Below are 71,510 nucleotides of genomic sequence, written 5' to 3' on the forward strand. Positions count from 1 at the left end.
GCAAAAGCAATTCTGCAGTCTTTGAGAATGTATACACAGGCTTACAAGCTGCTCCTATCATGTTAAAAAGAGAAAGAACAAAGAAAGAAAGAATGGTGATCAATTATTCAATCAGTTCTGGTTAACAAATGTTGGCGCTACAGTATTTTCCGTGAATTTCTCAGCCCTACGAAGCATACACTTAGCATGGGAATGAAAGAGGGCCATTTGCTAGCCAGTGCTCTGTGTCACCCCAGCCCACCCCTCTTGCACACATGCAGAGAGCCAATGAATTACCCATGCTGTTTACTAGATGTCACATGAATTGCCAATCAAACATCTGTGAAGCACAATATCTGCTAAATGTTAGTCAAGGATCATTTACCTTCAAAGGAATTGTTGATCCACCATCGAAGCAGCTTATAAAATTAACTTCTTCTTGGGGGAAAGAACGCTACACAGTTCTCTTGTATTATCACTCACAGCATCTTGTTTAATAGATACAAAAAAAGGGAAAGCAGAAAAGAAGGAGGGAAAGGGGAAAGTGATCTCCAAACCAGAATCATCTCTTATTTTCTTTTTTAAGCATAAAATATTATTGGTACCAGTTGTGATTCTGAAATCAAGGATGATAATGTCCAGGACTGGCTTTTAAAACTGTTAATGAGCACTGGCAATGTGAAAAAAGATGGATTAGGTAGATGTAATGAGATATGATTAAAGGGTGTAAGCACTGAAGGGTGTTGGAGAATTCTTTTCAGAAAGAATATAATTAGTGTCTTGTAAAAGTACTTAGTAGATAAGATTTTTTTAAAAGAAAGGTTAAAATAAACACATACTATATGACAAACCTGCTTAATTATTTCTCCCCTCTGGTGCTTTTATGTACTTAATAATCTGGAGAATTTTTCGAGATAAATAATGTTTGTTGAATATTTGTTGAAACTTCAACATGCAATTCAAGTGATTTTAATTGCATAATGCAAAAAGGCCAAGGGTAGGAATGTCCTCTTCCCTTGCCAATATAGATTCCTTTGTTGATTTATGTAATGCAGCTAATAATATGCAACATAATCAGGATTTAAACAAACAAGTGAGCTTCTTGAAAGCAAACGTCCTTTTAAGTTGCTTAGCAACTTTTAACACAATTCTTTATTAGGCTGAGGGGCCCTGCTTTTTGGAGGTAATGATTTCAAAATACAAATTAGCCAACCAACATTTGGGAGCGAAGCAATGTTAGTTTCAAACTACACAGCTCAGAAAAGCTCAATACAGAGTTTCCAAGAATTAGACTTGACACAAATCTTTTACAATATATTTGAAATTCAAATCACTGCTGCGCAAAACTCCACAAAACAATGGAGGTGTGTGTGTGTGTTACGGTATTTTGAGGCTTCAAGTTTTCAGAGTTAGAATTCTGAGTTTCAGCATAAATTTTAACTTCCTGGTATTGAAATTCATTTAAGGTAGTTACAATAGCAAGCTTTCCCTTCCCCTCACATCCCAGAAAAATCTGGATTTCATTTGACATAACTGACACCTATGCTTCCTTTCATGGAAGAGAAGGCCTTCAATGGCTATTGGCCGTGATGGCTCTGCTTTACCTATACAATCAGAAGCAGCAATGCTTCTTAGGTATCAGTTGCTGGAGACCACTGGGGCCAGGAAAGAGTTCTCTTGTGCTCAGACCATGCCTTTTGGTTTCCTACCAGGATCTGGTTGGCCACTGTGATAACAGGATGCTGAACTAGATGGGCCATTGGCCTGATCAAATAGGCACTTCCTATGTTCTTATATTTCTTCTGTTCTTATGCTTCACATCTGCCTGTATCAAGATTTTAGCATTTAAAAATCCACACCTGTTTGAATAATCACAAGTACATGAACTTGAACAAACTGGGCAAAGATTAAATTGGTAATGTGCCTAAGAAATGGCTCTACCATAGCTCTCCTTTAGCTTATTCATTTAAAATATTCCTGCCTGCATTTCCAAGGAAGGTATTTTCATTAATAAGAACCATTAACTCCATGAACGTATGTCCAGTCTCCTGGGAATAAGCCCCAGGAAACTAAAGGAGCTTTTCTTCTGAGTAAATATACACAGGGTTATGCTTTAAAAAGCTGAATAAGATGGGCTGGCTCCAGACTAACAGTTGAAGCCTATGCATGTGTCCTAAGAAGTAAGTCCCATTGATTTCAGTATGATGTGCAGTCATGTATTCTGAATCCAACCCAGAACAATTAAAATCCAGCAAACAACAAATGTAAACAACCAGCAGTAAAGTGAAGGATTCAGCAGCATTCCTAGAAAGGCCAGGAAGAATAAAAAGTAGTGATGCCAATTGGACCTCTCTGGGAAAGGCAGTCATCTATAATCTTAAGGGTGGGGATAGCTGGAGCAGACACTGAGAATGGGCAGATTTATATGGAAAAGACAGCCTATCAAGTCCTACCATTTGAGACAAAGCTGATTTATTTTTTACTTTTATGTATCACCTTGCACACAGACCAATTCCTAGTTTAAAATCATTGCTTATAATATAAAAAGCAGTGAGATGTATTGAAAGGAGAAAGAAGGGGCAGAGGGAAAGACAACCATGCAGGAGTTCTGGGAGAAGAAGAGACAAATGTCAGAAGAGACAAAGATAAGAACTTGAGTCAGGTCTTTGGTATGCTTAACTCAGTATTATCTCCAATGTAGACTCTACAGTGTCTGGCAATGGCTCTGCAGGGTTTGGGGCAGGTGTCTTGTACCGCCAGGAACTAAGCCTAGGACCATGAGAGAAACTATCACAGTCTCACCTCTCCTTCTGAAAACAGCCACCTAGAACAGCTGAGGATGGAGACTATTCTGGAAGCAAGGGAACCAAGCTCTTCTTGGGAAAGAAGAGAAAGAATATATCTTTCTTTCTTTCCAACCTTATCTCAGAAAAGGCATCTCTATTGAGGCTTGGATAATGTGCCCAAATTGATTAAATAGCAGATGATTAATCAATTATACTCTGTTTCTGGTCTGGGGAAATCTATTGACAGGTCAAGTGAGGAAGGACAAGCGTTTGGTTGATGTTGCTTTTCTTTTTTTTCTTTTTTTAGAACAACACAGCTGAACTGAAAGCAGGGGCGTCAGTTGAGCTCTTTCCCAGCAATGACCCGCTGGATAAATTTTGCAGTTCCACGCAGAGGCCCTCGTGGTTTCTGGTGCCCAGGCTACAAATGCGCCGTTCCGCGGCCCCTTTCTCTCCAGCGCTTCGCTTAAGAAACCTTCTCCTCTCAGGACAAATGGAAATGGCGTGGGAGAATCAAAGTTCTGGCTCGGAATACATAGCGAATAAATCTTCACTGCCTGTTTTTAAGGGCAGCTTCACCACCACCCCTCAAAAATAAAAATAATACACTGTTCTGAAATATTTGGGAAAGTGTCAGCAACTTCGCACCTCATTCTTCTTTCAGAAAACCAACTTTTAATCAAAGCAACCCCCTTTCCCGATTTATTTTTTATTTCTTTGGCGTGGCCTTCCCTGTTCTTTCGGTTGGCAGTGACGGGGTGGGTAGATAAATGGAAGGTGAGGCGGTGGGAAAAGCTGTGGAAAAACAGAGCCCTGGTCGGAATGAAGCGACCAGTCCGGGTGACTTTGGCAGCTGTGACCTTCAAGCCAGTCAAGATGAAGCATGACTTGCTGCTGGAGTGAGGAGAGAGTTGGGGGTAACAGGCCCCTCTGAGAGCCTTTTTAGAGAGGACAACTACTAAACTAAGCAAGCTAGCAAGCGCGCTGGTCTAAACTAAATCGAATCAGCCCTGCGCTTCTACACTCGCAGTTGAAGGAAGTTAGGAAGGTTCAGGAAACAGTCTGGCGCCCCATCGGTTTAAATCAGAGCTCCTGCACTTAAACCTCGCTGGTAGTAAGCCCCATTAATTTCAGGGGATCATCCCTGTCAAGTCACAGGTCGATCCTCCTTAAAGTTAGGCGGTCCGGCCCTAAACCAATTGCTTTCTATTGGCTTCGTAGGATAGGACTGTAAGTATTGTTAGGGCTCCTGCAGGCGGAATTAATTCTACTGATTCTAAAGGAACATACTGTGTTCCGCTGAAATTGCTGGTGTCACTCTGTTCAAAGAAATCTTGGTTGGTGATTGCGTTTATCTGCATATGACACGTTCCTCAAGAAAACTAGACAGTTCTAGGCTTATTGGTTTGTGGTTTATGTTCCTTTCCCATTGTTCTTCAGGGCTTTGAAATCAGCTCAAAGCCTTATAGTACCTTTCAAAAGGTTTTAGAGCGAATTGCTCCTTTGGCCAAAGTGACTGTGGGCAGTACCTGGAAATACCGGGGCCCTGATGAACTCCCGTGGGGGACTTGATCAAAACAATATTGAATCAACCCTTCTTGTTTTCCTTTGTTTTGTTTTTGATCTGCTATCCCTCCTTTCTAGGACGAATCAAATTGGACACACAGATCCAGTCCTCTTATTGCAAGCATTTTCTTTCTGAAGATATATTTCTTAACTCAACATGCTTCCGAGTAAACACTTGTTCTTATTCTTATTATCCCGCCTTTCACCCGAAGGTCCCAGGGCGGGTTACAACAATTAAAACACAGCGTAGATAGGATCAGGATGGTGTATCTAGCCCTCGCTTTCCAGGGCAATAGCTCAGATTGTTTCGTCTCCGATCCTGAACAAACTTACTAGAGAAAGACAGTACAGTGGTACCTCGGGTTAAGAACTTAAGTCGTTCTGGAGGTCCATTCTTAACCTGAGGTACCACTTTAGCTAATGGGGCCTCCCGCTGCCTCCGCGCTGCCACTGCGTGATTTCTGTTCTCATCCTGAAGCAAAGTTCTTAACCTGAGGTACTATTTCTGGGTTAGCGGAGTCTATAACCTGAAGCGTATGTAACCTGGAGCGTCTGTAACCCGAGATACCACTGTACCATGCTCCCGTTCGTTTTAAGCGATCGTGAACACCACTATTTGGCAAGAAATCCCATCGAAATCCACACTCTTCTCCTAATAGCTGAGGGCAAGTCAAGGAGGTCCAGCCACGCCATTCCGACACATCTACCCAGACATTGGCTGAAAAAAACACTCAGAGCCAGTATGGTGTAATGTAGTGGTTAGAGTGACGGAATAGGACCAGGAAGTCAAATCCCCACTGGGCCATGAACCTCACTGGGTGACCTTGAGCCAATCACTGCCTTTCAGCCTAGCCTACCTCACATGGTTGTTGTGGGGATTAAATGAGGAGGGGCGAACCAAGTACACTACCTTGAGCTCCTTGGAGAAAAAGATGAGATATAGATGCAATAAATACATGCATGCATGCATGCACACATACTGTTATTGGCAACCTCGAGATCACTGGGTGGAAGGATGTTTTTCATTGCAATTGCTGTTAGAACGCTTTTAACTGTAACTGCTTTTGGATGTTTCGAATCGTAATTGTTTCTGGAACGCTTTAATCCGTTTTAGAATGTTTTGTTTTGTTTTCATTTTTATTTTTTTTTACATTGGCCGCCCTGGACTTTCTTGTGGAGGAAGGGCGAGGTATAAATCCAATAGACAGATAAATAAATAACTGCGGCTCGTGTAAACGACCTTTCATTTCATTTTGCCCCCAGAATGAAACCCTCGATACTGCTAGAGGAGCCGCCGGAGTCGTGCAAAGGAAGGTGACCGGGACCCCAGCGCGGATGAAATCAACAAAGCACAGCGGAGAACCAAAAAGAGCCGGCTGACCCTTCTCCGCACGCAACCCCGCTGCGCCGCCACCACCCTCAAACTAGGAAATCGATTTCATGTTGCTGTTTGCAGCCCGTATCTGTTTGTGAAGCCGGCCTCTCTATTGATGGCCAACGGGAAGGTGTGCGCCTCTTCTGTTGAGGTTCATTTATCTTTTCGTTTACACCGGCTGCTTCCACTAATTCCGGATTGCCGGGCAAACAGAGTAGCCTCTTCTGGCCTCACATCTCGACTCTCGGTCCTATTAGCAGGTTGATCCTTGTTTGTTTAGACGTCAGCCTGCAAAATGTGCGAACCGCGGGCAAAATAGTTCGGCGCGGTCAGTTTGCACCCACTGCCAGCAGGGAAGAAAAGGCCGAGGGAAAGATTTTCCTTTCCATGCCAAAACGAGGGCCCCGAAGTCCTTTCCTTTCTCGTCGCTTCCCCTTTGTTGCCAGGGACCGGAATAAATGACCAATTATAGCTCATTAATCGGATTTATTTATTTTTTAATCTCGGTTTGGAACAGAATTCTTTGCCGAGAGTTCTCCTACTTAGCACCTGGTGCTTTAATAGTATATACATGGATGCAGAGGCGGCACCCTCAAAAATGAATCCTTTTGAAATCCAGGAGGGAGCTACTCCCATTCAGGTCTACTGAGGGTGGAGGTGCAAGTGTTCACTGGTCCCATATCATAGGATGAAAGGGTTTTAGCATTAGAGTGGGGCTCAACCGCCCTGCTCTGTGCAGGACATTCAGAGCTACAATATCCACAAACAGTCCAACTTCTGCTTTGAAGCCTTCCAGCAATGGAGAGGTTCCCTCGATCCACTGGGGTTACAGGAAGAAATGCCCATTTTTACTGAGAAGGAAGTTCCGCTGCTACCTGCATAGACTTCAAGCCGCAGCGCCTGAGGATGTAAGTGTTCAGGTTTCCTTTGCATGCGCTGCGAGCTGCAAGCACTGTAAAGCTGCAATCCTGCGCGCGCACTTGTCTGAGAGGAAGCCCCAACCACCATGGGACTTACTTCTTAGTTTACTCAGAAGTAACATGCACAAGGGGCTGCCATGCTGGTGCCAGAATCTCTGTCTCAGTCAGCACCTCACCTGCAATCCTGATGTGCTTGGCAGGTTGCTGTGGAGAAGGAATGAGATCGCGTCGGTGAATTCTTTTAGACGCTTTAAATAAACCTATTTATTTTGCCAGCTATGACAAGTATTATTCTACTTTTGTGCTTTCAGGATTACATAATGTGGGCAGAAATCTGCTACTCTCATGAAAGAACACCTATATGTACAGAACCGTCAGAGAAGATGCCTCCAGTCCTCGCGTTGTCTGATCTGCTCCCCTTTCCTTGTGTTTACAACGCGGGATTTTTTGACGCTTCTTTATTTCCTTGGCTCCTTTGGCTTTTGGAGCCCAGTAGATAAATACCTTAAATTGAAATAGCCCCATCAATGAAAAAATAGTCAACAAAACATACAATGTAAGGGAAGTGAGCAGAGCAACTCTACCTACTAATTCTCCAACTAGAAACTGTAATGGCCACCATCCAGTGCATCGTTCATGTTCCATATAGCACAAGCCTATTCGTGTCTACTGAGAAGTAAATCCCGTTGAGTTCAATAGGACTTGGTACCAAGTAAGTGTGGGAATGCTGTGTTTACATCCCACAGTAAGTGTGTATCAAATTTCCAAATTCTTTGTTCGACTTTGGCCATTCCATTGAAATCATGCCACACTAAGAATAACTCAGAAGCGCTTCCCCCGACTTGAACGGGATTTGTTCTATTGGCTCTATTGGGGAGCTGCATTCTCATATCCGTTGAAAATATGCTCAGATTACTTCAGAAGTGTAAGGAGGATACATTCGGGGGATCTTCAACACCAGGGCTGGGGGGGGGGACTTTTTCAGCCCCAAGGGCAGCGTTTCCTCATGAGCAAACTGTCCCGGGGCAACGTGGCCCTTGTGGGCATTGTCAGAAGTACAGAGGAGCCACAGGTGTGACTCTCACCTTTGTTTTCCACATACAGATACACATATCTCATCCAGGCAAGCAGCTTGGCCTCATCACACCTCAGGGTCACATTCCAGTCAGGCAAACGCACCAGAAGGGATTGTGGATCGGGAAGAGGTGTGGCCTAGGAAAACTGGAAGGCCAAATAGGGAAGCCGGGAGGGCTCCATTTGGCTCTGACCCTGAGGTTCCCCCACCACTGGTCCTCATACTCTCCCAGTTGGGTGTTAGGATGTAACTCAGGTTTCACTGTAGGCTGACCTGGCTGCATGCGAAGGATAGGTAGAGAGGAACCTCCAATCCTCATTGTGACGACCTATTGATCTTCCTCCCCATACTCTTGTGGTTGCTGGCCTCATGTCCTACTTTGTCTTCTTCTCTTCATCTCCACCTTGGGAGAGGAGACAGCTTTGTGTATGTCTCCTGCTGAGAACAAAGGGCAAGCATGGCTCTTTGTCTCTCCACCTCAGTTAGATAAAACATAGCACCTTTCCTATAAAGCATGTGTTCCATTCAAACATTGGTGGTGGTGTGTTTTTTAACATGCTTGAGATACCATACAAAAACAACCATCCTCGGCTACCAGTACTCCCAGTGCCATATCGAGAACTTGTTAATCTAGAGTTCTTTCGATGTGAGCAAAAATTACACTTCATCTCGCAGTCTAATCTCTGGGTCTAGCTTTGGAACGATCTGCTTAGGAAATTGGGTTTCCTTTTTTTGGTATCCATCTGTCTGCGGAAACAATGGAAGAGTGCGCCTTTTGGGGTGAAGTCAAACTGTTGGAAGATTGCAGCACCTGCTGTGGCTGTAGAGTCTGATAAGGGAGAGACATGTCTTGTTGTAGCTGGGGCAGATGAAGGCGTCCAGTTGTGCTGCTGCAGATGCAACATGGCTTTACTTATCTCTGCGCTTCTCCCAGCAGACATTTATCCTCTGGTCATTGCTATGGATACGCGACCTGTCTGTTTCCTTGCCTTTAACTAATTAGGTGGTGTGCCCTGCGCAAAATGTAAATAGTCCCTAGCCAAACGCTTAGCAAGTTTGGCTAAAAAGAAGTCCCCCTTGATTCAGTGGGGCCTACCCCCAGGACAGCGTGCACAGGATTGCAACCTCACAATATAATCCTAGACATGTTAGAGTCCACGTAAGTCTTAGGAGTCGGTCCCATTCCCCCCCCCCAAGGGTAAAGCATGTATGCTGTATTGCAGCCTTAGAATTTGAAACGGACACGCGTTGCCTAAATGAGACCCTCACTTGGCATTAAGATGCCAGAGAAAGGGGGGAGGGAATTGCGGGAGTACAGTTTCACTTTAACATCACACACCTAGCGGGAGGTAAAGGAATTTTTAAAAGTAAGGTCAACAGAGAAAACAGAAGAGGACAAAACAGCTGCCTGCGAAGATCTGCAGGAGCTGGCGGATTTGCTTTCCTCATCTCGTGTGTCCAGTTCCGAGAATCCACCACTAGGTTCCCAAATCATTAATCGCATTGAAAGGGGAATCATGAAATCATAGAATTGTAGAGTTGGAAGGGAATCCGAGGGTCATCTAGTCCAACTCCCTGCAATACAGGAATCTCAACTAAATCATGCATGGCAGATGGCCGTACAACCTCTCCCTAAACCACTCCTCTCTAACCTAAGAGTTCCGATGCCATTGCAGTCTAGAGCACATTTCACTAGTGGGTAAAGGATGACAGAGAGTTTTCTAAATGGGAGATCTGCTGAAGTTGAAAATGCAGTTTTAAAGACTTCTTTTTATACTATTTATCAACTTATAAATGGCCAGACATTTTTGGGGTGCTCCGAATACTCCTGAAACGTGCGGAGATGATGGCCGCATCTCTTAATAGCATCCTTGAGAAGCAAATGCAAAACCCACACCTCTCTTTTTCTGGCTGTCAATAGCTCGTAGCCACAGGGGCTATCTTTTACTTCTGCTGTCAGAGACCGTATGCCTCTGGATGTAGTTGCTGGGATTCACAAGTGGCCAGAGGGCTGCTGCGCTCAGGTCGGCTAGCTGGTTTACCATAGGCACCAGGCTGGCAACTGTGAGAACGGGATGCTGGACAAAGTGGGCCATTGGCCTGATGCAACAGGGCTTTGATTCTGTTCTCTCTCGTTATCTGACACTGAAAGTTAATAGCAGGCGTCCTTACTCTTTCTATGGGGGAAGCATTGGTCGTGGTCAATCCTACCCAGTTCTGGAGATAAGGAAAGAGGCTGCTGGGGGCTCGGTTGACTTGAGATTTCCCCCGCGGCAGAATGAAGGGGTAAAGTCTCGAGGTGTCTGAGAGATGTGTAGGTCACTTAAGGGGATGGACAATGCCCCCCCCCATATATATATATATATATATATATATATATATATATATATATATGCGAGCGAGTATCCAAACCTTACTTACACAGGGTGGAGAAAGGTTTTACCCATCCTTATTCTCAACATTCACTTGCAGGGAGAGTATCACGTGGGAAAGCACTAACACTTGGTATCCCACCTACAACCTGAAGTTAGAGGCCCTTCTCTCTACTATCTCAGGAAGGCTCCACCTCCGACTTCCCCACCGCGTCCTCCTGCATTTATAAGACCAGTATGGAGAGTCCCGAGGAAACACCACTCACATCGCCCTTTGAGAGCCTCCCCGTCAGAGCTGAGCCCCCCTAAAGTAGCTTCCTGAAGCAAGTCCGAACTGATGGCGGAGGGGCAAGGGGATCTGGAGCGTGAGTGCAGCACTCAGCCACTGGGTCTGAAATCAATGAGACCTACGGTCTCTCCGGGAGCGTGTGTCTACCTAGTGTGGCCTGATCGTCGGCCCCTGATCGGTATGGACAGCCAGACCTTGCGGGAGAAGACCAGGTTTCAAATTCCTGGAGGGACTCGTGCACCAGGCACGATCTGTGGTGCCCTCCGGACAGGGCTTTGGGGGCAGATGTCCAGGGCCTCGCTTCTCAGAAAGGGTGAATACAGCCTACTTCGAAGTAATACACCTTAACCATCTCAAGTGGGGGCCTCCCCAAGTACGGAGTCTAAAAGCCACTTAATTGCATCCCTCGTTGTCTAACCTTACAAAGCGGTTCCGAGATTAAAACGGGAGAGGTGGGGAGACCTTGCATGCTGGTCCTGGGCTGAAAGACAAACGCAGGTCAGGATAAAATAATAGGCCTGCCTCTGGGTCCTTCGCTTTGTTTTATGACTTTAGCTCGCTTTCCATCCGTCCTTTTTTGCCTTTTACTCATTTGGCAATGGTGGGAGAGGACAAAGAGTCAGTGTACTGTGGTAGTTGCAGTGTTTCCCAAACTTGGGTCTCCAGCTGTTTTTGAACTACAACTCCCATCATTCCTAGTTAGCAAGACCAGTGTCAGGGATGGTGGAAATTGTAGTCCAAGAACCCAAGTTTGGGAAATACTGGAGAGTACTGTGTTGGGTTAGGACCTGGGAGACCAGGGTTCCAATCCCTCACTTAGCCATAAAGTTCACTGGGAGACCTTGGGCATAGCCAGGATTTATGGGGGAGCAGGCTTTATGTTATGGGGAGCAGAACCGAGTTATCTGCGACACAATTGTGCAGTTGGTTAAGTATTTTTATTTATTTACTTGGTTTAGTGGGGCAGCTGCCTACGCACTTCCCTGGCTAGGCCCATGCCTTGGGCCAGTCACGTGCTCTCAGCCCGCCCTACACCACAGGGTAGGATTAAATGAAGAGGTGGAGAACCGCGCAGGCCACTTTGAGCTCCCGGGAGAAAAGGTGGGATAGAAATACAATAGACAAACAAACTAGGAATCAGTCCCCGTTAAGACTTTCATCTGAACACTTGACGAAGCTAAGAGAGAGAGAAACAAAAACTCCGCCCGAAAGAAGAGGGAAAACACTTGTCAGTTTGTTTGTTTTCTTTTATATTCGCTCTCAAGATTCTTCCACGCTACTCCTAACAGGAGAAATCTGTGTCCGTTGTGTTTGTTGCTTTTTGTCGTGGGGTGCCTTTCCCGCTCTTCGGAATAAATTTTTTTCCTGCCTTCTCCTGCTAAAGACATTTCTCTCGTTCCGTTTTTCCTGACGTCCCTCCGCTTTGGGCGTCATCATCAGTCTTTCTGCTCATCAGCATCGTCGCTCCTTCCTCCGCGTTACCTGAAAAGAGGAGAGAGGACATATCCCAGTAACAGGCACCTCGCAATATTCCCTAGAGCAGGCGGGTGGAACTTTTGGTCTGCCAGATGTTACTGAACTACAGCTTCCATCAGCCCCTGCAATACTGGCTAATGCCTATGGATGATGGGAGTTGTAGTTCCACAACTCCTGGAGGGGCCGAAAGTGCCGCGCGCGCCTACTCTAGTCTACTGAGCGCGCTGTTTCCTCTAAAGAAATGTGGATGCAGATCGTGGAATGAACCACAAAGGAAAGGTACGAGCCGCTTCCCGGAAATCAGTCAATAAATTTCCAAGTAGAGACCGCGAAACAGAATATGTGGAGATCCAAAGGGAAGGCGGCAGAAATGCACCCAATACTTTGGGGGTGGGCACACCTAACAAGTCAACTGGTGTTTAATAAGCGGCGCTCAGAGCAGATTTTAATCGCTCGCGGATGTTTAAGCACTCACAGCGAAAAGAGAGCTCTAAGTTAAATCGCCATCCTAAAGTGTGGGGGGGCGGGATGCAAACTCCTGGAAGAGCGCTTCCACGTGACCCTGCAAGCACCTTTCCAGGCGCATGTGCGAACGTCCTCGCTAGGTTTTAGAAAGCCCCGGGCTTTTTAAAGGAGCTTTCACACCTGACACAAAAGTGCATTTGGTTGTTCTTCCACTCAAATCTATTTTTGCCTCACTAGTGTGAATTGTGTTAACGTAGGCTAAGGAAGCATAGAGCCGTTTTAAAAACCGCTCTGAGTGGCTACGGTGGGGGCTCACGTTTGGTTTACAGACCAATTTAAGGTAAAACGGATTTAAGACTCAGACATGGACGTGTCCCTTGTGTCACAGGTGCGACTGATAAAGTCGGAAGCAGATATTTGTCACCAGGTACACGAGAGGTGGGGAAACACTGGCCAATCCTGGCAGGCTCCCCTGGAATTGACATGCACATTGGCCAATGATGTAACTGGTGTGATTATTCATTACAAATACCTCAAAGCGGCTTACAAAAGATTCTCGAACTAAAACATCACATTCAAGTCTAGTATCGGGAACAAAAATAAACACGTTGTGAGGACACTTTACAAAAACAACAACTTCTGTACATACAATGCACTGAGTGTACCGGTAAACTACAATCCGAGATAATGTTCCGAATGTTTTAATGAGAAATAAAGTTGTAAAAAAACAAAAAGCACAGGTTTTTTTAGAATAGAAAATATATGCTGGCCATTTCAGAGTTTATACTGCAAACTGGGATTGGTGAATATTTTTATGATTATTTAAAATATTTTCAGAAGGCTCAGCCATGATTCTTGCTACCTCCTCCGCTCATGAAAACAGTATAAAATTTCACCAAGTTCATTGAGATGGGCCCACCTTTACCTGGCAGCCCTGACCAACGAATACTAGTACAAATATGTCTCTCAAGGTTCCCCAAAGATGCTCAGGTTAGGACTTTGGCGAGCCTCCGAGTGGAAGTTTATAAGATGATGCGGCAGCCCTGAACACATTTACCTGTGGAATTCAGGCCTCCCCGTTGAATTACGCAGAATTTACGGTATTTCTGAGAGGACATACATAGGATTGTTCCTCAAGCAGCACTTTTCGGAAACAGAATCAGACTAGCAAACGTTGGCTGATACCGGAACTTATTTTCCAAATGGTCCTCCTATTCTTTTCCAGTCCTACTTGAGGAATATTTCCCAGTGCGTATTAAAAGCTTTCTAAAGCATCCCTTCTAAAAGCGCCCTCACCTAACCCATTGGACGCTTTTCATCCCATACAAAGCAAAGGCGAAAGAAGGAAAGAAAGAAAGAAAGAAAGAAAGAAAGAAAGAAAGAAAGAAAGAAAGAAAGAAAGAAAGAAAAGTCCCACCAGAGTTCAATGGGGCTTGTTCCCAGGTAAATTCGAGGATGGCAACCTTAAGCATTATTTCGGAAAATGGGAATGACGCTTTCGAAAGAGGCGCTCTTATTCTCACGTGTTGAACGACACACTCTCTCTCTCACTCTCTCGCTCACACACACACACACACACACGGAGAGAGAGCCAGTCAGATCGGCCGTCCCGTGCCGTGGAACATTTTAAGCTAATGATTATGTGAATCTATTACCCATCAACCACTTTAGACCGAATGAACTGATTTCAAGCCCGGCGAAGGCGCAGTTGACTTCAGTGCAACTCGAATCGCTCTAAAGGTCTCCTTCAGCCAAGTTTTGAATCCTGCTGTCCGTCCCACTTACGTCAAGAGGCTAAATACCGAAGAGCTAAGAAGGACCCGAGCCACTGGGGTCTTTTTCGGTGTTTGCAGGAAAGAGGGGAGGGAGGGAGTGGGGTGAGGGAGACGTTGATGCTTTTGTTGTCAAGGGGCAAAGAGCTTATGTTCTTAACCTCTGAGGTTTTACACTCTTCTGCCGATTTGGACATTCCTTTAAGCACCGCCGTGCCTCAGATGTGTCTCAAAGGCCCCACGGGCTAATCTCCCACCTCCAACGCAGCTCCGTTTCCCGGCGTTTTCAGCGGACCACGTCGAAGTTACACCTACAATTTTCCACCCTCTTCGCTTTTTGCTTTTTTTTAGACAGGGGTTTCGCGGGGGACTATCCATTGAAGACCCAAAAATAGCGGGGACACAACTTCTGCTCTTTTTTCTTTAAAACAAAAACCTTTGCGGGAAGAGGAGGCTGTATCCAGTATCCTTGCCGAGACACGGGTCCAAGAGACCCTCACCCTCACAACCTCTTGCCTCAGAAGAAAGCACCGAGCCGGTACATCCGGCGATGTTGCGGACTGAGATGCGGTTTGCTGGCCCGTTACAGAACACGCATTTAGACTAGCTGAACTTAGACGGTTGTGATAACGGGATACAGGGGTGCCAACCTGAATAAAATATTTGGGGGGGGCAAGTAAGCCCCACCACGCATAATCGGTCACAAGACACGGCGCAAGCACACCATTTGAATGGCATTGAGCATAAACTTTGGGGGGGCCGTAGGCCCCTCAAACATTTTATTGGGGGAAGGGCGAAGGGACCTCGGCCTCTAGGAGTTGGCTCCTATGCTGGGATTTCAACTCTCACGTGCGAATCAGAGGACCGTCGAGTTCAGCCCAGGCGTACTTTCGTTTAAAGATGTGAAGCATTGACTTCTGGGGCAATTCTTGGAGGAACTCCTCGGGGCGTGAGAGGTGTTCGGGTTTTAAACATTTTTTAACATGGACTTAAGCTGGGACAAGATCCCAGCTTCCTGAAACATTTTTTTAAAAAAGCGGATCGCAGACCTCATCCTTTGTGATGAGGTAGAGTCATAATCGCGTATGGAAACAGGGAAGATGGTTACCCGCGTTGCCTTCCTCTTCTTAAATGGAAACAGGGAAGAGAGGGAGGGGAGGGGGATCCAGATGCAATCTTGGAGTATTTACACTGTTCTATTAGGAAGCCGGGGCCCAGCCAGCACCCCTGTGGGGGGAAGTTCTCTTGAAATCCATAGGAGCTCAGTGGAAAGGCGCGCTATTGTTGCGAGAGGGAGGAAGGCAAAACAAAACAGAAACCTCGAGGGGGCTGTTGTTTGTTTGTTTAGGCGTTTCATGAGAGCAGCAGACAGGAATCAACTTTGGTTTTCCGGCGCACCAAACGACCTGCTTTCCCAATCGTAGACCCTAAGGCAAAATGCTGGCAGTGGAATAAAATTAATGCCCCTTTGAGAATTACGAACCTGAGGTTGAAATCCTATACCCTGTTACTTGGAAGTAAGCCCCATTGAAACATCATCATTATCATTATCCAGGGAGAGACTCGGATCCAAGGACTGCTCATCCTAGTGTGGATTTAGGGATCTATGCTGAATCCAGCAGTGGCTTGGCCCTCCGTGCATACCTTTCAGCTTTACAGAGCAATCCCATGCACGTTTATTTAGAAGTAAGTCCCATTGAGGTCAATGGGGCTTATTCACAGGGAAGTGGACAGCTGCTTGCGACTTAGGCGGCTACCTAAGAAACTGTCGCTCTTTGAGCGTTGCTTCTTTCCTTCCATGATAATCTCCTTAGGCTGACACTTGGGAGTTCTGGAAGTTCTTGGTGGCGTGAAAATTGGAGGCATCCAGTTGTGCAGGATTCGTTCCCTCCTGCACCGTTCCGTAAGCAGCTCACGTATTGCCCACCCAGGTCTAAGTATATGGGCCCCGTTCCAGATAGTCTTGCGCGTCAGATTCAAATCTGAAACTCACGAGACTTCTGAAATTAGTCCCATTGGTGCATCCATCCCGCCACCCCCTCCACGCATGGGTCTTTAAAATTATTTTCTCTATAGCCAGTAAACAGCCCCTCTGTCCCGCCAAAATAAAAACATCCACTTCAGACGGATTTATCTATGTTTTGTAATTTTCACTCGCTCTTTTCAAGGAAACTCGGGGGAAGCGTGCATAGTCTTCCCCATTTTGTTCCCGTTTAGGCCGAAAGATGGCAATTGGTCTTAGATCGTGGAAAGATTCAGGGCTTAGGTCCAATTCCAACTCATGTCTGCCTGGTCTAGCAACCATAGCAGCCAACCCCTAGGGGCCGTGGGGGCTTCCGCTCTGCGATAAAATATTTGAGGGGGCTGGGCCCCCGCAAAGTTGAGGAGTATTGCCATGGGGCAGCTGCCCCCCATCAAGTAAAACGATAGAAATATTTAACTAACTGACCAATCTGCCCCCCCCCAACAAAAACCTATGGGCATTGCCATTCAAATGGTGTGTGTGCACCATGTCATGTGATCGATTATGCTGGGCGGGGCTTACCTGCTCTCCCCCCCCCCCAATATTTCATTCAAGTTGGCACCCCTGACAACACTCTAGAAACTACCACGCTGGAATCATGCCCCAATTTGTTTCTATGAGACTCCAGTGCGCGCTCCTGAGCCGGATTCTTAACCTTATTGTGGATGCGGCTGCTGCCGATTTCATTGGTATCTTGGCGTTTTGCAGAAGGCTTGGTGCGGAGGTGGGCTCACTACTTCGCCTCGCACACCCCCTACACGGAAGAAATAGAACAACGGCAACTTTGGAATCAGAGGCCGTTTCTTTCCCACCCTGAATTGACCTTAGGTTGTATTCTTGGAAGTAAGTGCCATTGAAATCAATGGTACTTACTTCTGAGAAGACCTGCTTGGAACTGCATGCTAGGAAAGCATTGTTACTCCCCTCCCCCATCGTGTTTCAGCCCATTTCTAGACTTGCATCCGGCTGTTTTGATACGTGGCGGGGAGGGGGAGGGCCTCCATCTATTTTCTTTACCTACTACAAAGCCTCACGTGATGCATTACAGGCCTCTTCCCAGCGAGTAAGAAGTGTCGCATCCGTCAGATGCTCGACGCCAACAGGAAATAGCTCTGGAATCAGAAGAAATCGAAGGACAACGCCTGATTCCCAAGCCATCTCCTTAAACCCCTCTCAAGTTCTATTTTCTTTCAGTTATGTTGTGGGCACACATTTTATTCGTTGGGAAGAAAATGGTCTTTCTGACTGGCGCCTTCCAGGCGCAGCGCACGAGAAATGGGACTCGATGCAACTTTGGATCGGGACGAAAACGAAGCACGCAGGCGCTACAGAGATCCATAGGAACTCGAGCTTTAAGATGTCCCTCATTAACATTGAAAAAAAAAAGATGGGAGGCGGATTACGCCATACTGTTTTGTGTGAAAATACAGACAACTATTTCCAAAATGACTTTACTTACACAGGGCAACACCATTCCTATATATTCAAAAGGGAGTCCCCCTGTTCAGCTACAGTTCATTCCTATGTAAAGAAGCAGCCTGACAGAGGAATACTGGAAGTGTCTACTCAGAAGTAAGTCCCGTTGAGTCCAATGGGCCTTACTCCCAGGAAAGTGGCTAACGGATTGCAAACAAGCGCTTTGGGGAACACTGAGTCTGTGCTTTAGAATATAGCATGAACGTATTAAAAAAACAAGTCAAGATATTTACGCATCCTAGCTCTAATTATTTCAGTTAAACTTTCAATGATGTTTGTATTCCACGTAAATCTGTTTAAGATAAGGCTTTGGGTATTTAAAAAAAACCCTTCCACCTCGATTTCAAACACATTTACATTTGGTGGGGAGTTAGTGTCCATAAAATTAATAGCACTTTCTTCCAACAAAATGTGTTCAGGGTCCACACCCTAAGAGGAGGAAACCCATTAAAAAATACTTAAGATACCTGTTTGGCTTGCAGCTGATGCTTTTTTTGGTCTTCAGTAACGTTCAAGAAGATCACACTTACGCTCGGAAAATATTGTTATTTTTCTTTAATGGGGAAAATTTGGACTCCCGCGAGTTAGATCTGTGGTTTTTAGGGCTAGGATGAAAATTGGACTGACACCACTTTGCACTTTAACAATCGGATTTCGTCAGGGTACAAGTTGTTTGTTTAACCCGACAGCTCCGTGCACCCCGTCGCACGCTTTACACACTCATTAAAACGATTATTCACGACCTGTCGAGTGTTTTCTAGTTCATTCACAGGAAAGACTTAGCGCCATAGGATCCAAGCATAGACCGTCCTCAAATCTGCGTCTGGTGCGCTGGTATCTAGCTTCTACAACTTGTAAAAGAACGGATGTTCTAATAACAACAATAACTATAATAATATTTCTGACACCTCAGTCCTAAACGCAGTTTATCTGGAATAAGATCCACAGGTTCCTTCCAAGAAACTGAAGTGCAGAGTGCACAGGCTTAACGTGAGACCAGGGGAAAATGATCCTTAACTCATTAGACTCTCAAAGTTGCATTCAGAAACAAGGGAATAACTTCCCAGGTAAATGTTTTAGGATCGGGTGTCTAGCTCTCTGATGCCAAATAAATCCGCAGGCCAATGCTGACGCGGTTTACTCGGAAGTAAGGCACATGGATGTCAGTAGGGTTTAACCTCAAGATGCCGTTGTTTGGGATTTCTTGGAAATCTGCCCCAGTGGCTCCAACAGAACTGACCTAGGGACAAACAGTACCTTTTAAAGATAGCTTTTGACAGCTCGGCAGGATCATAAACAAACGGCCCGGAATGACTCTATTTTCCAACAGTTGGGTTGGAGAGGTTGAAGTAGAAAAATGAGGAGGGGATTCCTTGGGTAAATAAATAAATGCACCAGTCAACCGGCATTTCTATTCTACAGGAATTTTATCAGAAGCGGGGGCTAGACTCCGCTTCCCCCCCCCCAAAAAAAATGGACGAATGAGAATTTATGAAGAAAGCAATATTGATTTTAGAAGGTGAGAATTTCCCCTCAATTGTGGCACATGGACAGAAAACTCAACAACCAGAAAAGTTGCCCCACTAATCAGTTGCAGCCAAAACTGCAAAGAATCTTGACGGCAGCCTTCAAAACTTCACCAATTTATTGTGGCATAATAAATTTTAAGGTGCCTGCAAAACTCATCACACTTCTAGATCGATGAGAGTAGGATTGGGATGCCCGGCCTTGCTAATGAAAAGTTCGGGGGTTTTAACGGACGAACTTCATACAAAAGCGCTTCCAACGATTCTCAAAAGCCCGGAGGAGTTTATAATTCTGGCCAAATGTGTCCTTTCACCTTCGTGGTTTAACAGGAACAGGTCACATATCGCCCGTCACAGTGAGATAGAATATTGTGGTTTCAATTAAGAAAGGCAGATCGCCGTAAGGCCGCTATCCTGACGCCCATTTACTCAAACCAGCGGAAATGAAACGAATCCGCGGTGCGGTGCTAGTATAGAGAATCATGCATTTCCGAAAGGTTCTTGCTGGCCAAAGCTTTTGGAAACCTTCGGGAGGGAGCGCTGAGAGGGATTTTATAAGGAACAAACGCGCAGTCAGATTCCGAGCCCAGTTAAAATTCGGGTTGCAGGACGGAAATTTGAGCCACTGCTGTTCAGGAAGCGCTGGGCTCAAATCCCTTCCAACCAACCTCTGATATTATGTGTGTTTACTAAGGGTACTACTCGATTCTCCTATGTAATATCTCCCGCTCTCACTCTTTCTCTCGTGTGTGTGTGTGTGTGTGTGTGTGAGAGAGAGAGAGAGAGAGAGAGATAAAATGTGTATATATTATATTTATATATATATATATATATATGCATTATTTCTCAAAGTTTTCAAACTTTTCGCAACATAAAGTATATTATTATAATATAAAGAAAACGGAGAGCAAAAACGCGAAATCTAAACGATTTCTTAATTTATTGCAACGTGAAGAGAGCATGTATGAGTTGATTGCTAGATATATAATAATCCACAATCAGGTGCTCTGTTAAGAAGGACTCTTCCTAGCCTGCATCCCTTCCGCCTTTTGCTCAGCACCAAGCCGCTAAGATAAGATCAAGGCAAAAGAAAAAAGAAAAGAAGACCGAAAATCTGTACATAAATACTTAAAAACCGGGCGCAAATAAACACACCAATCGATAGCAAAGTAGCCAGCGCTTGTTCTATTGATGGGGACACAATCGATCCCACCCCCCTCTTCCTGCCAACCAAGACTCCGAACTACTCTGTAGGTAATTATTAGGATTTGAAAGCCACGGATTTTAATCAGCAAAAAATAAAATAATTTAAATGCTTCCCTTTTAACCTGGATGGAATTTTCTTCTATTAGAAGAGGGAAAACGCCCGCCGTGGGAGTGTGGGTTTAGTTTTATTGCCACCACCCACCACTCCCAATTGCAAAACTTTTACAGTAGTAAAACAAATGGGGAGTAATTTTTTTCCCCCAAACACGACGGCGAACAAAATGCATCTTGGAAGAAACATCAGCCTTAATAACACGGTTTCTTCCTTTCTGTCTGTCACTCTCTCTCTCTCTCTTTAAAATGTAAACATTGGAATCGGGTGATAGCTTCTTGAAATGGACACCAACCTTGCAGTAAACTCGCTTCCTTATAATTCTCATATAAATCCTCGCTGCCCCCACGTTTTTAGATATATTGAGCCTAAGGATGCCAAAAAGAGAAGAAATTCTCTTCTAGTATATATATACATTTTATCTCTTTCCCAAAAGAACATTTATCGTCGTTCCCAACCTCACCCACTTTCAACAAGATTATCGCAGCCTCTTGTGGAATGCAAAACTCTTTCATTATATAGAGCTGCGATTTTTCAAAAGAAGCAACACCCATATAAATAAGTACATTCCCCCCTCGTTGTTTCTTATACTGCCTGTCTGAAAACCTTAGTGATTTCTGAAGGGTTCTCTCGGACTGTGACCCTCCTCCTCTCCCCTAGCCCTGCACGCCACTCTCCCATCCCATATGATCAATCCAACAATCTGAAATTATTTCTGCTCGATCAACCCTGAGAAGGGAAAGTGACTCCTCAAAGAAAGTCAGAAGTATAACCCTCCTTTCCCTCTGCCTACCTCTTGAGATTATAAGGGAAGCTCGAGAACCTGGAAAGTATCTGAACTAATCTATTTTAAAAACAACAACAACACTGAAATCCTAATTCGCAAAAAACTGAGAGAGATCGAGATTTCTACCAAGAACAGATGCGAAACATTCAAGCTGTTCCCACGAGGTTGGGAGAAGACGGGCCCTTCTCCCACACGTGTGCACGCCCCACAGGCCCGCCTGCTTCCTTCTTCGCGCCGACCAAAATCCCCCTTGGGTTCAAGGAGTCAGCTTAGGTTGGCTAGAATCATATGGTTCAACCTGAGATGGTTCTCAGATCTGGCATAATAGAATAATATAGAAAATGCTTTTTGGCGTTTAACTCGTGGCTTTCTGTAGCCTACATAATATATATGAAGATAAAGCAAAGAGCATAAAACTTTTAAATCCTCACATACCGCCATCTTTAAACGTCTGAATGGAAGCCAACTAAGGTCAGTTTGACTCATGCCCAAGTCATCGGAAGGATCCGCAGAAAGTTAAGCAAGTTAAGGAAGCGATCCCAACTCCCTCTGAAATAAAGTGGACTTTTTTAAAAAAAGTTAACTTTGCCCTGGTGGTGCCCATGGCTTGCAACTGAAAGAAACTCGTTTATTGAGACCTCTTTCCAAGGAAATATGTTCCAAACTGGCGTGGAATGCCAATTAAAAACCAGATTCGAGACAATCGAGAAACGCATCTAAGAGCTGTGGTAGAAATGTGCCTTATTTGAACACGTCCAGAAAACTAGCGCGCGCTCTCTCTCTCTCTCTCTCTCTCTCTCTCTCTCTCTATATATATATATATATGGAGGCAATCTTCTCCCATAATATTTGCAAATAGGTTACTAGTGGTGATCGGTGCTTTGGAAAGCAGCTTAAACTAAAATTAGGGGATGTGAATTGATTTGCACCGTGCGATAAATTACAGTAACTTTTTTTTTTTAATTCTCATTATTGCTTTCCCTCCCCGCCTCTGGTTGGTTGCTCTTTGCTCCCCACCGGAAGGTGGTGGCGGCGGCGGCTGAGTTTGTGTAACCTGTTCTCACGTTGTTGTCATGGAAACGCCACACAAACCTCCCACAAAGCTTTAGATCGCCTTTGCTGTGGGAGGGCACAGAGGCCCAAACTGTCTTACAGGGTGATCCGCGGTGAAGCCGAAGTGGTTGGGGATAAACAAAAACAGCATCAACAAGCGGCGGCGGCGGCGGCGACAGTAGCAGGGGACGGGGCTTGCTTAGATGCCGGTGCTTCTCAGTGTAAGAGTCTCTGTCCGCTGCTGTCGACGTGCCCGATGGTGGTTTGCCAAGAAGTGTCGCGCCTGAGCTCAGCGACACCGATACTGTACCTTTAAGGCACATCTGAAGCACGTCCTCGCCCCCGGAGAATCCTGGGAACTGTAGCTCGCCTCTCACAGACTTACAGTTCCCGACAACCTTCAAGAAACTACAGTGCCCAGAATTCTTTGAGGGGGAAAGGTGCTTCGAATGTGCTTTAAAAGTATAGCGTGTAGGCAAGACTGTCAATTGAAGGTGAGAGGTGAAGCTCTTGGCTTCAGTACATTCGGATGGGGGAAGAGATTTCCATGGGCTTTAATGTTCTTTCCTTCCACACCATAAGCTATGGAGCCTGGGGCCGGGGCAGATGGCCTGAATTAGATTCCCCTTTGCAGTAATGACAAGGGAGGAAAGAATTTTTAAATTTACCACTAGAAGAGTAACACCGAGAGATCTGAATCAGTGTCTATCTGTCTATCTATCTATCCAGCCATCCACCCACCCATGCACTCACACACACAGAAGGTGAAGCTTATGCATCTATATGGCAGTCAAATTTTCTAGGCACCTGAAATTCGAACATGTGTGCCAGAGGAGGGAACACTGAGCTCTTGGTTTCTTGCGCTTGGCAAGAGCGCCCTCGCCCTGCAGTTTAAAGAACAGCAGAGGCATAAATCCTATTGCATAAACACACTTAATAAACCTTAACGTTGCCCATATGCCCACATTCCACGCGTTCCTCAAACCAGAGCAACCTCCAGTTCATCTCCCTAAACTTAGGGACTATTTCTGTCAATCAGCTGTAAGCAAGCATTGCGCGACAGAGGCGGAAGGTGAAACAGTGCCGTATCCATGGAGAAAAATTAAGTAACCAAAACAGCATTTCAGACTCCCTTTCTTTCTTTCTTTCTTAGTCGCTTCAAAATCTAAATTGACCCATTTATCCCATAGGCAGGTTTCTTAAAAACTGTCACCGGTAGATCCATTCTCTCTCCTGACTACTAATTTCATTGTATATAAATTGCCTTTGGAGGGAGGGAGAATGAACTTCACCCTCTTTCCATTTCCTGCAAGGGGAGATAAACCTCTCAGTACTTCATTACCGTTGGCTCTGATTGCGTTCAGCAGGTGTTTTTATCTTCCCTGCGTTTGGGTAACTCAAATTGGTGTATTAACAATTAATTATTTTCTTGAGATTACAAATTACAGGAACAGGGGAATTAGGGGGGAAAGATAATTTACAGTGTGGCGCACGCTGCATTGTTCTTCTGTTCCCCCTTCCCAGCGGGTCAACTTTAACCATTAAGAAGATTTTAAAAGAAAAGAAAAACGCTCCCCCCCCCCAAAAGCCAGCACTGAACATAACAGTCCAGCATAGACGCATCACATCACTATTTTTAAAAAGATAAAACCTGGGAGGGGATCAAAAGTTAAGTGGATTTCACGATCCACACCCAGTTAAGGCTGCAATGTTGTACCAATTTATGTGGGAGTCAGCCTCACTGAACGAAATGTAGGCAAATACAGATATCTCTCCCACTGCAATTCTTTAACATGGAAGCTTGAAATCTCCATCATGTCTAGCGGGACTTACGCCCAGGAAAGTGTGCGTAAGATTTCAGACTTAGGCCCATTCCTAAATGGATCCTGTTCTCAAATAAGCATGCGTAGGAAAACTGCGTCTCAAGCGTCCCTTCGTTCCTTCCAGTACGAGAGAGACAGAAGTCTCATATCTGTCCCTAGGAGTTAAATACACAAGACGTGGAGTGGCAGCCTTTACTGGACGTTCACTCCATCGACTTATGAGGGTCTCCTTCAAAGAAAATATGGGCCGCGCGATCCAGCTAAAATTAAGCTTAATGCTCAGTGATTTCGCTTGGGAAAGAATTGAAAGCACGCGAACGAGTCTCCCGAACCGACAGCCAAACGATTTCGGGATGCTTCACTTTGGCTGGATTGGGCTCCTGTGGAAGACTGAAAAGTTTCGAGCACAAATAAGTCCTGAAACTGCATGGAAGCGCTTAAAGAGGAGCACGCCGAAATCTGACACCAGAGCCGTTTCAAAAGTTTATCTTGTAGTACTCCAGTTAATTTCTCATCTCCCTTTCTTATTTTTTTTTTTCAACACTTACATAAATCGCTTTTCCTTTCTGTTGCTGGCGACACTTTTTCTTTATCTTAAATATGAAATAGGGAGCCACTGGACAATTCTGAGCACGCTTCCTAAGGAGAGCGACTGATGTAGTTCAATTTATTTATGAGTTAATCTGCATAGGATTGCACTGATAGTAAAGCGTTTTCAATAATAAAAGCGGTGCAGACAAGGAAGCCGTCTTGAGAAAACCTCATTAAAATAATAATAATAAAATTATCTGCACAGATAGATACACACAGATATATATATATACAGAGAGCGAGAAAGAGAGAGAGAGACCACAGGCGCTTTCAAACCAAATGTAGGAACTTAATATCTCATTGTTTTCAATGGGAGGCGGCAGCATTCATGCTGGAGCGATCAATGGGCCTTAAAGGGTTCTTAAGTTTGGCTGGGTCCTATCCATATATATTTAGGAAACCCAAAATTATTTAGGCACATGTGATACCTGAACACGGTATCGCATTAAAATTAAAGCAAAAAGGTGGGGAGGGGGGAGAGACAGAAATTGCAAAAATCTCCTTTAAAAAAAACCCTTCTCTTTCTAAATCGTGAATCTGTGTTTAGACAAATGAAAGAAAGAAAGAGAAACTGGCAATTAAAACAAGCAGCAACCCCAAAAGAAATATAAACAGCGCTCTGTGAAGTTTAGGAGAGAGCAAAGGTGCACTCACCAGTTCGAAAAGGGCCGAAGGAAGAAGGCGGCGGCGGCGACCAAGCAGGTCGGATTCCTTGGGCTCCTTCTTCCTTTCCGCCGCAGGTAATTCTTCCCACCCGCTTCAAAAGGCAAACAAAGGCTCTCTCAGCGGCGCAATCGTCTTGGCTTTTCGTCACCTTGGCTCTTTGTCGCTCGAGTCTCCCCCTTTGAAAAGCAGGCAAAGTCTTCCTTCTCCTCGCCAGTTGTCAAAGGTCTACAGTGTTTCAATGGAAGAAAGCAGGATACATTTTACCTAGGTCATGACTCTTAAAATAACAAATAAATAAAACTGAAGAAGAACGAATAGAGAAGGGGGGGTTGCTATTGTGGGGGATTGTGCGGTGTAGAAAAGACGATCCAATTCTTGGCCCGTCCAAATTTACAGATCGAAATGGAGGTAGATAGGGAGAGAGAATTCATAATATTTGATTTATTTATTTTTCCCGGGTGAAGGCCGAAGAATGGATATAGACAGAAGCTTTCCCATCTCTCTTCTCCTGAACCCCTCACCCCCCTTAGGGAGAAGGCGGAATGGGGGCTGGCTGGCTTGAACTTCACCTACCCTGCTGCTGCTGCTGCCAGGATTCCTCGCTGAGATCCTTCGTCCAGCTGTTTTCCTTCCCAGAAGGTCCCGTCCTTCTGCCGTGGAGTCGAGAGGGCAGGTTCTCCGCTGAGAGGTAGGAAATCGCAGCAACTCCGCCCTCTGGGCACGATCACCCAAAGCCAGCCAAAAGAGCCACAGCCAGCCAAGCCTAAAAAAACACCCTCTAATGATCTTCACCTTCACCTCTGGCTAACCCAAAAGCTCCGCCACTTTTTTTGACGCTGGGATGCCACCGCAGAGGCCTCCTGCACTAGACCCTCTTCCCCACCCCTATAACCACCACCACCTGAACCGAACGGGCCTCTGGCTGGAGAACATCTCGCTGGATCTTCCATGGCTTCCGCACCAAGTCGCCTTCACCATACGAGGACATCACAGCCTCCAATCTAGAGGAGCTGAGCTTAAGGCATGGGAACCTGCCCCAGGAGCCACTGCAGAAATATACAGCGGGGGGAATGCCTTCACTCACATGCAAATAGATCCACGAATATGAGAAGTTCATCATTTTAGAAAAAATGAAGGGAACGAAAGGGGAATCCTAGTTATATTCCCGTCCTGGCGCAAACGACAGGGCTGGTGTGACATAGCGTGGAATTTCCTGTCCTAAACTTCTTCCCTACTCAGATAGCTCCAGTGTAAACGCCAGGTGAGTTCTGTTTGACAAAGGAGTGGATTAAAGTTACCGAAGCTCAGTATTAACAAACAAAAAAACAAAAAAAGAGGGAGGAGGAAAGGGGGCATCTGAAGGTCAATTTCGGCAATTACAATCCCATAAAGGTTGAACAAGAGCACAGATTCTCAGACTAAAACAAAATGGGAGGGTTCCTCGAAAATCTATATCAATCTCTCATGGACAGCTTTGAGCTCCACCGTGTTTGATGCAGACGGTGCGATGCGATCAGCCCCAGGAAAAGCGTGCTTGCCTGAGTCCCAAGGCCTCGGAGCGCCGCTCTCCGGCACCCTTCTTTCTCTAGGGCCAAATCAGATCTCTTTCTGACAGGCCAAGCCTAATGTTTTATTATGATTATTTTGATAGTGAGAAGAGAGCCTCTCTGTTTTCGGTGCCAACTTCTCCGCAAGTAAAAATGTCCTTAAAAGAACTTTCTAGGGAGAATTTTAGGTATGAACGGCGTTTGACATATTATTATTATTATTATTATTATTATTATTATTATTATTATTATTATTATTTATATGCCGCCCATCTGACTGGGTTACCCCAGCCACTCTGGGCGGCTTCCAAGAAATTAAGTATGTCCGTGGAATGCATTGTTACTGAGTTCTTTTACGATCCAATATTTCCTTTATAGGCCGGCGTATTTGTTACCACCCCTAGTTCCCTTTCAGAGTTTAAACAGTCCCAAAATTTAAACCAAAGAACCACCGACGAATAAATGTTTTTTTTTAATTAAAAAAAAAACCCAAACATACAGCTGGGGTGAAAAAAAGTGTATTTTCTACCAACATGCCTTGAAGGATATAGAAACGCTAAATTTAAAAGTTGCCTAGAGCGCCAGGATATTATCACTGGGTGATATCCAACGTTAGCTATACTCAATGTAACTTAAGTCGGTTGATTTCAGTGGGTCTACTCTAAGTATGACTTTGTTGGATATCTATTATTATTATTATTACTATTATTATTCGGACATGATGATGGAGTGATAGTAATCAATCCGTCAGGATTTCACAAGTGAAAACTTTAAGGAAGTAATGTCCAGACCTTGAAGTGGTGACCATCAAGCATTCAGTTCCTTGGCAAACCAGGAGAAGTGCATGAGAAAGCAAAATGGTGTGGCCCATCTGCTGAGAGACAGAAGTAAATGGAATGAAAAGTTGACGGCCAGAGTATTGATGGCTTTGGGATACACACTAACATATGTACAGGAGGACCTCAATGGTCATTGTAGCGATTGATCCAGGGGAAAAAACAGAACAAAAAGAAGCGCCGCCTTTCCAGGTAAAAGTAAATAAATGCACGCCTGGATGATATAACTCCAGGAGAGCTATTTCTCTGCCTTGCTCTCTTTCCGATTTATATACAGCACGCACACATACACACACCCTAAGTCTCGCGATGGCACCCGAAGCGGTCTACAACCCCGTAATCAAAACAAAAGGCAATCTCGGGAGTTGGCAGATCAGAGGAGACGCGTCTTCTCTTCTGCCGTGACCCTCCCTTCCTCCACCTGGAGTAAAAAATTAAAAAAAAGTGAGGAGGAATCACCTGAGCGCCTCAAGGTGCAGCCAACCCGTGACAGAAACTCGGAGTTGCAAACGCCAAGTGCCTGTTTACACCTTCGAGGGGGAACTTACGCAGACACACACTTGCACACAGACACACACAACCTCTTTATCTTCAGGAATGACCATGCATCAAGTTTAGCTAGTTAAGGCTTATTGAGGGGGTGTGGGGAACCCCTATACCTTCTATTAGGCTTGCAAATCTGGAACCTACCATATGCCATCACCAAGCCCCCTGCTGTCCCGACTTCTACACATTTCCAGTGCAGGATCGGGTCAGAGTTTGGATTCCTCCCCCGCCCGTCTTTTTTGTTTTTTTGTTTTGCCAGTGCCACTGCAAATAGCAGGTTTAATTCCTGCTGCTGGATTCCCCACAATATGCAACCCATGGCAAGTGTTAAATAATACATCGGCCCCTTTGTCAGCAGCACCACTAGACGCCTCTCCTCGTTTGCTCGGCTTTGGCAAAGGATACAGCCTCCATGTTGGAATCGGCACAGATTATTATTATTATTATTATTATTATTATTATTATTACCGGAAGTCTACAGAATAACCTGTTCCTGCAACTCCCCCCCAAACCCCCCTTTTTTTGTTAACCTCAGGATATTTGTTTTTTTAATTGTCGCCCAACATTTCTGTGATTTCCGGCTTTGCAAACGATTCCCCATAACCCGAGGCTGGAGTCAGGCACGTCAAGAGAGCGTCCTTTGCGATTTCCACCCCAGCCAAGTCACTTTCTTTACAGAGTTAGGAGAACTTGGGGGTGGCTAGGTTTCCCCAGGTTTCCCCTACACTCACATACACCCCTAATTCTACTCCTTAATCACTCCATCCCTCTTTCCTTCGTGAAGAACATCAACTCTTCAGCAACCCCCTACCTCCCCCTTGTTTCCCAGCAATGTCAACATTTTCTCCTATCCGTCGCCTAAAGTATCCCCTGGTTCCTCTCTCTCTCCTTTTTTCCTTCTGGGGGGAGGAGAACTCCTTTTTGAGAAAGAGAGAGAGAGAGAGAGAGAGAGATCCTCTTTAAAGCGTTTGGCGATAGCATCTCCAGCAAAGAGATTATTTTTCATCCCCCCATTGTGAGCAGGGAGCCGGCTTATTGCATTACTGCCGAACCCCTTGCCGACTACACAATTGTAACAAATGAACAACTTGTCCTCTAAGGACTCGCTGCGGGATCCAATTAGCCGAGAAACCCTCTGCACCGGGTTTTCTGAAGCGATTGGCAAGAATCGCTGCCCTCCTTCTCCCGAAATTCTTCCCCAAACCGGATGCCTTAAAAAAAAACCACACAAAAAAACCCCCAGACCTCGCTGCCACGCCACCCCTTCAGCCCAAAGCGAAAAGCAAACGGAACGGCCAGGCAGTAAGAAAACTTAAGCTCCTTACGTCAAACAGACACTTGGGCTTCAGTAGAACTCTATCTCTATCTATCCTTCTATCATATATATATATATATTCCAGTGCAGTGCACTTCGTCAAAGGGCAAATTCTGCACATCACCTCAGAACCCATGACATCATTGCTGTATTCCTTCCCTACCCTTCATTTCCTCCAGCGATTCCTTCCATCAAAACTTGGGCGCACGCGAGTGCAGTTCATTTTTAAATGGAAGGGGGGCACGACAAATATACTTTTTTCCAGGACTTGGATATTATCTATATCTATATCTATATCTATCTATATATATGTATATATATATGTGTGTGTGTGTGTGTGTGTGTGTGTGTGTGTATCTCAGGTAAGAAGCCCCCCGCTTTTGAAAACACAATAAAATGAAGCAGCGAGAGCTGTTTGTAGAGCTACGCACACGCAGAACACCCGTAACTTAGGCACACATTCGCAGGCACATAGAAAAGAAAGGGGGGAGGGAAGGCCGTCTTCCTACCCGCCACCCCACTCCTGAAACTCACAGCCCCATCCGAAACACGTTTACTCGGAAGTAGGCCTGGCCGTTGCACTTACTTTCGGGCAAATACGTTTAGGAATGAGGCTCTTAAAAGCCAAGGGCTTCCAAGGCAATGTGCTTTGGAACGGCTTGTTGGACTCTTTGAAATAGAAATGCAAACGGCCAGGAGTGGAATGCAAGCTTGCACGCATTCAAATGACCGTGTAAAGGTTGTTGTTAAATAATAACCCAGCATTGCTACACCACTAGCCCTTCCAAGAATAAGTCAAACGCAAAAGAGCACAATACAAACTATCGAAAACCCTCCCTCATAGAACAGTAATCAAGTATGTTTTCAAGGCAACATGTGCCAAATTTTCCATTTTCGAAAAAACACCACTCTCACACACCTACGAGTATTTTATTCTTATTGGGTCAGATTCTGAAAGGGGAAGTTCTTCAGTTCTCTTAAACATTAAACTCCAGATTTGCTCTCGGATATTATGGCAGATGGAGCAATTGAGAGGTGGGGCCTAACATTATGGGTCAGCTTCAGTTTCCTATTGTTTTAAAAGTCCTTTGGATGCTAAAACTTCTTTATTTAAAAAAGACAAAAAAACTATCGAGTATATATGAATTTAGCCTATTTTTTATTTCTGTGTGTTCATAGTAAACATTTTTTTTGTAAGTGACAAACACGGGCATATGACCACAGTATCACAATCAAGATTTTTTTTTTAAGACGACATTAACAATCACTCAAATTATGCGGCATTTGCGCAACACAGGTTACATATTTGCAAGGTTTACCTATAAGTACAATAGGTATTAACATTTCACTACATTTAAAAAAAAATAAAGGTGACCTGTTAGTGACCACATACATCAAAATATACACAACACAAACTGAAGGCAATTCATGAATTTTTGTCCCCTCGGATTCATTTGAACGGGCAGTGCTGCAAAACTGAAATGATATCCTTCTTGTTCTGATTTGCTGTATTTTATTTTAAAAAAAACATTTCGTACACTGAGTGCATTTTCTAAAAACCCAATCTTTGGTCTAAAAGTAAACAAAAGGAAAACAAAAAAGGGAGGGGGGAGAAAATTGGCTCTTTTTTAAAAGGGGAGGGAGTAGAGAACAAAAGAATCCAGGGCCAAAATGCAATTATTGAGTTTCTCTGCCTAATTGTTCTGCTTCCACCACGCAAATGACACTTTGCATCGTGGCGTTCATCAATTTATTATCATCATGATTAAATTTTAATTTTACTCTCATGGTCTGCACCCACCATCACATCCATGATAACTTATAATACTGCAAACATGGAAAATCTGGTGGGTCGGCGTGAGGAGGGGAAAAACAACAACCCCAAGACACCGGTGTCAAAGCGGAGTCCAAACGGCCAAAAAAGCAGTCACTAGTTTAGATATACCTTCTACTATCTTATTATTAATATTATTTATTTATTTAAACCCTTCCCAAAACTGCATGGTCTACAATGTATCCTTCTGATTTTATTATCATTATTATTATTTTTGCACATTTGCTGACTCGCCTCGCTTGGTTGGAATAAGAAACGACCCTAAAGACTTGAACAAACGTACAGAAAATGGGGGTTAGAGGGTATGGGGGAAGAAACTTAATAAAAAATACCTGGACTTTTTTTTTCCTGGGTGAGTATTTTTTTTTCTCCTTTCTGTTTTGCTCATTTTTTAAGTCTCTCGCTCGCTCGCTCGTTCTCTCGCTCTCGCTCTCGCTCTCTCGCTCCATTAGCATTTACAAGGTAAAGGTGTGTAAAATGTTCACTTACAGTCTCTTGACTTCCCCTTGGAGGTTAATGTATTAACGGGTTGGAGGAAGAACCCTGATTTTGATGTGTGAAATAATCAGAAAGTCCACCCGACAGTCCCGTGGTAAAACTGGGCAAGGACGGTCTGAGGGACTCGCAGGGGAGAGTGGAGGGCGCCTGCGGCGAAGTGGACGACGAGGCGGCCCGCCCCGTCATCGAGGTGCTGCTCTGCGAAGTCATGGACGGGTGCGGGACGTGGGGGAAAAAGTAACTGGTCTGTCCCGCCGCCAGAAGGTTGACGGAGCAGGGGTTGAGGGAATAGGTGCCGGAGCAGGGCACCGACAAGCCGCAGGGCACCGAGGCGGCCAGCGCAGCGGCCGTGAGGTGGTGGGTGGCGTAGGGGATCTCGCCGTTGACGAGTCTATCCACGCTCAGGCCGTTGGACGTGGAAAAGGAGTGGTTGTTTCCCAAGGAGTTCTGAGTCAAGACGGAGCTGTAGGGCATGGGGTGGCTGGGGTAAGCCGACGTGGTCCCGTTGTAGCTCAAAGTGCTGCTGGCCCGCGGGTGGTGGAGGGACAGGAATGGCGACATGGGCCAGTACAAGGAGCCCGCCCTGTCCATGAAGGTCAGGCCGGTGGAGGTGAGGCGGGCGCCCCGCTTGAAGGCCAGCTTGGCCCGCGAGGTGGTGGAGCGCCGCCGGAGCTTGCCCGTGGTGCCTCCGATGAAGACGTCGTCGCTGGAAGGGTCTAACATCCAGTAGTTGCCTTTGCCAGGGTCGTCGTAGTGCCGGGGCACCTTGACGAAGCACTTATTGAGGGAGAGGTTGTGGCGGATGGAGTTCTGCCAGCCCTGTTTGTTCTCCCGGTAGTAAGGGAAGTTCTTCATGATGAACTCGTAGATGCCGTTGAGGGTCAGGCGCTTCTCGGGGCTCTGCCGGATGGCCATCATGATGAGCGCGTTATAGCTGAACGGCGGCTTCTCGTACTTGCCGTTCTTCTTCTCGCCTTCCTTGCCCCCGCCGTCGCTGCCGCCGTCCTTGGCCCCTTCCGACGGGCCCTTTTTCTCCTCGGACGCCGCTCCTTTCTCCTTGTTGTCGTCCAGCTCGCCTGCCGAGCCGGGCTCCCCTTTGCCGCCCAAGAGGTCCCCCTTGGACACCTCCATGGGGCCAGAGGTGGCGGCGGCGCCAGAGGCGGCGGCGGCGGCCGCCACGCCGACCCCCACCCCGGGGGGCTGCAGCAGGAGCTGGTTCTTCTCTTCCTCGTCGTCGTCCTCATCCGGGGTCGCCCTCTGGGGCGGCTGCTGCTGCTGCTGCTGGCCGTGATGGTGGTGGTGGTGATGGTGGTGGTGGTGGTGGTGCGGGTGGTGGTTGTTGTGGTGGTGGTGGCTGTGGTTGTTGTCGCTCTGGACGGCTTCGGGGACCAGGCTGTTGATGCTGAAGGACGACTTGGGCAGCATTTTCACTTCCTTCCTATCGCCCATGTCCAACATCACACTCTAGGCGGAGGGGGAAAGTTGCTCAGCCGGCAGGAAGAGGTGGTGGTGGCCGCAGGCGCTGGTGATGATGATGGGGGGCGCTGCTCGGTCCGTCCAGGAAGGCTGGAGGCTGCTGAGGAGCAGCGATGGGCAGCAGCAGCAGGAGGAGCGAGGCAGCGGGAGCAGCAGTAGCAGCAGCAGCAGCCAGGCACTTGCACCACCAGCTCCCGAGCTTGGCAAGGCATGTAGCAAGGACGCAGGAGCAGCCGGGGAAAAGGAAGGAAAACAAGAGATGAGGGACCCAGCAGCCAGGCAAGGAAAGCCAAGGCAACGGGCGGGTGGGGGAGGAAAGGGGGGCGCGGAAAGGTTTCCCCCCCTCGAGGAAAAAGAAAGGGTAAAAGGGGGGCTTTCCAAAGGGGAGGAAAAGATGGTCGCCCCCCTTGAAAAAAGCGGAACCCCGAGTCCCCTCTGTCCAAAACTACTTCATGGTGCCTGGAGCCCCCCTAGTCCACCCGAGCAAGGGAGGGCGGGGGGGAAACCGGCAGCCGGGGCTGTGGATCAGAGCAGCCGAGACAGCTTTAGCTACAATTAATTTCAGAGCTACAGACACACACTAGGGCTGTAAAAAATTTTTTGGTTTAACCTTTCCCACCGGCCGCCCAATCAGAGCGCGCGGCGTACAGGAACGTCTCCCCTGCGGCCGGCCAATCGGTGGCGCGCTTTCTCCTCCTCTTCCCCTCGCGCTTTCTCTCCTTCGCCGCCTCCCTTTCACCCTTTCGCAGCCCTGACGGCAGCGCAGGGATACCAAAGGGGGCAGGCGCATCACCGCGGCAGGTTACCTTTTGCCCTTCTCTGAATCCCCCTCCCCTCCTTTTCCTTGGCAACACCCCACCCCCAAATCCACACACACCAGTTTCATATATATATGTATATATGTCTGTCTATAGGTGTCTATGTATGGCTGGGTGTGATAGATATCTATTCTCACACGCTTTCTTTTTAAAAATATTTATTTATTTTTATTTCCTGTCAGGGGAGCAGAGAGAGAGAGAGAGAGAGAGAGAGAGGAGGGAAGAGGAAATGGTGGCTGAGGGGGAAAGAGGCACTACTTTGCGCAAGCCCACCGCCGTGGTGCCTTGGCTGAGGCAGGATTTTGTAGGCCTCTCTCTCTGTCTCTCCGTCTCTGGCTTCTTCAGTGGCTCGTCGTGGTGTTTTCTTCCTCACTGGGGAGCCGATTTATGGGATGTTGGGATTGTGGAGGGAGGGGAGGGCGGCGGCAGAAGCGGGAAAGGCCTCCTGCTTCCAAGAGGGCTTTGTTCCGAGTTGGGTATCCTTGGCTTGTTTTGCGCCTGAAATACCGGAAGAGGGAGGGCCGGCCAGGGCGGGCGAGGGCAAAGGCGGCTGTCCTGGAGGCGGTTCCGGAGGGAGAGTGGACTTGTGAGGGCGCGGGGAAGGCCCTGCGCTCCTCCTGGCGTCGGCCTGTCTCGGAAGCGGAACTGAGGACGGACGGACGGACAGCCAGGGAAAGAGAGGATGAACGACGTCCAGAGAGAACGGCGGGCGCTTCGGGATTTCCTTGGGTTTTTGTGTGTCATTTCCGCAGTGACGGGGGTCAAAAGGCCATAAATAAAAATAATAATAGCAAATGCACCCAAGGTAATCGATCTTCGTTTCCTCCCCCCCCCCCATTCCTCCCACAACCCTCCCCGCCCTCCTTCCCACCCGCGAATCTTGCCTCTGCTGCGCTGTGATTTCTCACCCGCGGATCCTCGCGCGCGCTCCCTCTCGCCCCCGGGGTCGTGTGCATGTCTCCTCGCAGGGAAGGCGCCAGGTGGGAAGGGCGACCGGCCGGCTGACAAGGCTTTGCGGCCTCGGCTCTCGGGCCGCTTTCCAGGGACTCCCGGTCGCTTTCTGCCCACCGGGGGAATTGGACCGACTTAACCTCAGCCCCCGCCATCGCGGACCGGTCCTGTGCAGGTTTACCCGGGACTAAGATCCGCTTTGGGCAACGGGGGCTTGCTTTACGAGAAGTGAGCAGAACTGCAGGTGTTCCTTTTAAAATACGAGCTAGGAGCCAGTTTGGGACCCTCTCAGGAGCACAAAATGCGTTTTAGTTTAAGCCAGAAAAAATAATTCTAACTATGTATGATCTGTCTTCCGCAGTGGAAACGGAAGCGAATACATGCCAAATGCCGTCCATCGGTTTTTGTTTTTATTTTTCTGGGATCTTCCTGCTCTCTTTTGTATTTTGCATTTTGTATATGGGGTTTGCTGTTTTTATTCTTGGTGGGAATGGGTTTCTGGGGGGAGGGGAGGAGAAAATGGGGGTGGGAGATAAACGGGCTACTTTTGTCCCGCGATTTGATGCCATCCCCCCCCTTTTTTTAGTTCATAGAAACGGAAAGAGGAGAGCTTTCGGCGAGGATTTCCTGGGGACGATAATTCATTGTTACTCATCCATATTAAATCCTCTCCATTCTGCAGGCGCGAGACATGCAGCCTTCTGCTGCATGAGTTGTGCGGGGGGACGACCAAAAATCAGAGAGCAAAATGTCACCAGGGGTGGGCGTTGCGGGGAATATCCGGATCAAATTTAAAGCAAAGTTGTGCCATTAGATTGTGTTTAATCCACATCACACCATCAGTACTTTCCACGTACATTGTTGCAAATGCAGAGTGATTGCGATTTTTAAAAAAGATATACATACCACGGAATATCTTAAAAGGGGTGGTGGTCGATCCCAACATTAAGAGGGAGGGGGAGTAAGAACAACCCTATCAATCGGGAGATGCCGTGACCTTTGTGGGTTGGGGTAACCTCGAATGACCTTGCCTCACTAGCATTTATATACACTACCTCGCAAAAGGCAGTTGTTAGTGGGCTGGGGGAGGTGTGGGAAAGATGAAAGGGATTATAAGCAACCAAAACAACCCCCCAAAAGGAGTAAGGGATTGCATTTTCCAAAATATAATATATTATTTGCTCAATATCATACAGCACTACGATGGAACCAACTATTTGTTGCAGGACTGTCTCAAAGTTAGATATATTATTATTATTATTATTATTATTATTATTATTATTATTACTACTACTACTACTACTACCAACTACTCTATGGTAGTTGGTGCACCATTTTTTGTTCTTTTTTAAACCCCGGTTTCCCCCTGAATCGCCTTTTCCCTTCTGAAATCGAATTCTGGAGAAAGGACAGCTTAGGTAAACATTTACTGATGTGGAGCAACGATACTATATGATATGCAGGAAGGAAAGTGTTGATTAACACAGAAGGGGGAAAAAAGCGAAATTAGCTGATTGCATGCTCATAAGTGCAAGCTGTCATTGAACTGCTTTTAAAATAGACACAGCTGGGTGTTTGTGTTGCAAAAATTCTTGTGTTTTTGCTAATACTGAAATAAGCATGATTTTGTATACCAAACATTTTCGGATCATTAAAATTTGTAATCTGCGCTGGTTGTGGAACACAAAGAGGAGCAACCGATTCCTTTGGCTGTCGAATTTGCTGATATGATATTAACTCAATCAGGTCTTGACAATTGGGGCCATTGTGCCTTATCAAAGCTCTTTGATCCATTTAATACACAAAGTGCCCGACGTGGGCATTGTTTGTTAACATGGAATGGTCCCCCCCCTCCAACAAAGCCCCCGCTCTGCAACAGAACGGAAGGAGAAAGTTTGTTTATTGTAACACTACATCGCCTGATGAAAATTTAATGCTTCGAGGTGTTCCTTAGGTCAGAGCTGGGTTTACACTGCCTTGGGATCCGGCGTGAAAATGAAGCAGGGAAAACACACAAAAGAGAAGCAAACAAACAATGACAGTAGCAGAACGCCCCCGCCGGCCCACAGTAGTTATTCCTTGGTCAAAGTTTGACAAGTTAAATCCCTTTTCTTCCAAAATTATGGACATTAAATAGATGACCTATCAACTGTCCCCCACCTCTCCAGCACGAAAAAATGAAAGTCAAGAAGTCGGATTTCAATTCAGGTCCAACGCGCCCCCCCCCCAAATTACACTATTTGTGCGCCATCCTTAACTGCCCTCTGGATCGGGCGCCGAATTGAGCGAAAGTCTATACAAGCAGGTATCTCGTCAGCTTAGCTTAGTGGCCAGCCTAGTGAATCTCTCTTTCCGGAAAGAGAGCAGGAGCCCTTTCCCAAAGGTCCCCTTCCCCAGCCACGACTCTGAGGTTGCGATGCTACAATGCCTGTTTTATTTCCCACTGATCATGCACGCCAGTCACAGGCGAATGGCTGTGACGCCAAGACTCACCCACCAACTAAATGGGAAAGCCTCGCGTCACAGGTGCAGGGGTTGATAAATCTGGGCTAAACCAAGGATCACTCCTCTGGCTGCTGCCCAGTCGCAAACACCAGGAAGGATCAGAAGTCCTTCCCCCGCCCCAATTTTGGTCTTTATTATACATGAGTCGAAAAGGTACAAAGACACCCCTCCTCCTTTCATCGCTCAGAGAGTTTAACATGCAGCAGGAATTATTAATTCGCATTATCTTGGGAGGCGATGGGAGCCAAAGTCAAGCACCCTGGCGCTGCAATCCTGTAACTACTTAAGCATTGAACTCAAAGGGGCTCACTTCTTGCATGACTGAGCTGTTTAAGTCACATCGATTTCAATGAACGACTCGAACCGGCCCTTTAAGTCTCATTTAAAAGCAATGGAGCCCTAAGATTGGTTGCTATGCTCCTTGCCTGCTATTTTGCGCGCCCTCTTTCATTGCGAAGAACTAAGAGGAACAACAACAAAATTCCCACCAAATACGGCATTAGTGTGTGTCCTCCTAACCCAACCAGAAGTGCATCTGTGTCCCACAGCCGATGGAAGGCTGTGGAGGTTTTGGTATCGGGTATTGGGGAACCAATGGGCCTCCTGATGTTGCTGGACTCCATCTCCCATCAAGTCCTGGCCTGCGAGGCCAATGCTGAGGGATGATGGGAGTTGTAGTCCAACAGCAACTGGAAGGCCACAGATTCATCCTTCCTGGTCTAAGACGTCTGGAGGTTGTATGGCTCTTCGCTCTAGATGAGAGATGCAGAGCGCAGCTCTAGAACCTGCAGCCTCTTTGGGGTAGTCTAGAAAAGAGACTTTCCCGTCAAGCCTGGGAATGTGCCTGTGAAGAAGAACGACATAGCAGATGCTTGATCCGAAGCAAACGAACATGGCGGGTAGAAGAAAGCAATAGAAAAGGGAACAACTGCCCCCGCCCTTAACTCTTGGAGATGCGGATTCGCCCCTTCAGCTGCCCATATTGATTTTCTGGAACGGGAGTCTACTCCGTGCGCCTGCCTATTATGGTCCAAAGGGAAGCAAAACCCACTTTGCAATCAGGAGGTTTTGGGTCATGGATTTAAATCCCCACACAGTTCTCCCAACCCCCTCTACTGACTTCCAGGGTTCTTCACACACCATCTTGGTGAAATTAAAATGAATCTGGAGGGCCAGGTCTTCAGAAAACCCATCACCCTATCTACACTAAATTTATTCGAAAGTATGATGAGATAGCGCCATTGTTCTGCTTGACAATGCGATCCTATACAGAACTCAGAAGCAAGTCCCATGGAATTCAGTGGGCCTTGTACGCCATGCACCTAAAGCTCCTTGTTTCCCCTCAAGAATCCTGGGAACTGTAGCTTACCCATAACAGACTAACAATTCCCTAAACCAGTGCTATTTTTCTAGGAAAAAAAAGAGGTGCCGGAACTCACCATTGAATGCCTCCCTTGTTCTCTTATAATGGCAATGGCGCCCAACTGAGAGGTGCCAAAACGGAGTTCTGGCAAGTTCCCGCTGGAAAAAAGCCCTGACCCAAACCCTTAACAAACTACAGTTCCCAAAATTCTTTGGGGACAATAGTGTTTTTAAAATGTACAATGTGTAAGCAGCCAGCTTTGCAAACACTTAGTGTGGGGGGGCCCACAAAGGGTGGCGGAGCCTGCCCTGGGTCAAGATAGGCCTTAGACGATGGGATTCCATTGCCCTTAACTTGGGAAGGCAATGAAGGCTTCTTAAATTCAATGCTAAAGGCATTGAGTAGCCTAAGCTGCGGTGTCACTGGGGTGATCCGAAGAGCCAAGAGACTACGGTAAACATAGGAAACGTCCCTCTACAAAGTCAAACCCAGCTCAAATCTCCAGTTCAGACACAGAACCTCTCCCAGTCCTACCTGGAGATGTCGGGGATTGAACCTGGGACCTTCTGGACGCAAAACAGATGCTTTCTAGACGTGGTCCTAGGTGGAGAGACCCCTCACTCTGCCCCGGCTAGCCTGCCTCCCAACTTGCTCTTGACTACACCGAGAAACGTAGGGACTAGAGGGGGTGAGGTAGACAAGGAAGGGTGGTTGCGCGCACGGAGATGAGAGAGGCAGATGCCAGCGAGGTAGAAAGAAAAAGGAAATTCAAAGGAAATAGTTGGATGATTGGAGCCACTAGTGTGGTGGGGGACGTTAGCTAGATATTAACCTAGACAGGGAAGAAAGAATGATTTCTCGACGGCAAGATGCACACACAGAGAAAGAGCGAGGACTGTGCCGCCACCCTCCAAAAAAGTCTCCCCCATCTCTGCTGTCAGAGAGGTCTCCTGCCTCCCTCGCCAACTCTGGTGTCACCCTTAGCAGCTGGGAACGGCGCGAACATCTAGTGATTAGAAGTTTCCCTCTTTAGCGTGTTGTAGGCTTCTTCTGCGGGTTTTGGTTACAGGTTCTACGATTATGTTGGCGAGAACAGTAGTGAACTAAACTTCCCAGTAAGAGGTCTTCACACCAGGGAAGTGTTACTTTGCCGCCGCAGCCCTGCCTCGTCACTCATTAGGAAGCCGCAGGTTGTCAGCGGCTTCTCCTTTCGTGGCGCGCACACGGGTGCGCGCGTTCACACACACACACACACACACCCAAAGCCCCGGCGCTGAAACTAAATTAAGAGAAGCACATGATTAAGAAGACAAGCGTCTACGGGGCCTGTCATTTCAGCATCCCTTCCATCATAACATTGTGGCACGAGGAAATTTGCTTGAAACCCTTAGCAAAAATTTTTTTAAATGTATATATATAGGTATATATTAAAAATAATTTTTAAAAAATCGGTGGAAGAGAGAGCCTAGGCTGAGATGGAAAGAAAGAAAGAAAGAAAGAAAGAAAGAAAGAAAGAAAGAAAGAGTGCGCTTGGAGCTTGAGAACTGTTTGCTCCGGATTGTCTTCTACAGAGGAGGGAGAGGAGACGCTGGCGAGATCCCAGGGGCCTCCAGAGACCGTGGAAACTCTTTGTACATCTCTCTCCAAGCAGGTACGTGGGCACTGGGAACCGGTGACGGGTGGGGTGGGGGTTGAGAATGAATAGATTCTAAATCAATTCTAGGGTGTGTGGTTTTTTTTTGGGGGGGGGGTAGCCCACCAGACAGACTTTCTCTCCAGCAGGCTTCGGGGAAACTCCCCCTAATGCTAGCGCTGTATGGAACACCAAGTTCCCACCGGATGACTAATGCTCATTGGCATGGAGGAGGAGGTGGCGGCGGCGCACGCGGCGCCCAGGACCGCGCGAGCGGCCCTCTTGGGAGCGAAACTAGGGGAACGGATTCAGCTCCACAGCCTTCCTTCTCCTTTCCCGACCACTTGACTTCACTGGCTACTAAGTACCCATCTCTGCCCCCCCCCCGCGCCCGCTTTTGGCTGTTAAACACTGAGTCCTGGCCGGGCGCAAATGCTGAGGTTTCTAGAGTCAGTTCTGGAGAAGCAATCCCGGACCAGGGGAATGGGGTCTGGGTCCTCCTGCGAGTCCGGTCCTCTGCACGCTGCGTTGGAAGTAAGTCCCCCGCGACGCTACTGCTTGGCTTACTCCCAAGGAAGCGCGCAAATATTGCAGCCGTGGACTCCGGAAGGGCGGGGGCGGGCGGGTAGGATGCCTTTGGCTGGCGTCATCGCTTGGGTCTTTCGGATCCACTGGAACGTCGCAAGCTGCCGAGTCACGCAGAGCTCTCTCTCTCGCTCTCTCTTCCGAAGAGAGACGCGCGCCAGGGTCGACCGTCCATCCGGTTGCTTCCATTCCAACCTCCCAGGCGCAGAGTTCGAAGTGTCTGGATCGCTAGTAAAAGAGAACACCCCAAAACTGGGGCAAAGTGCGTGTGTGTACGTTCAACACGCGTTTCTTGATGTTGTGAGGGTTAAGGGAAGGGGTGGGGGAGATGAAGGGTGCGGTGGGGAGAGGAGGCGGCGACAGAGACCGGGTGATCAAACTTTCCCACGGCGGGCGCGCTCCAGAACCTACGAGGGCATTCCGCAAACTCCCTTGCAATTCTAACGAGGCAGCGAGGGAATGTAAGGCTGTAGCTACTACCCACGAAGAACGGCGTCAACGCGCTAATTCTCTGCCTGGAGGGGCGCCACGGTGTCGCAACATTTACGTCGAAGGGTGTGAATATTAAAGCATTCGTTTTTTGGTCGAAGCTTCCTATTTGCTTATTTTTATTTTTTTTTAGAAACCTAAAAAACAAGTAAATGTCGTGCCTGGTTGGGAAAGACCCTTCTAGATTTGTAGGAGAAACAGGAAATATTTACACACACACACACATACACACACACAAATGTACGGGTGTGTGTATTCCTGTGTGTGTATTTTACTTAATGCCAAGAGATCTAGCCAAATCTGCCCTCCAGGGTGAGCGTTCTTTTGGCAAATATTTTGTGGGCATGGGAATCACGGATCTCTGGTGTACAGTTCTGCGTCTTCTTGAGGATTTCTAGGGAATGCGCGGCAAATCCTGTTTTGGAGCAGATGGCAGGATTAGGCGATCAACTGTATCCCTTTAATTTTAAGATTATTATTTTTTGTTCTGTGAACCGTAAAAGTAGATGGCAAACCCATGTGTGCGACTTATTGCTATGGGACTGGTCCCTCTACCTCCTAAGAGTCATATAGATCGTGTGAAATGTTTTCCATAAACGAATTCTATGGAGTATATTTCAGTCAAACTTTTGGTCGCTAGATATCACTATGAAAACCCTAAAAAAACCAAACCACAACGCACGCCCCTCCAACTGATTCCGGAGGCAATATACATAACAAAGGAGAACTATTCCAAAGAAGAAGAAGAAGAAGAAGTTGAAGTTCAGTCTGTACTTCAAACCGTGGCTAGTCAGCAAATGCACATCTACTCAGGGAAAAGTTTTTAAAGTTTCCTTTTAAATCTCTGGTATCCAAAATGACCAAAATATTAGATGACCGTGCCTCATGATAATAACAATGAAAACGATAACAATAATTTTAAGGCATCAAATCTGGAGGCATCTCTAATTGAGTTGCATTCGCCCAATCTTTTTTAAAACCGTCTTTTCTGGAGCATGAGAAATACGAAGTTTTAATTTTCCATCGTTGGCAAACACTAACGCCTCCCTTTAAACAACAACAACTCATAAGGTGTGGCTATTTTCTTCCCCATCCATAACCAAAACCGATTTAATTTTATGGAAATCATTGGGGCCCAGTTCTAAACATTTGTCTCTGGCGTCGGTTCTATTGCTCCGCAGAATTTCCGCTGTCAGGAGCTGAGGATGGTGACGACGCACTAGTACAGGAAAAGTTGTTGCGAAAATGGCGGGGCGGACGCACAGCTCCATTAGGGACCTTTCCTGTAGCGGGTTAAGCCTCTCCATGCCAAGTGGCAGAACCTCGAGAGCGAAGCGTTCTTTCCTCACCTCTCCGGAGTGCAGCAACTCCGAATTAAAGAACCTGTTTTGATCTTGCTTTGAAAACTGGGCAGAGGAGATCCCATTTTCCTCGAGCTTGTGGCTGCTCGGGCTCCGAAGCAACGGAGTGTCGCGATGCTTGCAGATAAACAAGACAACACAACACTCGTCCAGCTTTCCTTTCTTTCACTGAAGCCCTCTTTGGGCGCCCTAGGCTGGCGACGCCAAGAGAGGAAGGAGGCGATGGACGATGGACGGAGGGAGGCTGAAGCCGTCCAGGGGCGTCTGCTTGGGGGCCTGCCTCGGGGTGGCCTGGGTTGCCTTCGGGTGGGAACACCCTCGGGGAAGTGAGGATGCCAAAGAGTTAAACGAACTTGTTCAGGGCACTTTAGAACAAAGAGGGCGTTCAGGTAGTTTTTTGGTGTGTGTGTTTTGTCTTCCTTTTTTTCTTCCTTGGACGGTTCCAGGAAGACTTCCACACACAAAGCTTGATCTTTTCTGAATGTGACTTTAAAAATGGAATTTAAAAAAAATCCCACTCTCGCGCCCTCTCAGTGGGAGAAATGCGATTTGTTTTGCTTTGGAATTTCCAAGGGGGAAAAAATCTTAAAAAACAAGAACGGGAGGGAGGGAGGAAAGGAAAGGTCTGCCCTAGAAGTTCTTCTGCCCTCCTACGGATGAGAACGGAAAGTTTGCAGACTCCCCCGCCGCCTCCGCCACCCACGCTCCACTTTCTTCCCTCCCTCTTTTGCCACACATTACGTCTAGTGGTGGATAAAGTCCCTGTAGTCTGCCCTTCCTTCCGGGCACTGACGCCTGGGAAGAGAGATCCAGAGTTCTCCAGAATCCTTTGTGTATTTGGATTTATTTAGCGTGCCAATTATACCAACAGTTTCTCTCACGCACATCAACACAAACACTGAGGGTGGGACATTATTGATTATTATTTTCGAGATCGTCCTACAAAGTGCAACTCCAGGACCACATTATCCTGTAACCCGGGAAACCCAAGTAAAACAAAGCGATCCTTGGGGGTATTGATATTTCTTCTCTCCTTCCCTCCCTTTTTCTCTTTCTGCGTTGTGTCTATAAATCATTTAAAACATCATTTACATTTCGCTCATTTCTGACCCTTAAAACTTTTTTTTTAAAAAATAAGCCTCCCTGGTTCTAGCACAACTTTGGACTAAGAAAGGTTGGGCGGTGTATGACTGAAGACTTTAAAAAGGATTGCGCATTGCAATCCTGTGCATGTTTACTCGGAAGTAAGAACTGTTGTTTCCAGTGAGGCTGCTCGTACGTGCTTAGCTTTCCCTACTGAGATATATAATAATCTGTGTATGTGTGGCGGGGGGAGTACTCCTCGTTGACTCCCTTTGTTTTGAGAAATGGTGCGTTAGCTATAGATGTCAAAACTCTGAGACAGCCTGACTAGTTCTAAGTGTTGAAACCTCATCACGAGAATTTGCACCCGATCCTCAGCGTAACCAACTCCTAACTAACATGCTACCCTAAATTAAATTGGCTGAGGAGCAAAAGCATCGGAGATGGAGTTGTGATCCAGACTGAAAGCGTCGCCGCTCCGCTTTGCAAAGCGCCGTGTTTTTATCCCCATTCGTTGGAACGCCGTTTAAGTCTGCATTTAGTCGGGAGTCGGTCTTTATTAATTCAGAGGGCTGAATTCTGTATAGGAGCGTCTGGGACAGAGCAGCAAGGGGGAAGATTATTCCAGCCACTTTCTGGCTCCACAGTTCATAAATGAGGACTTAGAACCTAATGGTTGGTAGGGAAGGAATTTATGAGTGGAAACCCGACGCGAAGGAGTCGTTCTCAGGGTTCTAACTCCACCTCACCCTTGCTCAGACGTTAACTTGGGGTTAAAGTGGACCCTTCGTTTACATGCGTGTTTCTGTTTCCAATGCGGAAACCTCCGTCTCTTTCCCAGAAAGAGTAGCCAGAACACCGACGCAGGCAGAGTCGGTGCGCCGTCGAATTCGACGGCCGCCTCTCGGTTGGTACGAAATCGGTTTCGATCCCAGATCATCACTTCCCTTTTGGGTAAAGAAAGGGAAGAAACCTCACTCAGCATTAAGGCCCAGTGTGTCTAATGACGTCCACGTCAGTGTACATAGGGCTAGAGGCAGGGGAAAAAAATGCCTGTATGCCTCTATCCTTCCGCAGTGGAAGAGGAGGAAGAAGAGGGGCTTTCCCACCTGCTGAGACTGATGGTTTAGTAGTAAAATACAAACTTTGCCAGGAAGACACCTCTCTCCCGCTGTCACCCCCTCCCCGCCTTAAAACGGTGGATGTTAGGGACCATCAGGGTAAAATGTCCATCCGCGTGTATAACAAAGATATAGCGGCCAGAAGCTTGGATGGCTTGAACAAAGGGTTGGAGAAATCCGTGGCGGAAGGGCCTAGCCATGGTTTATGGGTGCGGAAGGGAACCTCTAGGTGCAGAGGAAGTCTACCTCTGAATCCCAGGTCCTGGGCACAAACAATAAAGAAATGCCCTCGGTGCCCTGGCCTACTACTGGATGGTTTCTTCAAGAAGGCTGGAAGCTGTGAGTCTCAGAATCCAGGACCTAGTGAGTTCTCAGGGTAGTCCTACAAAGGCGGGTCTTGCATTCTCCTTTACCAGCCTTCGGGAAAACCCAGGAGCGTGTGTGTGTGTTGTTTGTAATACAAAGAGATCCAAACATGTGTCCTTTCAGAAGTAAGCCGTATAGCATCCAAAGGTGCTTACTCCCAGGTATACTCCCATGCATAGGATCGCAGCCTTAATGGTGCGTCTCGTCTTCCTAGGGCTGGGCAAAGCGGATGGACCCGGCACCAAATAAATCTGCTTTTTTTGCGCGCGCGGGGGGGGGGTATAGTTAGCTCAATCCATGACATAAAGAGTCCAAAGTTGTAAGCGGACCAAGCCAAAGGGGGCGGGCGCGCAAGTCCCATTGAAGCGCACAGAAGGCCACTTGGAACAATGCCCTAGTTGCCCATTGGATTGGTTTGCTGGCACGTCGGATGCCCACGACAAAGCCATAGGGCCGGGATCTCTGGATCGAGCCTTTGCGCCTCCAGAGAGTTAAGTCACTGTTGGTCGTTACCTGTGTAATCGACTCCAAAAAGAACATAGGAACAGTATGTAGATAATTAGCTTAATTGCTTCGAGGAACGTAATTGGCGTTATATTTTCCTGTAGCAGTGTGTGTGTATACCCCTTCTCCCTTGATAAATATATATTTAAAAAGAAGCCCTCAACTGCCTGTCTCGACATGTTCTTATGTTTTGAAGAGTATGAGGAACAACAAACCCATTACAATAGTCACCCCATATGATTAGGCATGTAATATTTTCTGTTTGCGCCTTTTACTCGCTCTCCTTTCTTGAACCCAACAAAAACAAACCTGTTCGTGCGCTTCTCTTTCGGATTTCGAAATTTCAGTGTGTGAGGTGGAGAGGGTTTTTTTTAAAGGGGGGCATTAGCCCCCCAATCCCTCCCACAAGGGCTGAATTCTATTTATAAATGTTAGGGACGTGTACGTTCTTCTCCACCCCCCCAAAAAGGAACGGAGCGGCAATTTCCCAGCGAATAAGATTAGAAAATATATATTTTTTAAAAAGCTACAAAGTATAATTCAAATCAAATTACAGAAAATTGCTTGAAAATCCAGAGCAGGAGCGATCCATTATGTCTGTTTTATTAGTGACAAGTACAATTACTCTAAACTAAGGAACACTGGTGAATATATAATTGGCCGTAATCATGTTAGTGTTTGAATAAAAATGACGGGAACATTTAACACTTTGACAACAAAATGTTCAGGATGAAGAAGGGGGTAAAAACCTTATTTATTCAAACAGTTTTTATTTGCAACCACGTGAGGGGGAAACATACTTTTGCAGGGGAGCGATCGATGACTTTCACCCACCCTTCCGCCCTTTCTGTAACAACTAAATCTCTGTCTCTCTCCCTCTCTCTGTCTCCCTCTCTCTCTGGTGTGTATTGGAAGGGAAATGATTTGACTACACCTCTGCGCCTTTCGTCTAGTCACTACCTAAAGGACGCCACCTACAGGGAAAGGTCCCTATCCTTTCCCCCTTACAGCCAATCACCGAGAAGGACCCCACATCCATGTTAATATTCCTCCTTAAATTGGGCTCCTAAATAACAATGATCACAATATTTGCTTTGGAGTTGCCTTGGTTTGTTAACACTTGACGTGATCTACAGATCTGATTGTACGAAGCCCCTCCCATTTCTGTGGCATGGATCTGCGAAGTTTAATAACAACAGCGACAGCAACAACACTTGCTTGGGTGGAAGGGGGAGAGAAAGATATTCTGGTCTTATTCAAGAGTTCTAACGACTCGTAGGACTGCTGGCTGGGAAGAGAGGTTAAACCCTGAGTGTCGATGCTTTAAATCACGCCATCACACTCTTTTGCGCGCATACAGGCACTTGACGTTCTTACCCATTTTTAAAAGGCGACCGAATACAGTACAGATTTCATAGGGCAGTTAAGCAAAGCCCTGTTACCCCTAGCATACAGGTGCACATGCGCGTAAGCCGCATCCACGCTACCGCTTTGATGGGCACGATTCCGCTCAAGGAGCTCTGGGAATTATAGTTCGGTTGGTGAACTTGGGGAAGATTCTTAGGCAGGTCTGTCTTTTCTAGAGTCTTTGTAAAAACTACAATTCCCATAGTTTATTGTGTGAGAGGTTTGACCGTAAAATGGCAACTCGGTTTAATTTCCCGCGATTCGGAAGCATAAGAACACAGAACTACAACAGTATAGGAGTAGAATGTAACAAAAACAAAAACAAATGCAGCTTGAAAATTATTTTATTTCGCTTGGGGCCAGGTTGTTCTTATGAGGCTCCTTCAGTTCTATTTGCAATCTGGAAAGAAAAAGCACTAGGTAGTGTTTTAGCCACATTTTGCAAGATTTGGAAGTTGGTCTGAACTGAGGTTTTCTCAGCGAAAAGCAGAGGAGGGTTGGAACTCTGAAGGGTTTCCAAATAGTATTATTATTGTTATTTTTATTAAACGGTTTTATAGGTAAAGTTCCTTCATGGGCTCTTTCAGCGTGATTCCCTCGAAGTTAACGAAATTCTGGGATGCAAACGTTTCTGGTGTTTTTAAAACACAAATTCCCATTTCTCTTCTGAAAAAAGAAGAAGATATTTAACATTTCCAAATAAAACACCTTAGGTTGGCCTAGCCCTAGAGGTTTCACTTCTTTTCATATCGGTTGAGATCCTGGGCTTATTGAAGTCACACGCGCAAAAGTCCCATTGATTTGCATGTCCTCTGATGGTGCTAAGCTTCATTCGCGTGCGGGTGATTTTTTATTTGCGGGGGGGCCCAAAGTGGATTAACCTGTACAAAGAGGAACTGGGGCGGAGGAAGGTAGAACATTTCTGTGCAAATCTGAAAGCGACCCCCAAAGTTTTAGACACTTTGTCCAATACCTGTTTTAAAAGCCTCCCATGTCATCACAGTTTGCCTTTATCTGAAAACTTCGAGAGTTGAGTGTTCAAAATCGACCGAAATCAGGAAAAAGACCACGCGGTTGTTGCATTAAACTAACACATCTTCCTTTTGTGTCTCTTCAAATCCTTGCATCCTTGTTAACAAGCACCCCCCCCCGCCCCAACAACAACGACAACCTGCCTTTTGTGTGTGCGTGTGCGTACTAGATGGCTCTGATCAGCCAAGCCCTTGTCTCTCGTTTATAACGAACAAGTCTATAATTTCTTGCCGGCATTTTATTAAACCGCAGATGTTAGCCCTTTTCTACGTGTTCGGGCTGCTAATGCCCGAGCACTTAACACCACAACAAAAAAATGTTCCTCGTCACTGGAGCCTTTCCCAGGACCGGCTCGCGGCTGTTTGCCTTTGGTCCCCAGGCACGCTAAACAACGTGGGGAGGTAAGGAGGGGCGGGGGAGCCAGAGCGGGCGTCGGTGGTGGTGGGAGGATACTTTGGGAGGGCGGGGGAGGGAGCCCTGGCTCTCCGAACTCCCCTCCTGCCCACGTGATTTCCCAGGCGCCCCCTCCCCACAACCCTCATTTCCTAGGACTAGAGGGAGCCCGAGTCCCCTACCCGCTGTCCCCACCCACCCACAAGCATCGGAAATTTGGGCAAAGAATCGAGCTTGCTGAGCTCTCGGTCTCCAGCTTCACTCCCCACGGTCCGAATTATTTATTCACATAGGGGAGAATTGCAGAAGGTCTTGCCTGTTTTGTTTCAATAGCTTTGGAGTCTTCGCCTTCTTCTTACGTTCACAGTAGCGCGCGTTTCTTTGGAAAGGACCTGGATGCACGGATCTTTCTTTTCTGCCTACTAGGGGAGCGAATATTTCTAGAGACCACGAACGGTGGTTGGTGGTTTTTTAATTTTATTTTAAATTTACTCATTTGTGGCTGCAATCCTGTACCCACTTATCTGGCGGTAAGCGCCATTGAGGCTTGTGCCGGACGTGTATTGGACGTGTATTAAGAGAGCGAAGCTGGAGATCAGACCCCGGATACCAACCAGAACCAAAGCTTCCATAGAAGCAGAGAGGAAACTATTCTAATTCTTTCAAAACACGCCAAAAGCATCCCTCCACACACACACACACAAACCTAAAATAAAAAAGTTTCTTTTCAGGAAATGATAATGCGATCTGTTACAAATCAAATGTTTATGTTCTGCAAAGCTTTGGAAAAACTCCCCCCCCCCTCCTCAGTGCTCGGCTAGCGCAGGTGAAGCACGGCTCATTTGAACTGCACCAGCGACATCTAGTGGCCGAAAAGCTTTCCGTCAGCTTGACGCTCTTCGGTATAACGAAGCCAAGAAAAACTGAGCAAGGGCTTCGATCCTATGCACGCTTACTTGAGAGTAGCCCCATTGGACTTACTGTGTCTTTCTTCCGAGTAGAGCCTAAAGAGTTGCTCCCTCAGCGTATCTCTTTGTCTCTCAGTCCAAAATGATTTCATAAAACAGGCCAAAAAGTTTGGGAAAAGACACTGAGGCTATTCTAAATTATTGCCTAATAGGCTTTTCTTGGATGTGTGTGTTTCTGTTGATGAGAAGACATCACACATCTGAAGGCAGCTCTGTATAGGGAAGGTTTTTTTTTTTAATGTTTAATGTTCGTTTATGTTTTTATATTTGCTGGAAGCCGCCCAGAGTGGCTGGGGCAACCCAGTCAGATGGACGGGGTACAATTATTATTATTATTATTATTATTATTATTATTATTGCCATTTTTAAAAAGAGGGAGGGTTATTTTTGCCCCTCACACAGCTCTCTAAAGGGGGCACAGCCGCCCCCGTCCCAAGCTCAACACACAGGACCAACCAGAAGTTTCAAGGCAATTTTCAGGAGGAGGTACGAGGACGCAGCTGTCTGCAAACTTTGTTTTTGGGTTCCTCCGCGCTGCAACGGCGGCCTTTCACTTTGCCAGACATTTTTCTTTCTGGCTTGTCCGAAGTGGCGGCTTATCGATTGGGTGGGCTGAGAGGCGAGTGGGCCTCTGCCTTTCCATCGCCGAGCTCCATGTTTTGCTTACGATGTCGGTTCCTAGATGGTTAGAAAACTGGCAGGGGGCTTCTGGCCCTGGCAACCTAGCGGCTCCCGGCTCTGACCCCCATTCTTCCTTTTCCAGAAAGAAGGGGGGACCGTCCAAGTTTTCTCCCTCGCAAGAGCAGAAAGGAAAGCTTCTCACTGTCCCAATGTCACTTGCTCTAGAGTAGGGCCACTGGCTCGACTAGGGATGGGAGAGACTGTGAACTGCAACCTGAATGGGATGTCAAGTCAAGATCGACCCACCAACCGCGTGGGATCGTCCCAGACGCACCACCTGAGATTCATCGAGGACAAAGTTCATATCCATTGAAGGCAATGCCCGCCCCCCGCCCGTTCGGATATTAGGTGCACATATTAGGGAAATCCGGCATGTTTTCCCACAGGCTGCCCTCCAACACCCCGAGGTGGGCTCATTCACACATGCATATTCATCATGGGAGCAAGGACCCCATCTCGAACTGCGTGTGTGGCCCAGGAACCTGCCACAAATCTAACTCCCGCAGAAAAGAACTTTTCTGTCACCTCAGAGACCCAAGGTTTTTCCCAAGTCATCAGGAACCGGCGCATTTTCATGCCAACCCGCATCGTCCTTTGATCACATTCGGCACGTGACGACTGGCGGCTGAACGTGTGAATAGGCTTTCTTTGAAAAGGATTGTCTTTGTGGTGATGGCTGTGCGTGCGTGCCTGCGTCGGAAGGAAGGCATGAAAATCTGAACGCTGATGACGGGCAGGCACCAGTTCCCTTGATGCTGTTGACCCCAAGGTTCTCTATGTGGAATTATGCTCTCAATTAAGGAGAACTCGCCTGCAAGGCTGAGGCCAAGGGGAAATATTTACTTATTTATTCCATTTATCGCCCACCTTTTCTCCAAAGCGCGCGAGGTGGGTTACATAGCTCTCCTCTCTCCCGGTGAAACGGCCTCCCACCAGATGTCAAGGAGATAAACAATCACACAACTTTTAGAAGACATCTGAAGGCAGTCCTGTATCGGAAAGTTTTTTTAATGTTTGAAGTTTTTTTTTATATGTGTCGGAAGTCGCCCAAAGTGGCTGGGGAACCCAGCCAGATGGGTAGGGTATAAATAATAAAATTATATTATTATATCCTCACAACAACCCTGTGAGATAGGTTAGGCTGAGAGTAAGTGACGGGCCCAAGGTCGCCCAATGACTTCAATGGCTGAGATGGGATCTGAACTCCAGTTCCTCAGGTGTCCAACCCTCTGACCTCTAGACCACACTCGCATTTTCTTCTTAACTCAGGAGTAGACAAGGTGATGTTCTTCAGACCTTGGACTATCCACAGTTCCCATCAGCCCCAACAAGCATGGCTGACGGTCAATGATAGTGGTACTTGAGGGCACCGCATTGGCATCCCTGCCTTAACATAACCACCTGAAGAGGGCGTCTCTCTCTCTCTTTCTCCAATCAAGGAGTGCGGTTACTTTAGGGCAAAATCCAGAGCAATATTGCTTAGCCTCTCAGAGAAATGTAAACCAAGCCTATCTTCTAAAGATGTTCAATTTCCCCCACAGAACTAGGTTTCCTGTCCTCTGTTGCATCAGCGCCCCCTAAAGGATGCATCGCTCCGCGGTCCCCTCCCCACTAAAAAGTTACAGGGACAAAGGACTGCCGCGTAACCAAACGGAACTTCATTTGTCCCGAGGGTCGACAAAGCCCGGACTTGCGCTTCGTGGTGAGAATAACAGAGACTCTCTTGGAATTCTCCTCTGGCCCTGGGTGGTTAACCCGATAGGGTGGAATGCGACTTTTAGTTTAGCTATAGTTTATTTTCATATTTAGGCGTTTGACTTGCCCCGATTTCCCCCGTAGCGAAATACGACGTAAACTGATAATATACCAATTGCAATAACTGAACAGCAGCAAAAGACGATGGTGTAATACACATCTGTTGGGGTCCAGAGCTAACACGCTAAACATTGGTTTGTAAAGCGCTGTATGGAAGGCCCGGCAGGAACTTCCGGAGACCAGAGCCAGCACAGAGGATCGGAGCAGGAAGGTCAGATTGGCGGTGATGGCAGGGGCGTAGCCAAGGCGGGGAGGGGCAACTGCCCCCTATCAATAAAAATCAATAAAAAATATGTAGCAAACTGAGGTTCTGCCCCCCTAACAAAAGGCCTGCCCCCCAAAAAATCCTGGCTACGCCCATGTGTGGTGGTAGTACAAATATTTGGCAAGACGCCCTCCTCCCAGTTTACTCTGATTGCTTATCTGCAAGGAGCAAGAGACAGTTGTTCTAATTTAAATTAGAATAAGAGGGCAAAGGAAGGAAAAGGATAGGCAAGGTTAAGGTACGCGGCTGCAACGTTTGGTCGATTTAGTTTAGTCCAGATTAATCGAAAGCTACTTTTGAAAATCTCAGGTAATTGGTAAGAGCACCTTCTATCTTAAACAGGGGGGGCATGTCTCTCCTAAGCCAATACCCGCTGCTCCACAAATCCACACCATCTAAAAACGAATAACAAGTTTGTCTTTAGAACGATTGTTTGTTCCCTTATATCCGATTTAAATTGATTAACGAACTCATCGTTCGATTCAAAGTCGCAGGATAATTCCAATAAGATTTCCTTGGTCGGGCGCCAGTACAACGAACGAGGAACCGGAGCAAAGGCAGCGAGTTAACTCTACTTCAGGTACAATGCTAGGCGTACCTAATCACAAGTGGCTTCAGTAAGACTTCATCCCAGTTAAATGTGGGCTGGATGGCAGCCTAAGGCTTTATTTACAATTGTGGCTGCCAAACCAGGTTCAATAATTGAGGTAATGGAAGAAAAAGGCCACCCTGGCAAGAGACATTTCCAAATCGAGGCACACAAAAGAGAGTAACAGCCTATGGCGGGGGGCTGAAGGAGGTTATTTCTTTCATCTAAATAAATAAATAAATAAATAAATAAATAAATAAATAAATAAATAAATAAATAGATGATAGATAGATAGATAGATAGTTGATATGCCGCCTTTCCTCCAGTCGAGTCGCAAGGCGGCTTACAACTGATTCCTTAAAAAAGAATGGAGAACAATAGCAAGCTAATTGAGAATCACAGGTAGAAACCAAGTAACAAGAAATAAAGCAGCAAAGTAAACCGCATAGGGCAAAACAAGGAAAAAACCCAGTAACTCTTCTGCAACAACTATCTCCCGTTTCGTTTTGTTTTTTGGTAAAGTTTTCAGCGAAAGTTTCAAGGCTGTGAAATGTGGGTGCACAGAGTTGTGGCGAGGATTGAATGATATGAGGAGGAGCACGAAACCCCTTGTAGATCTAAAAGACTGTCAGAAGGATGGCTACCATCATTTCCCTGAGATCAAAAGACCTAAAGACGTGGTCTTTTGTCTTTTCTAAAATGAAAGCTGATGTGTTTGTCTCTGCAGTCCCCGAAGTCGAAATGTACCTCCAAAGGAGAACACCTCCTATCTTCTGTCCTGATCACCCACTCACTTCATCGGAACATGGTGTAAATGAAGCTACTGTGGTGAATCAGCCTAGGCGAGTCCATTTTCAACAACTTTCGTGTGTGTCTCGTGTGTGCCTTGTTAGTGCTAGAATGCATTGGCTGGAAAAGTAACAGGCTAGAATCAGTAGTCCGAGGCTTAATTTTAATTTTGAAACGGAAGAGGCTCGAGCCTGCCTAAATGTAGTGCATTTGCGTAAGGGCTCAGTGGAAGAAAGGCGTTTTGCATTATATCATGAAGGCAGAAGCTTGTAGAAGAGCCCGGGTCCGCCCCCCCCCCTCAGGGAAAACTAGTGAAGAAATTGCATTCCGTTCCTGTGCACATCCCAGTTCTCATCCGTGGAGCGGGGTTGGCTTCTAGTGGAGCCTAGAAACAGAACAACTTGTTCTCTTTTCGTTCCAAGATGCATTTAGAAAGTCTCGGAGCTCAGCCAATGCTCACATTCTCCTTTTAGTTAAGGCGGTGAGTTTACATTTGGCCAGCTCAAAGCAGCTGCACGGTTAGGCCGGTCAACTTAAACACTTCCTAGAGAAAGACACTCCCACCCGCTTCGTTGGTCTCGCTTTAATGCAAAGCAAAATGCAGCTCTACCAGGCTGACGGACCGATCTACCAACTTTGCTTTGTAGGGAGGGGGAGTAAATTGCTCTCTCATGAGCCCAGTTCCCAACATGTGCTCTAAAACAGAAGGGCCTGTGGAAGTGTTGCCTTTCTGCCCTCGAAAGTTGGGCTTCACCCCAAAATGGAGACGGGGACTCTCCCCAAACCCAAGATGAAAATTCAGGGTGCGCGCGGGCGTCCCAACATCACTGACAGTGTAAACGCTTCCTCTGTAAGGGCAACCCGTTGACTCTGACAGTGTAAATGCCTCGGCCAGGATCCCCCACTCCGAATCCGGCTCCTGTTTGTTTGTGCCTTGCAGCAAACACAGCCATCACCCCCCCCCAATGCTGCCGGCCCCCACTCTGGAGGGAACCCTTAATTAAAGGGGTGGCGTATCTTCTCCCGCTCCCCTTTCCCTCCTGTCGCTCGTCGGTGTGTGTAGTCGGGGGGCGGCGGGAGAGCGAGCTGTAGAGGGAGAGAGAAGTTGGCGAGCTGCGACGGACGCGTCGACGGCAAACCAGAGCCGAGCGCGGAGCCCGAGAGCGAGAGCAGCGCCTCCTCCTCCTCCTCCTGCTTCCCGGCTGGGCAATTGACAGAGCTCATTATCATGCTGCGCTCACTCGTTGCCTGTCTAGGGCCGGAGGGAGGGAGAGCGAAACGCGCGCGCACACAAAAGCTGGTGTGTGTGTGTGTGTGGAGAGGAGGCAGCGAGCCCCAGACAAAGCCCGTGCAGCTGTATTTGAGCTGGGCCAGCGCTGGCAGACGTGCTGCCGTCTCGCAGGAGGCTCCTAATGGACGCTTGCCTAACGAGGCTTCGCTAAAACGCGGGCGAAGCGGGTGCGACGGGTGGGACAAGAGACGCAGAGCAAAAACATTCCCTCATATCCGAAGCCCAGAAGAGATGCGCCGCAGCAGCGCAAGGGAAGGGTTGGCTGGTGGCCCGGCAGCGCCCTCCAAGGGTCCCTCTAGAAGGGCGGAGGGGATCCACTGATCTTGGGGGTCTCATTTCCAGGATCCACCGCCTATTTCATCTTTTGCAAGCAGAGGTGGTGGTAGGACATAGGAACCAAGTCCAAGGTGCCGAGGAGTCTTCGCCCCCCCCAATAAAATATTTGAAGGGGTGTCCCCCAAGTTGATGGGCATTGCCATTCAAATGGTGTGTGTGCACCTCATGCGGTCGATTGTGCGGGGCGGGGCTTACCTGGCCCGTGCCTCCCCATCTTTTATTCAAGTTGGCACCCCTGGGTGGGATGTTCCTTGGTTCAGTCGCACGAGCGACTTGCTGGGGGACCTTCCTCAGGATCAGAGAGGAAATTCAGGGAGTGGCACAGGCCAGGCTATGGTGGCTGCTACTAGCCACGGTGGCCGGGCTCTGCCTCCACAGCTGGTGGTAGCAACGCTTCTGAAGCCTCGAGAGGGCGAGAGGTCCAGAATCCTGCTTGCGGGTTTCCTACAGGCAGCTGATTGGCCACGGTGAGGACACAGGGTGCTGGCTGGGCCGCTTGCCTGATCCAGCGGCCTGTTTTGACGTTCTTATGAGAAGTTCGAGACACACACGTGCTGGAAGCCCTTGATTTTCAATTGGTGCCGTCGGGGGAGGGCTTTCGGTCAGGCCCGATTCACTTGGCAGAATGAGCAGGAGAGTCCCCAAATCACACTTGGAAGTCAGTGAAGTAATACACATTACCATGTAGAGAGCGGCCCCCTCCCCCCCCACTTTAAGACCATTAAGTTTGGAGTCTAAGATTACCTAACTGTGATGACTGCACACAATCGCGCGCGTAGGGCAGCTCCCTCTCGCCGCTCTCATAGACACACCAGCCATTATCCCCGAGGGATGGATGCCAAACGCAGAGACTGTCATCAGCTGGTATGCCAAGCATCTTTCAGCAGCCCACTTTTGTGTGTGTGTGTGTGTGTGTGTGTTTGGCAAACTTCAGAATATTTCCCAAGCCCTGAAGGCTTGAGAGGGGTCCGGTTTGCCCCTTCTCCGCCTTTCCTCCCCCTTCATGGAGTGAAAGTGGACGGCAGTCAGTTCTGTTTATGGCGACGGAACAAGCAATGCCCTGGGCTTGGTTTCACCGAAGACCGGCCTTTGTCCCAGCAGCGCGCAATTTCCCTTGGATGCGAGAAGCGCCGGGAGGAGTGTATCAGGACCGTCCAGTTTCTAATCAGGAATCAGATGGGAGGCCAAAGCTTGTTCAATGGGGATTAGATCACAGTTTTCTCTGTTAAAAGAGAGAAAGAGAAAGAGAGCCCATTATGCTGATTGGAGCAATCCAAAGAGCCCAATTGCTTAGAGGTCTGCTGAATAAGGGTTTCGCCGACAGGAAGTCTGCCCCATGGACTCATAAAACAAATACAGCACACCCAATCCTGTCGCCCAATTCCACCATTTAAAATAACCAGGGTCGTGTGTGGGTAGACACCCGCAGGACCTTCACTAGCCGGAGCCCGTCTGTGTTAAAGACGAGGGTTCAAGGGAGTTTACTCCCAAGTAAGCCAGCACTAGGACGCAGCCTTAGCTTTCCGATTTCTCTTTCCAACTGCTCTGAGCAGTTTATGTGCCCTGATCCATAGGTGTGCCTTCAGAAACCCGATCCTGATCTTCAGAAGAGCTGGTCAGACCATGCTAGGTAGCGCACTGAGAGCTGCCGACCCAAGCGCACATTCCGACGTGCATAGGAATGGGAGGACAAGCAATAGCTCTGATATTAGAAGCGACACGTGTGCGTTGCCGCGGAAGGCGCACCAGGGGCGGAATAATATATATGGACACAGAAATGGCGGGTGCAATTGTGTGACTCGCCCCGAGGAATTGTTTGTAGATGCTCTGCCTCTTTCTAGACGCGTCTTCCATTCTTTCCGACCTTCCGATTAAATTTCTGGATTTACTGGGGAAGGCCGGCAGCTTCGTGGTGGAGCACCAAGTGCCAGGCTCGACCCCCAGCATCCTGTCTGAAACTCTGGAGAGAAGACGCTGCAAGTCCGTGTAGACAATGGACGGAGCAAGGGGTCCTCCGACTTGGTCGGATTAGCTTGGCCACGCACTAAGTAAGGCACAAGCATGTTTTTTGCTGCAAAAGCCCATTCCGCGCTAAGAGAGAGGGGAAGGTTTAAGTCACAACGAGACCATCCATGGGACGGTAACATGGTTTCTTCTCCCTTCACGACAAACCGGGTTGGGGAAAATTTAATTCCCAGTCCGTGAAATAGATTGCTAGAGGAACGCTACATATGTCTGTTTAAAATTCGATAAATCAATGGATAAAGGAAAGTACGTTTTCATTCAGCACATAGTTATCCTGTGGAACTGCCGTCCACAGGAGGCAGTGATGGCCACCAACCAAGATGGCTTTAAAAGAAGATTAGACAGATTCACAGATGAGAGGGCTATCGGTGGCTACCAGACATGATGGCTCTTGCTCTGCCTCCACAATCAGAGGCAGCAATGCTTCTGAATGCCAGTTGCTGGAAACCACCGGAGGGGAGAGAGTTCTTGGGCTCGGGTCCTGCTTGTGGATTTCCCACAGGCACCTGGTTGGCTACTGTGGGAACAGGGCGCTGGAGAAGATGGGCCTGACCCAACAAACTCTTCTGATGTTCTAAGTCTAGTGGCAACTCACTCCCAGGTAAGTGGGTATAGGATTGCAAACTGAATCTTCACCCAGTGAGCTTCTATCTCCCCACCATCTCCATCTTCCATTTGGCTGCTGCCAAGGAAAGTTCATCGCCATCATCAGCCACTTGGCAGCGCTTGGTTTCTGACTCAGAGGTGTCCTCGGGGCTCTCACCCCTAACTAGAATTCACCCCTCTTTCTGCTAATCTCAGACGCCTCGGGGCTGGTGGAGGTTACACAGTGGCGAGGCAAAGGTAATGTATCTGCTTGGATTCTCCCCTTTCGCATTTATGAGGGTTTCTGAGTCTCGCCTCTGTAAAAGTGTTCCCCCAAAGAATATAGCGCTCTCTCTCTGTATATAAATTGGGGAGAGCACAATGCATTTTGGGGTTAGCCCGAAGGTGTGAGAAATGCTCTTTCATCCAGTAAAGAGGCTTCCATCAATGGGGGCGAGTGAGCTGGTGGCTGTGGACAACATGTTGTTGCTTTTTTTTGGGGGGGGGGAGGCGTTGGTCCCTTTATCCCTCAACCCGCCCCACTACGCAAGTGAGCCCTGACTCAGATTTTACCTTCCTAGTTCGTCTCTTCATTTAAAAAAATGTGTCCTGCGTTTCCAGAGGCGCTCGCCTCCCCGCCCCCCGTTCCAGGAAAACCTGCAAACAATGAGGTTTCCCCCCTAATTAACCCCCCCAAAACCCGGAATCCCAAAGCAGGGGGCTTGAATAGCCATTCTCAGCGGTTCCTTTGGACTTAGGCAATATATTCTCCGGAGACTATCAATTTTCCAATCAGATTTGACGTCGGCCCATTTCCCCAGTCCAATTCCCTCGGGGAGAAGCACAAAGGAGCCATTATGCCCTGCCACTTACCAGTGCCTCTTTCCAAACCCACTCGCTTTCATTCCTTCGGTTTTAGGACTTTTGTCGCTGCTGCTCTTGGTTCCAATTCCAAAAGAGCCTGGATCGACTGGGAAACCGGCGTTGCCCTAATGACAAGGAGGAACTCGATCAATGAGTGGATCAGGAACAATATTTGGAGGCCAGCGCCTTAATAATAGTGATTTGCTTAGTCAAAGCACGGTCCTCTCTTTTATTTTTACACATTGGGGTTGGGGGGGTTGGATTGCTTCCTCGCTTCAATCCTTGCTACTATTTTTCCCTTAAAAAGAGAGAGACAGAAAGCCTGGGGAAGTAACACAAGAGGGAAAGCAACCCCTCCCACAAGAATACATCCTTAAAGTGGAAGCTGTCTTTGCCCAGCTCTTCTGTTTTATTTTTTAATTTTGGGGGGGGGAGAGTTGATCTGAAATCAAAGAAAAAAAGATTCATTGTCTTTTCCTTAGGAACATTTAGTCTGGGGAGAGAGGGGGTGTTATACAGATGATGGATCTGCCGCAGGGAGCCATTTACAACTAAATGGACCCTCCATGTTCTGAAGCAGTCTACTTCTGTGCTGGAAATGAGCAACAGAGAAGGGCTGTTGCCTTATCTCCCCTTACAAGCTTCTCAAAAAGCACCTGATGGCCCACAGTCAGCAAAAGAATACTGGGCTAGATGGCTCCGTGGTCTGATCTCTTAAGTCCCCATGGTCTTAAATAACCTCCAAGTTCAGAATCTGTAGTTCTGTTGGAGATAAATAATGGGGCAGAGCTGTGGTTTCCCCGATGTGCTGCTTGCCTTCTTCTCAAAGCATCTCGCTGGCCACTTGTGAACACAGAACCCTGGCATAGTTCAGGGGTGCAGAACCCCCAACCCCGGGGTCCACAAAGATCTCAGTTTGGCCTGTGAGGTCATACTATGGTTTTCCATAGGCTATGGCTATCCCTAAACCATAGTTACCTGCCCCACACCTGACATCATAAGGAGAGCCTGTGGGATCAGGAGAATGGCCCATCTAGTCCTAGATCCTGTTCTCAGTGGCAAGCCAGATGCCTGTGAACAATTGTGAGCATAACAGCATTCTCCAACCATGGAGGCAGAGCCTAGCAATCATGGCTAGAAGCCATTGAATGTCTTCTCCTCCACAATTTTGTCTAATCCTCTTTTAAAACCACCCAAGCTGATGCCCATCACTGCCTTGTGTAATATGTCATGTCAGGAGTAAGGCAGGTACCAATTGCGGGGGGGGTCGTCTATGTACATGTTGAGATCAGAGCACTTGCAAACACACCTAGCCATTTCCAGAAGGAGATAATGTCTTTATCAGAGGTGTGGTGGCAGACCTTGGCACCCTATGTGATGCCAAAATTAGGTGCCCCCACCTCTCGCCTTCCATTTTACCTCATAGTTGTGGCACCTCCTATGGTGCCCCTGAGGGTCCATGCTGTGCTGGGCCCGGGGGTTAACCCAAGCAACATGGTCCAGGTCTGGTCCCGAATCCAAGGATTCCGTGAGGAGTCAGTCCAACAGGGCCTAGGCAAGTCTTAAGGCAGGAAACCAGGCTAGGTTGGGCACAGGGTCTCAGACAGGTTCCAGCAAGCAGCAATGTTGCTCCCACAACCTGGGGCGGGGCCCGACAGCCTTGTCTTGCCTGAAAGCGAGCACTCCTCCTGTGAGTACTCAAGTCTCTCCTTCTCTGAGACCTGAGCCTCTGCAGCTCGGGAGATGTTGGTGGTTACTAGACCCAGAGGCCGCCTCAGCCTCTCCTGACCCAACTGGTAGTGGAGCAGCTGTAAGTGATTGCCCAGCTGAAGGCAATGAGGTAATCCCCGCATCTGGAGCCAGGGCAGGCTCAGGCCCCTGACTCGGCCCAGCTGGTGCTTGTTGCAGGGGAACCTGTGCAGACTGGGACTCTTCAGAATCAGGCCCCAGACTCAGTTCAGATGCCGCCTGAGGCAGAGGATCCAGTGCAGACTGAGACTCCTCTGGTTCCAAGTCTGAGCCTGAGTCCCAGGCCATCACATGTGCCCACTGCAACTAAACAGGTCGTGCTCCCCTAAATCCATCTCTGAGAGGTGGGGAACCACAAGCTTGGATGCCAACTAAGGCCTTTGAGGTTTCTACATCCAGAGGAGAGGTATAGCATGGGGGAGGGCTAGGGGGACCATTGCCCTGGGCACAGTTTTAGGGGGAGGCATCCAGCTGGAGGGCGCTTGAGAAGGACACAGCAGCCCAGGCACCCTGAGAGCCCAGTGCTGCCACCACAGGCCAGGGATTGCTTTGCCGCAGAGAACGCTCCACTACTGTTATATCCAGCCTTTGGGACTCTGCTGAGGTCACACTGTCTCTCCAAGCCACACCTCTCAGTGGCTCCTGAAGTGCTGTTTCCTGGCTGGGTTGTTACCCTGACTTCTGATAATGTCTCTTGCTTATGTGGATGGAGAGATGCGTAGGGTGTTGGGGTGTGTGTGTAGAAACCTCTGATTTCTGCACGGCTGGAATGTAGCCTACCTAGGAAAGGTAAGAGTAACATCCATTGCTCCAGCCTTTTGCCTCTGGTCATCCCCACCACTGGCATGCAGCCTTCAGATGTTTGCCCACAAGGGGATGCAGCTCTTGGGCTAGAAAAGATTCCCCATCCCAGCATATATGATGGAAGCATGGCCAGAGGCACCCTTAATGTATGGCCAGGTAAGGTGGCTGCTGCTGCTCTAAATGGCACTCAACGTCCACTACCTGAACCCAAGGGAGCCATTAAGGGCAGCAAAGGGCCTGATAGATGATCTGAGCCATGCAGGCCACCTTGCCCCCTTGATTGAGGGGACTCGGGGCTGCGTGATGTCAGTGTGCCCCATGGTGTGTGTGTGCATGCATGACGTGTTGTGTGGGTGGCCCGTGGCGTGTGTGCATGGCTGCTGAATAATTCAGGGGGAAGCCCTCTGATTTGGGATTTTTTTTGGGGAGCTGTTGCCCCCTAAGGCCCCCCATACATGGCACCCATGATCTGAGCTGTGCATCATAATATTCTCCTGCAATAATAGTAGTAGCAGTAATACTATATTTCTTGTACTCCGCGTCTGACTGTTGCCTCAGCCACTCTGGGTGGCTTCCAACAAAGCATAAAGGGACAAAACAAAACATTAAACATTAAAAGCCTCCTGAAACAGGGCTGCCTTCAGATGTCTATGAAAGGTCATATTATTAAATAATAATACAAACTCTGTTGGAATGAGGGGGAGCTGTGAAGAGAAATTCCCATTTATTTCAAAAGCTCCCCAGTAGATTATGCCCTGTGTTAATTTAGTGTAAAGGTGAGGTGCTCTTCAGATTTTCTGCACTTTTAATTGCTTATTTATTTATTTATTTATTTATTTATTTATTTATTTATTATTCGTTTCATCTAATTTATGCAGAGCTTGAATGTAAAAAACCTTAAAGAGGTTTGCAAAAAAGGGATAAAGCTATAAAATTATCACGAAGAAAAATTAACAATAATTTAAAACTTTCAAAATGTTAAAATAACAATAGACTAAAAACAGATCAAAACTCGAACCAACTTTCTAAAAAGCTGGGTAAAAGTAAAGGTAAAGGTACTCCTGATCATTAGGTCCAGTCGCAGACGACTTTGGGGTTGTGCACTCATCTCACTCTATAGGCCGAGGAAGCCGGAGTTTGTCCGCAGACAGCTTCCGGGTCATGTGGCCAGCATGACTAAGCCGCTTCTGGAGAACCAGAGCAGCGCACGGAAACGCCATTTACCTTCCCGCCAGAGCGGTACCTATTTATCTACTTGCACTTTGACATGCTTTCGAACTGCTAGGTTGGCAGGAACAGGGACCGAGCAACGGGAGCTCACCCCATTGCGGGGATTCGAACTGCTGACCTTCCGATCGGCAAGCCCTAGGCACTGTGGTTTAGACCACAGCGCCACCCGTGTCCCTTAAATACCTGGGTAGGTTTGCCTAAACCCAAAATGTTCTTAGTGGGTGCTGAAAAGAGTACAGTCGAGGCATTACCTGATATCAATAGGCAGGGAGTTTCAAAGTGTGGGTGCTGCCACACTAAAAGAGCGATTTCTTACAAATGTGGAACGGGTATTATGCGGCATTTGAAACAGTGCTAATTCTGTTGATGATGAATCACTTCTCCTAAAACACCTGAAGGCAATTGAGCAATGAAATAATCAATAATAAACCATATTTAAAGACAATTTCAATGCAGACTGGGAGAGAAACAACTCTACTTAAAAGGCTTGTTGGTGAAGGAAGGTCCTCAATAGGTGCTGAAAAGAAAATGGAGATGGTAGCTGCCGCCACACTGGTCCATGTGACCAGCCACCAAAATGTCTTCGATCAGGGTGGTCCAACACAAGGCTTGAGAGCAGAATGTGGCCCTCAAGGACTTTTTTTGGTGGCCCTTGGCAACTTCTGGTGTCTTGAGTCACTGAGGTGCCGCCAGGTGCTTTCATTTGGAGTCCCTTTTACAGATTCCACTTCACCTTGGACAACCCCTGAATCCCTCAGAAGCAGCTTGTTTTTGGCTTGGGATTTGGGGTTCATCAGAATCCCTGAAACACTCCTAATGGAGAGTTCTGCACTCCCTTCTGCTTGCCTCTCTTTCCAATCCCTTATTGTCATTGGTAGGAATGTGCCCGAAAGAATCATAGAATTGTAGAGTTGGAAGGGACCCTGAGGATCATCAAAACCCTCTGCAATGCAGGAATATGTAGCGGCCCCATACAGGGATTGAACCTGCATAGCCTTGGCATCATTAGTACCATGCTCTAACAACTGAGCTATCTTCCTTGCACTCATGGAGCTGATTTCAGGAGAATGTGAAGGGACTGCTGCTCCCCTGAAAACGTTGCCTGGGCCACTCAGTATCATGGATGGTTTTGTCTCCACGACAGTGTTTTCCTCAAGTAAGGGGCATAATTTTACTTTCCCCCCTTAGGAATCAATGGCGGCCGTTCACTTATAAGGGAGAAAATAAAACTGTGATCCACTTCACCACTAGGTGGGACTAAAGCCGCCCCTGATGTCCATGTTATCATTGCAAAAAGATTAAGTTTTGCTCCCTCTTAAGTTCAATTCCTATCACGAGCCTGTTTGCTTTGTCCTGCAGAACCTAACAGAAGCCTCTGAGAACCAAGCTGATCCCTATCTCTGTAGATCTACCCAGGACTCTGTTTCCTGGGACATTCTAGAGCAAGGGTGGTTAACCTGTGCCCATCCAAATGTTGGTGGACTATCATTCCCTTCAACCCTGACTATTGGCCATTCTGGCTGAGGTTAATGGGAGATAGAGTTCAACAGTATCTTGAGGGCTACTTGTGTTCTAGAGTGTGGTGATGGAATTAGAGTGTGTTGGAATGCTGGGGACTGGCTTTTGCATGTAAATATTTTCATTTAACATCCCTAGGCTTTGCAACACAAACTGTTTGAAAAGCAGGCAGAGGTTGGGTCAATGTATGCTGGTACTGCTGGCCAGTTGTCTTTGAGATATTATGTTCAGTTATAAGAAACAACATGGTTTTCTCCATTTCCATTTTTAAAAATTCTATACGGCTTCACAACACTATTCATTAGCATCCTGATTTCCTATAGTGAGTACAGCATTAGCAAAATGCAGTATCTGGGACTCAGAATTCAGTTCCAATCCATGCTTGATTATTTACATTTCAAGATTTGTTTTTCCATCACAAACAAGGGTCAATCAACATTTCCAAATAACTCATAATGCTAACCATTTTCATTCAAACTTATCCGTCTAACATTTTTATGACTGTCCAAGAAAATATGCCCCAGATAATAGCAGGAATAAATTGTCCAAAGAATAGTAATTTCTTTAATCAAGGGAACATGATGATTAAATCAAAAGCTTTAGATAGGTCTTTGGATATCATCAATGCTCTTTTGTCTACTAATAATGACATATCGTTGGTGAATTTTAAAAAGGCATTTACTATGGTGCACAATGTCTAAATCTAGATTGGAGAAAGGTCAGAACTGTATTCGTTGTAATTAAATCCATTAACTGTAGCGCAGACAGATTTTTCAAGTGATTTGGATTAAAATATATTAGTGGAATGAGACAATACCTACACCAAAAGATACAATTTTCAGATACAAAAATATAAAGATTGTACAATTTTTTTACATATGTCCCCCCCCCCCGGATTCTGTTATTGTAAACAGAATCGAATGCTAACATTTAGTTTGAAAAGGGCATGGTGAAAACGGAACCATAGAGGGGGAGGAAAAGGGCTAATCAAATCTTTGCTCAACATGTATCACATTTTTGATTACTTGTATTAAATGTCCTGTAGGACTGCAATGGACTGGGCTGGAGGTAGTTATGGAAGCTTCTCAAAGTACAAGAAAGACCTACAGCACCTTGACTTTTAAGAGAAACATTTCAACTTCTGCGTCTTCATGTGATGTATGTTCCATAGTCATTCTCAAAGGAAGAAGCATTAGCTGCTGCTGGTGGTGTTCTTTTTTGAAAATTTGAGATGGTACCTGCAGGAGAGGGCCTTGAGTGTGGTGGCACCTGCCCTTTGGATTTCCTCCTGCCACATATCAGACAGGCACCATCTGTATTGTGCTTTCAATGCCTGTTGAAGACTTTCCTTTCATAACAAGTCTTTTAAATAACTGGAGATATTCATCCCGATCTGTACTGGATTTGAATTCACTTTTAGTTTTTTATATACATGGAATTGCTGTTAGTGTTGATGTTTTATACCGTGAAATCACTCTGAGATATTTTAGGGGAAGTGATTCATAAATGGAATCAAATAAGTAAATGTGGTGAAATTATTTGATGGATGTACCTTCACAATACAACCTCACTATGGGAGAATGACAGGGAAAAGTCACTGCATGTTGACTTTTTCTTGTAAGAAATGATTTGGCAAATTCCTTGGTGTGCTTCACTACCTAGTCATGATGGCTGTATTCTACCTCCATTGTCAAAGTGGTACTACTGCTTACATACTTAATTCATTCCGGAGGTCCGTTCTTAACCTGAAACTGTTCTTAACCTGAAGCACCACTTTAGCTAATGGGGCCTCCCACTGCTGCCACGCCGCCACTGCACGATTTCTGTTCTCATCCTGAAGCAAAGTTCTTAACCTGAGGTACTATTTCTGGGTTAGTGGAGTCTGTAACCTGAAGCGTATGTAACCTGAAGCGTATGTAACTTGAGGTACCACTGTATCTCTTGCAGCGCCAGTAGCTGCGATTCCGAGTTGGGGAGTTGGGGAGAATGCTGCTGCCGCCATGCATGGATATTGGACTAGAGGGCTTTTGGCCTGATTTTGCAGGCTCATCTTAAATTCATGAGTTGAAACACAATGTGAAACATAGATTTATTATTTATTTGTATACTGTCCTTCATCTGTAGCTCTCAGGGCGGTTCATCGTATGGCTCTTTCCCCAACAGTACAGTGATTCTTTAGCTGCTGTATGAGGAAGCCCTCACACAAGTCTTCCCTTTAAGGCACTTTCTTTCTATTATTATTTATTATTGATTAAATTTCTATACTGCCCTTCATCCAAAGATTGCTGGGTGGCTTACAATATAAAAAACACAAAAATACATACCATAATAACAAACTAAAACAATAACCTCCCTTTTCTAGTCAGTGAAATTTCTGTAATTTGCCAAGGCAGGCCCAAGAGTAGCAGTCAGTCAGGTCAGAAGAAAACTATGAACATTTGTAATTTATTTAGTACAGCCTTATATATCCTAAGGTTAAATAAGGTTTGTGTTTGATTTCTGTGAAAAGTGACAATGGTGAAAATTGTGTAGGGAAGTGATGGCTGATTATTAAAGACTTAAGGTTTTTTTTATGATGGTGATTTGCCTTATTAGTGATCTTCATGGTGAAGTGGCCACTTCCAAAGGATGCCAAGGCCCCAGCACCATTTTTGGAGGTGGCAGTGGCCTCAGTGCCATATTTTGTGGTGGCTGCTTCCCCCACCTGGCCACATCTTCAATAATGGACTAAGCAGGAAGCAGGCACAACAGTAGGACCTGCCGCCTCTGGATCCTGATGGGATTCCACGTCCTGCGGCGATTGCCTCAGTTTGCCTAAAGGTAAGACCAGCTGTGCTCAGAGGCATAATACCTTTGACACTGGAGGTAGAACACAGCCATCATGGCTAGAGCTGCTAATAGCCTTGTCCTCCATGAATTGTCCTCTAATTCTCTTTTCAAGCCATCCCAGTTGGATCACTGCTTCCTGTGGCCCTTATGTCAACGCTGAGCTCACTAATAATACGCATACTTCAAGGTGGCACCAATGACTGTGAAAGTTCTCACTCTGATATCAGCTCTGGAGTGGCTCATTTGCATGTGCTATTCAGCACTTGAAGTTGCATTCATGAAGTGATGAACATGAGACATATAAGGTATCACTTCCCTCTTGAAACGGGACGTCACACCCTGTATGTATTTTCTTTTTTCCTACCTGTGCTGCTTTCTCGAAGGCCCTGTGCTGGATTGAACCTCTGTGTTTCCAACAGCCATTATTACCAATACTCCAAGGGGAGCGGGGAATTATTTTAAAAGCCTTGTTCACTGTGTAGATATGGTTGTTAAGTTTCTATTGCAGGAATGAATAATTTCATGATCAGTGTATCAGGCCTCCCTAGTGATTTGCATGTATAATCAAATGAAAAGACCTCTGAAATATTGAAACTCTTTCGACAAGAAAAGTGAGTTTCAGATTAACAAGGTGGAAAATCCATTTATAGCCCACTCCAAGATCAGACTAAGATACATACATATTTGTTGGTATTATAGAAGGGTTGTTCATCTTACCTTAGATGTAATTATATAGAAACAGGGGCATTCAAAATATGTAAGTAGACAGCTGAAGGGTTTTTTTTTTAACTCATGCAATGTATAATTAACAAACGTCTTTACATGTATTCACAAAAGAAAGCAATAAACCATTTGTAAATAATGGCAGACATGTATTCTTTACAACTAAATGCCAATAATCTGGAGGGCTTTTCTTCTCAAGTCAGTTACAAAAGTACTTTTTTTGACATGTTATGTAGAAACGGGTATCATTAGCGGCAGTACATTTCAATTTTCTAGCAACAGAATTATATTAATATACAGGCAGAACCAAAGACTTCTTCTATAGAAAGTTGGAGGACATGTAAATTAAAGTGCAGCATGATTTGCATAAAACATCAAGGCCCCAATTCAGAGATCCACTTTCAGAGCAGCGAATCAACCCATCTCTAGACCTCTGCCTCAAAAAACCAGGCAGTCACAATCTGCTAGCTTTAATCAGCTGTTCTATTTAGAAGGGGATAAATTAAACCTCTCCATCTCTTAAAAAGGTCATTCTTTCACCCTGGTTTCCAGATGTGGGGTCCAACCAGAAGATCCGTGACACATGTGAACAGAGAAAGCTGCTTTATGATGCAGGGGTTAAAACAATAGTGCAGTATTCTCAGCAGGTTTGGTTAACAAGAAGGCTATTTTGGGTCAATTGGTCTTCCTGAATGTTCTTCGAAGACAGAACATTAGAGTAATCTGACTTGGAAGCAACCAGGGCATGATTAGCTGTGGTAGTATGCATTAGCTGTGTTACGAGTTATGACGGCCATGCTTTTCCCAGGGCAAGTGACAGGCTATTTTGCTTCCTAGGCAAGGCTTGCACCCCCTTCCTTAAATTGCCAACTTCAATTTTCAAAAACAGAAGTCTTGTAGAAAAAAATAAAAAGCTAAATTTATCTTAAATTGCAAGAATAAGTAATACAACTATCTTTGATTCCTTTTCGAATACAAAAGAAAATGTTTCAGTACACAAATCATTTTAAATAATCTTGTGAATTGCGATGTTAAAATTTAAGACTCTTAAAAACGTTAGTTTTAGGCACATCAAAATCTCACTTTGTGTGCCTTTTGCTCTGCAAATTTTGTCACCAATTCCTTCAGGTCAGTTGCTGATCCTTAGGCATGTTCAATGGATATAATTGCCAAGTCACTTTTGCAACATTGTTGAGTGTATGTATGTTTTTATAAGTTTGAGCTTTGAGAAACTGTTGTTTGCTACTTGCCACTGCCACTGGAAGTGTGAGGGGTAGACACACACACACACACACACACACACACAAAACCTTCAATCAACTCTGCAGACTGTCTATTTCATATATACATAAAAACAACTCTAATATATAAATTACTTCAAAAAGAATGAGTCTTCAAAATATAAATTAAAAGTAAAATATTTTCAGAAATGTATATGATTTAACAAAAACTGTGCTGTCAAAGGTCAGTAGTGCATCCCTCTGAGGTCTGTGCCCAGGGAGTCTGCCTAGCTGGCTTTTCCTCCATGACTATAGACTGTAGGCTTCTGAATATGAGTTGCTGGAAACCACAGGTGGGGAGAGTGCTGTGGTGCTCCAGTCTGAGAGCCAGTGTGGTGTAGTGGTTAAAAGCGGCAGTCTCGTAATCTGGTGAACCAGGTTCGCTTCCCCGCTCCTCCACATGCAGCTGCTGGGTGACCTTGGGCTAGTCACACTTCTCTGAAGTCTCTCAGCCCCACTCACCTCACAGAGTGTTTGTTGTGGGTGAGAAAGGGAAAAGGAGATTGTTAGCCACTTTGAGACTCCTTCGGGTAGTGATAAAGCGGGATATCAAATCCAAACTCTTCTTTTTCTCTTGCTTGCAGACATGTGTTTGGCCATCGTGAGAACAGGGTGCTGAGCTAGATGGGCCATGGCCTGATGCAGAAGGCTATACTTATGTTCTCATGGAATAGCAATCTTAGGTAGCTCAGTTATGTGGCAAAGTACCATACCAGATTCTGGCACCAGTATGAAGAGACAACTGCACCTTGTGCCTTGTGCTGGTTCTAATGCTTTGCGCTGCTTTCATTAATATTATAGTTTAATTAACGTATGAGTCACCTTAACTTACAATAACAATAGACTAAAAGCAAATGCAATTCATTCCTCAAGCGCAAGCCCAATTAGCATCAAATTAAACCAACTCTGCTAAATGATGTTGAAAGCAAGGAATGATGCAAGGTGTTAAAATTCTTCAAGGGCATAAGAGGAAAGAAAGGTCTTTGGCTGATGCAGGAAGATGTTGCAGTAGGCACGGGTGAGCCTCTTTCAGGAGAGCATTCCGTAAGCAGCAACCACAACTGAAAAGGTCCTCTCTCATTGCCATCCATCATACCTCAGAAGCTCATGCCGGGTCCTACAAGTCATGACCTGTGAATACACCAGCTCTTTGAATCAGGTCACTAGGTGGGCATCGACCCACATCACAATGCATAATATGAGTGTTGGGCTGAGAAGACTTGCAACATATTTGATTTTGTTAAATGTTCCAAATCCACCTTTTAAATGTAGATATAAAATGGCAGAGAGTAGTCAGAAATGAGCTCTGATTATTATTCATGCCAATACTGCAGTGACTGACATTACTGTAATGACTCAGACAAACCATAAGGTGTCTGACTGATGATGAGAGCTTCAAAATTATGTGGCGTGGCTGCATGAGGACTGTCGTTACTGTCCAATATTGTCTTTCTCTTAGATCTTCAGTTGCTTATAGAACTCATTCACACCAAGAATTGCCTGAGAAATGTCATTACCTGGTTGTTGGGGAAGCCTTTGCCCACTTTTGACAGGCCTTTTAGTGAAAGTTTCAATGCAGCAAAAGTCTTAAGAGAGTTCCTCTTGTCGGAGGGGGCGAATAGGTCTCCGAGGCACTTCTTGAAATACAATTTATCACTGTAGTTGAAGTGAACAGAATTCTTCCAAGCCAGTTGTAGAAAATGACCTTTCTTGTATGGCTGATAATAACTTTATGATAATGAGGCTAGAGAACCATTCCCTGCACTGGTAATTTTATTCCTAATTGAATAGCTATATTTGATATAGGGCAGTTTAACATATTCTGAAACAGCAGAAATATGATGTGCAAGGGAAACGATGGCATTATAGTATTTGGAATAAAACGAGGATGCACAGATGCACTTCCATTGTAATGCACAAAGGGAATTAAACCTGTTTCTTGCATATGAATTTATTTTTTCAAGTAGGGATAGGTTGAAGCTTCTGGCTGCTGTGGACAAGAGACCAGCAGTAGGCTACACACTTGTGCGCGCGCACACACACACTTTGAGCTGGGCTCTCTTAAATGTTAAATCCCTGCACGGAGTGCACCTTGCTTTAGTACACATGTGTCTAAAATCCTTCATTGCTGCCCTATACTTAGACCTTTTAGGGTGTTAAAGGGCAAA

At 46.5% G+C, this 71,510-nt stretch overlaps 1 protein-coding gene and 3 long non-coding RNA genes across 4 annotated transcripts in view; 1 reads left to right on the top strand and 3 right to left on the bottom strand.

Moving 5' to 3' along the window:
• The window catches only part of LOC128410245 (uncharacterized), a 21,822-nt gene extending 19,317 nt beyond the window's left edge, over positions 1 to 2,505 (bottom strand). Inside the window, exon 1 of the long non-coding RNA XR_008329429.1 lies at positions 365 to 2,505. This is a non-coding gene — a long non-coding RNA (uncharacterized LOC128410245). The remainder of the gene's footprint in view (positions 1 to 364) is intronic.
• Positions 2,506 to 5,479: 2,974 nt separating this feature from the next.
• Positions 5,480 to 7,338, top strand: LOC128410246 (uncharacterized). Its single transcript, XR_008329432.1, has 3 exons — positions 5,480 to 5,520; positions 5,595 to 5,836; positions 6,938 to 7,338. It is a non-coding gene; the product is annotated as an uncharacterized LOC128410246 (long non-coding RNA).
• A 4,256-nt stretch (positions 7,339 to 11,594) lies between these two features.
• Positions 11,595 to 28,728, bottom strand: LOC128410243 (uncharacterized). The gene is made up of 2 exons (XR_008329427.1): positions 25,327 to 28,728; positions 11,595 to 11,844 (listed from the first exon to the last, which is right to left on the bottom strand). It is a non-coding gene; the product is annotated as an uncharacterized LOC128410243 (long non-coding RNA).
• Positions 28,729 to 30,718: 1,990 nt separating this feature from the next.
• Positions 30,719 to 34,037, bottom strand: FOXG1 (forkhead box G1). The gene has a single exon (XM_053381266.1). The coding sequence runs from the start codon at positions 33,370 to 33,372 to the stop codon at positions 31,930 to 31,932; it is 1,443 nt and encodes a 480-aa protein (XP_053237241.1). The 5' UTR covers positions 33,373 to 34,037; the 3' UTR covers positions 30,719 to 31,929.
• Between the last annotated feature and the right edge of the window lie 37,473 nt (positions 34,038 to 71,510).

This window comes from Podarcis raffonei, chromosome 1 (assembly GCF_027172205.1).
Source record: "Podarcis raffonei isolate rPodRaf1 chromosome 1, rPodRaf1.pri, whole genome shotgun sequence".
NCBI lineage: Eukaryota > Metazoa > Chordata > Lepidosauria > Squamata > Lacertidae > Podarcis > Podarcis raffonei.

What these genes read in the sequence shown, in the direction of transcription:
- FOXG1 (XM_053381266.1), bottom strand. Translation starts at nt 33,372, where the DNA reads ATGTTGGACATGGGCGATAGGAAGGAAGTGAAAATGCTGCCCAAGTCG.